This window comes from Trichosurus vulpecula, chromosome 1 (assembly GCF_011100635.1).
Source record: "Trichosurus vulpecula isolate mTriVul1 chromosome 1, mTriVul1.pri, whole genome shotgun sequence".
NCBI classification, from domain to species: Eukaryota; Metazoa; Chordata; class Mammalia; order Diprotodontia; family Phalangeridae; genus Trichosurus; species Trichosurus vulpecula.
In genome coordinates, this window is record NC_050573.1 from 306443365 (window position 1) to 306515453 (window position 72089).

Consider the following 72089-nt stretch of genomic DNA (forward strand, 5'->3'; position numbering starts at 1 on the left):
ATGCTGGGGCTTGCTCTTCCGGGGCAGGACCAGAGCTTCCTCTGTGATGAGTTGTGGCACTGGCTGAGGGGAGGTGTGTTAACGTGGTCTACGCTGGGGGAGGGGCCAAGTCAAGAACCAATCGGCCCTGGTCGTTCAGGCGGCACTTGATGATGTCAAAAACTCTATAAGAGGGGAGAGGACAGCTTGAAGATCCTCCTTTCCTTTTCCGGTTGGAGCCAGAGACGCCTACAGCCAAAGCTGAGCTGCCGGTAGCAGAGCTGACTAGAGGCTGGTGGGTAATCTTCTTACCGTAGAGGGGAAGCATGTATACGATTTTGCCTTATACCATCTTACTTCTCTGTGGCTTTCTGATTACCCTTGTAAGGCGGACTTATTGGGCCTGGAAGCTTTTGATGAAAATATCAAAATGGGGACGCTGGTTTGTGGGCTTGTTATTGTGGAGTGTAAATACATGCTTTAGTTCTCCTGCCTTCTGCCTAGAGAATTCCTTGTATCTTGTGGTTCCGGACCTTTTAGGCACATATGAGATTCTCTTTGAAATCATAAATTCTGCCTTCCTAATATATTTGGCGACGACATGGATGGGATCGCTAGATATAAGATCTCTGTTCAGAAGCAGAAGAACTTCAGAGGAAGAGATGAATATCCCAGGGTGGGAGGATCCATTTTATTCCTCCTTAGCAAAGGAATTGGCTAAAAAAGCCGGACCCTGTGAAAACTGGGAACCAAGACTACAGAGAGGAGATCCTAAGGATTTGGAAAGGTGTTTACAAGAGGTTGGGATTCAGTCAGGGGCATCACTATCTAGGCAAAGCTGGATAGTGTTATCAGCCTACCGGCTAGTATATGAAAGATTGAGATTAAGTGAAAGAGATGGGGGCACTCCTACCCCACAGCAAGAACGGGAATCTCAGATAGCAGGAGAACAAATTGCTGCTCAAGAACCCACTGACTCAGATGAGAACTTTTCTATTAATGTGGCTAGGAGCAACAGGAGGCCAAATAAGCCAAGAGTGCATCCCAACTCAGCCCAGACCAAGCCTGACTGCCTGCTTTGTCCTTGCCATGGTGGCAGGGGAAGCAAGTGGGGGGAAAATGAGACAGTGTTAGGGGCTGAGACAGAAAACGCTACTAGGGTTCAGGACATCCCTCGCACAGAGAATGGGAGATGGTTAAATACTCAGACAAGCGTTCATCCCGTAGAGAGGAGGAGGACAGAAACCAGAGGTGGCAATTTAGTTACGAGGGAATTTCAGGAAGATTTCTCATCACAAGAGGTCACAGATATTTTGAGTAGATTCAGCCAAAGAGTAGGAGAACCATTAATATCTTGGATGGTAAGGCTCAGTGATCAAGGGGCCGGTGGAATATTAGTAGATAAGAGGGACTGTATGAGATTCATAGGTATCAGCCACGATCCTCTAGTTCAGCAAGCTTTTAGGGAACATCATCAGCAAGGAGATGATGCTAGCAGGACTACCCTGTTGGCATTAGCTGCTGCGAGATGCAATAAGAGATATACTAATGATTCTATGTGGCCCGCTGAGCACAGACCCTGGTATTCACTTAAAGATTGTATCATGAGACTAAAGGAGGAGGTAATGAAGACTGCTATTATGACAGGAACTGCAGACAAATATTACAATGATCCCATAGGAATCCCTCATAGGAATTTAATAATTAGGACAGCTCCCCCTGCTTATAAACAACTAATTTTGAATCTGTTACTTGGGGAAGTAGGGACCCATCTTACAGAGGTGATAAATAAGATTTTACAGTTACATGACTTAGGAGACTGGGGAAGGGACAGATCTCCTCGAGAGAGAAGGGTGAACAGCCAGCAAACTTGGCGCCAAAATGGAGTGACAAGAAAAGAAATGTTCACTGCTCTATTGAGAGCAGGGGTAGGTTTTGAAATGATAGATGGCATTCCAACCAATGAATTGCACAGGATGTACCGAGATAAAGGACTCGATAACAGGAGAGATAGGGAAATCAGAACTGCTCCTGCAAATGCTACAGATGTTGAACCTTCATACCCAAGTGAATCACATGCTAGGAAATACTAGGAAACAGGCCAGGCCCCAGCCCAAATTTAGGAAATACGTAAGCTGGATTGCAGACCTCACATTAACTTGACCATATATTGGAAAAATGGGTCAAGTACAGTAACTAGGGCATTAATAGACACTGGGGCCGAGGCCACCCTTATCTATGGGAATCCAGACAAATTCAGCCATGAAACTCCTATTACCATCACAGGGCTAGGAGGGACTGAAATATCAGCCAGACAAGTTAAATTGATGACGAAAATTGGACAGTTGCCCAAGAAAGAACATAGTGTGGTTATTGTGCCTATTCCTGAATACATCATTGGAATAGACATTTTGAAGGGTATGACTTTAAATTTACCTGAAGGGAAATACCAATTTGCTGTGAGGAAAATAGGCATTAATGCAGTCTTAGTGGGGAAAATCAAGATGGATCCAATCACTTTGCCCAAACCTTCTGAAGTAATTACTTTGAGGCAATATCGTGTGCCAGGTGGGCAAGATGAAATTGCCAACACTATAAGAGAATGTGTTGAGGCAGGAGTGTTAGTCCCTACAACTACTCAATGGAACAACCCTATCTGGCCAGTCCGAAAGTCAGATGGGACATGGAGGATGACAGTAGATTATAGACAGCTGAACAAAGTGACTCCTCCCTTGTATGCTGCTGTTCCAGACACGGTTACTTTAATAGAGAGAATACAAAAACATGAAGGGACTTGGTATGCAGTTATTGATTTGGCCAATGCCTTCTTTACCATCCCAATAGACCCCAAGCAATGGAACCAGTTTGCTTTTACTTGGCAAGGCCGACAGTATACATTTACACGCCTGCCACAAGGATATATTCATAGCCCAACTATTTGCCACAGGATTGTAGCTGAGCATTTGGATGAATTAAAGCTACCTGGTGTACAGCTTACACATTACATAGATGACATCATGATACAGGGAAAGAATATAAAAGAAGTGGAGGAGAGTTTAGCGTTATTAATTGACCATATGAAAAGCAAAGGATGGGAAATCAACCCCACAAAGGTTCAGGGGCCAGCTCAAACTGTAAAATTCTTGGGGATACAGTGGAATAGAGGACTGCGAGAAATTCTCCCACAAGCTCGACAAAAAATTCAGGATTTTCCCACCCCTACTAATAAGAAAGAGGCCCAAAAGTTCATAGGGCTATTTGGTTATTGGAGACACCACATCCCACATTTGGGACAGATTTTAAAACCCTTGTATAAAGTCACCAGAAAGAAATATGAATTCGATTGGGGCCTTGAACAAAGTAGAGCTTTTGAGGAAGCAAAGGCTGCTATACAATTAGCTCTGGACTTATGGCCTATGCAAAATGGGCCAGTGGAGTTACAAGTGACTGTACAAGAAGACTATGCAAATTGGAGTCTGTGGCAAAAACAACAGAGCCAAAGTGTACCTTTAGGCTTTTGGTCAAGGAAACTGCCCTCATCTGGAGTGCAGTATACACCTTTTGAGAAGCAGCTGTTAGCTGCATATTGGGCTTTAGTAGAAACTGAGCAACTAACTCTGGGTCATGAAGTGATATTAAGGCCTGGAATTCCAATTATGACTTGGGTAATGAGTACCCCAGCTTCTCACAGAATTGGACATGCACAAGAGGTGAGCATAATCAAATGGAAGTGGTATATTCAGAATAGGTCCAGAGCAGGCAAAAGTGGAGTTTCTGCTTTACATGAATCGGTGGCGAACATTGGCACTGAGAGAAATGAAAAACGCATTGAATCTAAGCAACAGATGGTGCCATCCTTAGTGAAATGGAATAATGGGTATGATGGACTAAGTGTAGAACAGAAGAAACACGCTTGGTTTACTGACGGGACAGCAAAATATTTAGGACAGAAGAGACATTGGAAAGCAGTAGCCTATAACCCCTGTACTAGGCGAACTCTGGAAAGTTCTGGGATAGGGGGAAGTAGCCAATATGCTGAACTGATGGCAGTACATCAGGCCATCAGAATGGAGAAGGGAGGACAGTGTCATATATTTACTGATTCATGGGCGGTAGCTAATGGATTAGCTATTTGGATGCCTATATGGAGGAATCAGAATTGGGAGATTCATGGCAAACAAGTTTGGGGTAAAGAGTTATGGGAAAATATATGGGACATGTCTTTGGTTACGGATTTGTCAGTTTTTCATGTTGATGCTCACGCAACCCTGACCACACCAGAGCGTGAGTACAATGCACACGCGGATCGACTAGCAAAGATTGCCACTGAATGTATTGCCCCTACTCCAACTCCAACTGATGACTCAGCCTTAGCAAGATGGGTCCACCAGACCGCCGGCCATTTAGGGGTCCAGGCCACCCACCGATGGGCACAGGATCGGGGTATCAGTATCTCTCATGCGTTGTTAAAACAAATAACAGAGGGGTGTTGTATATGTCAATTAGAAAAAGAACGAACTCTTCCTAGGATAGTAACTGGAGAAATAGCAAGGGGAAAAGTTCCAGCCCAAATTTGGCAGATAGGTTATATTGGCCCACTACCCCAGGATATAGGATGTAAATATGTATGTACGTGTGTTAACACCTATTCAGATGTACTAGTGGCTTGTCCTTATAAGGACGCAACTCAGAAAAACACCTGTAAAACCCTAGATATTATAAGTTTATACTATGGAACCCCAATGCAGATTCAAAGTGACAATGGGTCACATTTCAAGGGCAAAGAAGTGAAAAGATATTGTGTGTTGAACAATATAGAATGGATATATCATATTCCATATTACCCACAAGCATCTGGGCTGATTGAAAGAATGAATGGATTGTTGAAAGAACAGCTGAGAAAATTAAGCTCTAATAATTCATATCGACATTGGAAGGATAATTTGTCTATTGCCTTACGTAATTTGAATAATAGGCCCTTAGGGGGGAGTACACCTCTAGCCAGAATGATGACCCCAAATTTGCAGATTAGAGAACAGCAAACATGTGAGATCCAAAATATTGAATTTTGGACTGTGAGGGAAGATGTCCCCCTACCATGTCCAGGAACACCTGGTTCGGCAGGATATGATTTACATTGTATAGAGAATTTTAGGTTGAATAGGAAAGAGATAAGAAAAACCCCTACTGGAGTATGTATGAGAATCCCCAAGAATCATTTTGGACAGATATTACCTAAACCAGGATTAGCAGCTCAAGGAGTACATGTATTGGCTGGAGTGATAGATTCGAATTATCAAAAAGAAATTGTTGTGACACTCCAGAATTTGGGTGAAAAACCTGTACAATTTGGTAGGAATGATAGGATAGTTCAAGTGATTATTATCCCCTGTGAAAAAATACCCTTTGTGAAAACTGACCCTCCTCCCAGAATAACTACTAGAGGGGCAAAAGGGGCTTGCTGAATTGATAGAATAAAGTTGGGAGCTAAGGTATGGGTAAAACGTAAGCCAGATGATATTCTAAAGGCTGCAGAAGTCATAGCCCATAGGAAGAACAACACTGTAACAGTTGTCTATTCAGGGGAAGATAATTATCAAATCGTGCCCCTGAACCATATATTTTACCGTGAATAGGGCTATAATATTAGATTCACGGACCCCACAGGTATGGCTGATGCTGGTAATTGACACAAGCCACTCAGAGGGAAGATGACTTTGTGTGATTAATGGATGAAAGCTTGTACATCTGGGAAAAGTCTGGGAGGACAATCCTAGTCTATCTAGGATGGGATCCTCCTGGTTTCCCTTGTACATCTGGGGAAAGGCTGGGAGGACAATCCTAGTCTATCTAGGATGGGATCCTCCTGGTTTCCCTTGTACATCTGGGGAAAGGCTGGGAGGACAATCCTGGTCTCCATCTAGGGTGGGATCTTCTTGGCTTAGTTTCCTCATTGTGTTCCGTTTAAAAAGAAACATTTCCCATATGAGTTTGGCTCTGATATTGGATCTCTGCATAACTGAAATTTCAACTAAACTGGAGATGATTTTATTTGAAGGATAATAGCCCATACTTGCCTATTCTTTTTGTTCTCTGTTTTAGTTAACCTTGTCGCTAGTTCTGTCTGCTGCAGGTTTAAGCACCCTGCAGTTTCCGGTGACTGCCTAAGCACGTAGCATTCTTGGAATTCCTGCCAGCTTGCTAAAGAACTGAACTCTGGAATTGGACTCTTTGGGGCAGGGACACCTCTACATCCAATTTCAGCAACAAGAAGCTATGGAAAATGAGACCTTCACCCCTTACCCCAAGATTTTGAGCCCCAATTGTTTGAGGGGGGGATGATGATAGTGTTCTGTGTACTTATTTTGTGTTATCCTTGGTATATTGTTTTATTGTTATGATATTATTGATCCTATGTAATGGATACGAAGATCTAGGGGTGGACATTTGAATTATTAATAATTATTTTGGGATGATTGATTGAAGAGATTATCTGGCTGGGATCTAGGGGTGGATCACATTTGAATCGTAAACCAATATTTGGGAATGTCACTGAATGATATGTTTTGCTTTATTGTGAATGATATGTTTTAGTTTCCTGCATAATTGGATCACAATGTTCTAGGATATATAATTTAATTTGAATTGTGATTGGATTGTGCATCCTAGAACATTGTGAGGGGTGGAGTGTAGCCAGAATGGACTTTGTTTTCTTTGAATGACTCAGCTCGCCTCGTTGAGCTTCCCTGGATGCTGGGGCTTGCTCTTCCGGGGCAGGACCAGAGCTTCCTCTGTGATGAGTTGTGGCGCTGGCTGAGGGGAGGTGTGTTAACGTGGTCTATGCTGGGGGAGGGGCCAAGTCAAGAACCAATCGGCCCTGGTCGTTCAGGCGGCGCTTGATGATGTCAAAAACTCTATAAGAGGGGAGAGGACAGCTTGAAGATCCTCCTTTCCTTTTCCGGTTGGAGCCAGAGACGCCTACAGCCAAAGCTGAGCTGCCGGTAGCAGAGCTGACTAGAGGCTAGTGGGTAATCTTCTTACCGTAGAGGGGAAGCATGTATACGATTTTGCCTTATACCATCTCACTTCTCTGTGGCCTTTTGGTTACCCTTATAAGGCGGACTTATTGGGCCTGGAAGCTTTTGATGAAAATATCAAAATGGGGATGCTGGTTTGTGGGCTTGTTATTGTGGAGTGTAAATACATGCTTTAGTTCTCCTGCCTTCTGCCTAGAGAATTCCTTGTATCTTGTGGTTCCGGACCTTTTAGGCACATATGAGATTCTCTTTGAAATCATAAATTCTGCCTTCCTAATATAGACGGTCAGAAGATCTGGAGTTCTGATTGGTCCCTGAGTATCAGTGATGGACCCGAGAAATGTACCTAGGACACTCTTGACACAGCACAGAAAGGAAGCTTCAGAATTCTACAAGGCACTGATTATTGGAGACCAGAGACCTATATCTAAAGGAAAATTCCTGAGGACTTCATTAAAGGAGGAAAAAATACCCTTAATAAATTATAATAATAGATTAATAAATACCCTTTATAAAAGCTAATTAAGCCTAGCATATAATGTATGGAAAGCACTCTAAATGGAGATTCATGAATGACAGTACCAGAAGCCCTAGACTCTCATGATTACTTCTATTATCCGTCTGGTCAATGTGAGTGTGAATCAGGGAAATGTTCGTAGGTGGGGTGCTACAGCAGGAAGTGACCAAAGAAATGGATTATGAGCTAGAAAATTTAACTGATTGCCATGTGGTGCATGATTGAGGAAAACAAAAATGCTGAAGGAAATAGGCTGTTTTTTCTTGGTCTATTCAACAAAGAAAATTTTAAATGAAGGAGAAAATAGGATTTAGGGATGGGAATTGAGAGTTTCAGGCAATAGAATGACTGGGACTCATTTGCTATGCATATGATTATTCTTTCAGATGCCAAAAATCACCACCCTGCTAGATATTGCTTTGTACTCATAGGACACTGCATCGGCTTGGGGAAGTGTTGGCATGGTTGTTAATAAAATTAGGTCATGGATTTTCCCAGGGGAAAATCTCATTTCTTCCTTCTCACACTAAAAAGATACTGCTTTTTGTTACTGTTGTTCAGTTGTTTCAGTCATGTCTGACTCTTTGTGACACGATTTAGGATTTTCTTGGCAAAGATGCTGGCATAGTTTGTCACTTCTTTCTTCGGCTCATTTTATAGATAAGGAAATTGAGGCATACAAGGTTAAGTGACTTGCCCAAGGTCATACAGTGTCTGAGGCCAGATTTGAACTCATGAAGATGAGTCTTCCTGACTCTAGGCCACTGTACCACCTAGCTGCTCATTGCTTTTAGTACGATTGCAAATACGAAAGCACATGCATGTATGCATATGTAATGGGGATTTGACTACAGGACCTGGGCAGAACTCTTACTCTGCTGCTTTTGATATGTCTAACCTTGGACAACTCATGTCTCTTCTCTGGGCCTCAGTTTCTTCAACTATAAATGGTTTTTAAGGTCCCTTCTAGCTATAAATCCTATGATCCTTTAAATGTGTTATTTATCTTCAGAGGATAATTGAATCGCATTTAAAAGTTAGGTCCTTATTAACATGGAGTCCTTCATATTAATCAAATGCCTGTTTTCAGATTAAAATGTAAAAGCATTACTCAAATTTAACATTGATTCTATATCCCATTTGATCCCAGGTCTGATTTCCTAGGCACCGAAACTATTTAAATTGGCATACCTACCCTGGTCTTAGCCTTCTCAGTTGAGGTCTGGGTTGCAAATAGGTAGGAATATCAGTTTATGTTCATAAATATCCCAGCTCCTAGCTACATGAAGTCTAGTCATAAGGATACATTATTTAAGGTCACAATAGGCCTGGTGACTTGAAGTCTGGTAGACTCCTCTAACTTGCTAGTATTTGTTGAAATACTTGCCTGTGGAAGGCTTGTTTTGCTAGGGGAAGGTCTACTCATTGCCCTTCCATCTTTTAAAAGCTTAGTTCCACAAACATTTAAGTGCCTACTTTGTGAAGAGCGTTTATCTATTCCTGAAGACCCACCTTTCTTGCAGATGGTCCAAGTCTTAAAAATCCAATGGCCAGTGAAGCCTCCAGTCTGGCGCCAGGGAGATTAGCATAACCATCGCCATTTTTTTTCCTCTTATTACCTTCAAAAATCCCCACCAGTCTTTTGTGCTGCCCTCCATCTCCCATCTGAAAGGCAAACATGAATGATGCTTTGTCAGAGGTCAAGGTACTGACAATGTCTCACTACCTATAGCCCCTTGCTAAGGTCCATAAACCAGCTAACCTTCAACAGCAATTAGAAAACTAATACATTTTGCCATTGGTGAAAATCCAGTTCTTCACTGGATAGTTTACTTGTCTAACGGATGGTGGCTGCTATCCTTAGGCACACATAAGAAATATTTGCTGAGTCTTACAAATTTTTTAAGTGCTTGTGTTTACTCTTTTCCCAAGACTGAAAGGTGCCTTTTTATATCACCTTTTTGAGAGACTAAGAGGCCCAAACAAAAATAGCAGCCATTAACTACTAGTTAAATAAACAAATCACTTGTCTATTATATACAATATACTAATTAATCATTTGACTAATTTTATAAGCCAAAAAAGGGAAGGAAAAAATAATTTTTATGACAAATGTTGTTTTCATAAAGGTTATTTCTTTTGTGTATTAGAGTAATTTTATTCATGTCATTGGCTTTGCAGTTTTCAATTATATAAGCCAGGCTGTTTGTTTGGGGAGGAAAACAAACCCCAAACCCACAGTGATGTAATTTCTAATCCTAAAGACCTCCCAAAGTAACCTGAAGCATGATTCTATATTTCCAGTGCCCTTCCCTTGAACCTCATCTTACTCCAAGCTTGACAACTCATCTTTTCAAATAATTATTTTCAGCTCAAAGCTTACATTTCAGCTTTTTCTATATTAAATCACCCAGGAGTTTAACATTCTTTGGAGAAAAATGTTTGCATTTTTTTTCGTTTTGTTTTTACCATTTTGTTCCAGAGCTCCAAAATAAGTTGTGTTTTCTAGTATGGCTGGCAGAGCAAACCAGCAGCCCAGATGACCTGATCTGGCCTGTAGGAGCATCCTGGAATTTACTATTATCATGACTGCAAAACATAACCTTAATTGACTCCTAACAATGCGTCACATTTTATACATTTGGTATAATTAGGTACTGTCCTTGTTCATTTGGTAAAGTAAAGTACTTACACTTTAACACTTTCCCCCAGAAAGGGAAGACATAAACTTAGAAAAGGTTGGATAGCCTCAGGAGATTTAGCTGTCTGGGGGAATATCCCTATATTATCGGGTAGTACCAGGCAGGCCAGCCTGGGGCAAAACTGCAAAGGTGGGAAGGTTGCTTTTTCTATTCTCCCACTCCTAAATTAGGGCTGTTGACAAATGATCCAAGACAACCTGAAGTACCAGGAGGCTTAATATTGAATCCGACAATCCAAATCTAAAGGACAAAAGGATATTTTTTAGATGAGTGAGGTTGCTTTAAGTAGGGCGTGATGTGGGACAATTATCGATGGAAATAACTTAGAAGAATTTATGTCTTAGCATACAAAAGACAAAAATGTCTTTATCCTTGTAGCCATATCCACCTCATCAGGTATTAAAATACAGATATAATGACACATTCTTGGGATCCGTGGTTATACGATGCTTGGGGCTGGGAAGGCCTTGCTTATTGTTGAAAATTCTTTGAACCGCCAAATCTAATCCTTCTGTGTGCTGGGTAGCCGTGTCATCATTTTCCACCCTGCTAACACACCTCTGAACGTCATCCTGTCCCCACCCCTTTCTTTTTATCCCTAGCATATAGTACAGTGCTTGGCACAATAGGTACTTAATAAAAGTTTATCGACCGACTAGTAGATATTTAGAGCCAAGAATTTGAATAAATGTTCCCCCAAAAGCACAGCGAATGTTGATGTAGCTAAGAGGTTTGTCACATTGTGAAGTGTCCAGGACATAATTAAATAATAAATTAGCTTCGTAATAGGATACAACTTATTTGTGACTAATAAAATAAATGGCCAACATTAAAATACTTTAAAATATCTACGTTTCATCGGTGTGAAGATGAAGATTCAACCACTCCACGTTCATGAACTTTCAAGTCCAAACTTCTTGTTTTACAGATGTGGGAACTGAAGCCCAGTTTTTTGAAGACGTCACTTTTTGAAGAAATCACTCAGGGTCACATCTGACCCTAAAACCAGGCCCTCCAACTATAGACCCAGTGTCCTCCCCTCTTTATCTTGAGCTCACAAAAGTGTCTGTGGCCAAAGAAATCCATCACCTGGAATCCAGTCTTGTGGTCATGATACTGTTCACACTTACCTTGACTAGTCCTCAAATGACTGGGCACAGAGTCCATTCGCAGCCCCATATTTACAGCCTTTCCAACTTTGTAGAACCTGCCAGAGCTTGGGTTCTGTTAGTATCCAGCGGGGAGAACTTTCGGCCTTGAGGCCACATGTGGCCTTCTAGATCCTTGAGTGCAGCCTTTTGATGGAGTCCAAGTTTTACAGAACAAATACAAATCCTTTTATTAAGGGGATTTGTTCTGTGAAGTTTGGATTCAGTAAAAGAGCTGCAGTTGAGGGCCTAGAGGGCCATATATGGACTTGAGGCCACAGGTTCCCCAGGCCTGGATAGCCTTCAAGAAACCAAAGTCACTTCTATGCCATGAAGAAGCCTAGAATAAATCTATTTTTAGATAACGTAAGACTCTTTTAAATGGGAAATCTTGCCTGACAATGCAATGATTTCTGACCTTTATATAGCTCTTCACATTTATAAAAACACTTATATGCATTGGATAAAGAAAATAACTTTTCCTCTTCTTTTCTCCCCTGTCCTATCCTCTTCTCTTTTCTCCTTCCCTTCCCTTTCTTTCATTGCATTTTTTGTAGTCATTGTTTATATTGCTTTCTTGGCTTTGCTTATTTCACTTTGCGTCAATTCATCTAAATCTTTCTATGCTTCTCTATGTGCATCATTTCTTATAGCACAGTAACTTTCTATTACTTCATGCTAGGTAATATATCACAATTTGTTTAGCCATTCCCCAATCAATAAGCATCTACTTTATTTCCGGTACTTTGCTACCGCAAAAAATGTTGCCATTAATGTTTTGGTGTATATGGAATCTTTGCATTAGTGACAGCCTTGGCACAGGTTAGGGGGTAGGGAGACACACACATACACACAGATACACATATGTATATATGTGTATTGATAATTAATTTATGAAATTATGAAATGGGAGCAGGCATGTCTGGTTCTTCAGATACTCACTGGGAAAAACCATGATGGGTAGCAGGAAACAGCAGGACAATCACACTTTGATTACTTCGCAGAGAATGTAAGGGCAAAAGTTCAGAAAGGCAAAGACACCTGGTAAAAAGTAGTATAGAGGCAGACAGAGGAGCTCAAAGATGGAGGGATAGGAAGAGGCAATGCAATGGGGGAATGGGATTGTGGGACACCAAGGAAGGAATTCTGTTTCCACAGCTCCTCGCAGCTTTGAGTGATAGCAGGACGTAAATCAGAAGTGACTGGTTCTGATCAGAAAGCAGAACCAAGCTTCTGATCAGGTAAAAGGTCAGAAGCTTGTACATATGCTTAACAAGCTGTTTAAGGGGGAACGTATCAGGGAGGAGAACATGAAGTGGGAGGTTCAGGAGGTTCCATCTAGCTAATGGAGAGCAAGGTGGAGAATTTGAATCAGGAGGATTATAAAAGGGCTTTTGTAACTACTTTGTGGCGTGCTTGCCCCTGGCCCTTTTTTCACTAGGGGTAAATGGCCAAGTCACCCATCAGATAATGAGGTGAAATAAACATCTTTTTTCTCTAAATTCACTTACGGCCAGGTGGAATTCTTGGTAAGATGATTATTTCTAACAGGATGGTGAAGCAAGGCAGCGTGAGGAAGAGGATGGCATGGAGTGGGGAGGCAGAGAATATCACTCATGTAACCCTGGATTATAGTCGGAAGCATTGGCAGTATGGATCCAGTGGAGATGGAGGAGTGCTCTGGGAGCAGGAGTTCGAGGTCTCATTTTCATGGGGATTTTGGGGGAACAGACCAACTCCTCTCTGTGTAACATTGGAGTTGGTCCATTACCATACTCAAATCATCTTAATGTTGTTGGCAAAACTTCAAAGTTATCATCCCAAAGTTATCAGTACCTTTTTGATGTTCTGCTGGTCTGGAGTGGTGGAGGTCTGGATTGCACATCATAGGACCAGGAACCTTGAAAAATGGTGCCTAAAGGGTTGCCTCTGATTGGGCACGTATTACCAGGATGTGAATTTTGGTTAATATATGACACAAATCGCCAATGATGCACCTTTGATTTTTGGGACAATTTGTATGTGGCTTCCAGGTTCCCTCTTGCAATCTTACTTCATGTTATTTCTTCTTTATACTGGCTACTTATCAACTTACACTCCCATTTTTTTCATATGTTTAGTGATAGTTTGGATTTCTTCCTGTGAAAATGGATTACTCATATGTTTTGACCATTCATCAATTGGGGAATGCTCTTATTTTTATAAATTTGACTCAGTTCCCTATATATTTGAGAAATGAGGCCTTTAACAGAGAAACTTGCTACAAATTTTTTTTTCCCCAGTTTCCTGCTTTTCTTCTGATTTAGCAGCTAGATGGTGCAGTGGATGGAGTGCTGGGCCAGGAGATGGGACGATCTCAGTTCAAGTCTGGCTCGGACACTTACTGGCTTTGTGACCCTGGGCAGAGGCGACTCTGAAGGAGAGAGTGAAGCTGCTTCACTTAAATCCAGTTCACTTGTAAGTCAAAACATCACCCTCCTGATATCATTGGTCCTCTTGGTGAAGGAAGGATGAACAACTTATAAAATTACTATACTGATTAGAAGGGGGGTGGTGATCAGGGGGACCAGAACAAGATACAATTTTAACACAGAGTGTGTGTGTGTGTGTGTGTGTGTGTGTGTGTGTGTGTGTGTGTATCTTGTATTTAACAAATATAGCAAATTCAGCATGTTAATTCCATTGCTGTTACGCTTGTTTCTGTTTCCCTTTCTATCTTCTGTTCTCTTCTGTGCATTTTTAAAATGTTTCATTGATGCTCTTTGCTTTCTATCACTAGTTCGTCTTCTACCCTCCCCCTCAATTATGCCTCTTCAAAAGAAAAAAAACCCCTCAAAGAAAGCATATCTACAGATTGGCCATGTCCAAAAATGATCTCTTTCTTCACCTCTAGTCCATCACCTCTCTATTAAGAGTTGGGAAACCAGGGGATTATGGGCAGATGGAAGTGTGTTAGGATGTAGAGAAATCCAGATCTCCTGCAAATACTGCAGTGAGTCTTAGAAATCCACAGCACACACAAAAAATAAATAAAGAAGAAGAAGAAGAATCACCTGTATGTTGCACATGGCGCTTGTTTTCATATTTTTTCAATGTGTTGATTGGTTATGCTGATTTTTTGCGCTTTTTCTTTCTCTCTTTTTTGGCTGTGTGGGGAGACCTTAAAAAGGCTTTTTATTATATCAAATGGCTCTCTGGTCTGGGAAAAGGGAGGAATACTGAGGAAAACTATGATGATGTAAAAAGCAAGACTTCAATAGAAACTTTTTTTTAAAGAAAAATCACTGATAGCTTTCTTCATGTAGCCCAGGAATCCACAGATGGACCCCTGGAGTCCTGTGGAGACCCTAGAATAGACAAACTTGGGTAGTATATAAAACAGACAGGAAACCTTGGGAGACTCATAGTTGATCCTCTCTGTACTAGGTGGGAAAGGAACCTGAGAAGTATCTGAAGTCCATGCTATGGGAGGCCAGTCTGAGATAATAGCCTGGAGGATTCCAGATGAATTTAGCATGGCACCAGCTCCCTGAGTCCAAGCAGAGCTTGAGCCATTGTAACCCAAAGCCCAAAGTCCATGGCTGCAGCTCAAAAGCAGCCTCTGGGTATCTATTTTGGTCCTAGTGGTATGAACCCAGGTGTAGGACTGGGGGAAGACCTGAGGCAAAACCTAGGCCCAGAAATTCAGGAACCTTCCAGGAAATAGCTCAGCATGGAGTAATCCCTGAGCCCAGAAGCAGTGGTGAAGAACCACAGGTAGAGACTACTACTACTCTAAAAGAGGTCCCAGAGTGCTGTGGTAAGAGGAGGCCCCCTCCAGAGCCCAGAACTCTAGCAGCCCCAGATTCCTTTGGAAGTGAGGACTAGTCTTAATCACTATCCTCACAACCAGGCAGGTCCTGCCCGAGCCAATCAATTGTAGAAATTTACCAAAGAGCAGTTTGCCCCACCTCCTGCAACCAAGATAATGAGGTGGATGAGATGAGAGATACCAAGGAAAACGGAATACTAGGAGGAAACATTTTGGTTTGAAAGAAGCCTAGGAAAGATGTTGGAGAAAAGGCAGGAACTCACCTGAGTTCTTCCTCAAACCCCTCCAAATAACTTTAAATAATGCCTCAAAACAAATTCTGGAGTGTTAGAACCCACAAAGGGACAGTGTGAAACAATTTTCTAACCTAAGACAACTTAGAAGGTCAGCAGGAAAGGTCTTCTGCACTTGGGTGAGAATGGAGCACAGTTCAGCACAGGCTGCACCCCAGAAAACTAGCAGTAGGCCTTGGGGGCAACTGTGGTCGTAGTGGTGATTTCCAAATCTCTCAGCCCACAAATGGAAAGAGGGGTCAGACAACTGATCAGAAGGAAACTACAGATAAAAAGCAAAAAGGAAAAGGACTTATATGTGCAACTCTTATATAGTAACTCTTTTAGTGGTGGCAAAGAACTGGAAAATTAAGGGATGCTATCAATTGGGGAATGTATGAACAAGTTGTGGTATATGATTGTAATGGAATACTATTGTGCTATAAGAAATGACTAACAAGATGCTGTCAGAAAAACCTGGGAAGATTTAAATGAACTGATGCAAAGTGAAATAAGCAGAACTAGGAGAACACTGTATACAATGACAGCAATATTATGATGATCAACTGTGAATGACTTAGCTATTAACACCAATACAATGATCCAAGACAATTCTTAAGGACATATGATGAAAAATGCTATTCACCTCCAGAGAACGATCCAATGGAGTCTGAATACAGATTGAAGCATACTTTTTCTTTACTTTCTTTATTTTTCTCATTTTTGTCTGTGTTTTCTTTTACAACATGACTAACATGAAAATATGTTTTACACGACTGCACACGTCTAACCTATATCAAATTGCTTACCACCTTAGGGAAGAGGGAGGGGAAGCAGAGAAGGAATTTGGAACTCAAAAATTTAAAAACACAAATATTAAAAAATATTTTACATGAAATTGGGGGAAAATAAAATATTAAATTAAAAATAATAATAAAAAAGATGTCTAGAGGGTTATCCAAAGGATACTGATCCCACAAATCCAGATAAAGTCTTAGAGAAAATATGTTCTGACCACAGGGACTGCAGGAATATCTGGAAGAAATCAGATGTAGAATGGAAAAACAATAAAGTGAAAAGAAGGACAAGAAAAATTGACATCTTAGAATAAATGATAAAAACCTTAACCAAGAACTAAATATTTTAAAAATTAGAATGAGTCAAACAGAAAACAAAGAATTGGGAAGTATGTTTTATCATTAGTCCACTGGAGTCAGTTTTGGTCATTTCATTGATCAGAGTTCTTAAGTTTTTCAAAGTTTTTTTCTCTCTTTCTTTCATAGTCATTGGACAAATTGTTCACCTGGTTCTTTGCACTTCATGCTGCATCAGTTCACATAGGTTTTCACAGGTTTCTCAGAATCTTACCTTTCATCTTTTCTTTCACATGATAATATCACATTGATTTGTTCAGCCTGTTTCCAATTCATGGTCACCCTACCAATTTCCAGTTACTCATTACAAAGAAGTGCTTCTATGACTATATTTGTCCTATATTGTAGTATATATATTTGATCTGTATTGGCAGTATGCTACAAGTGACTTTTTTTTTTATAAATTCCATTTGCTTTCCAGAATAACTAGATCAATTCACAGCTCCCCTGAAAGTGCATTAGTGCACTTATACTTTTACATCCTTCTCTTTTTTTGGTCATCTTTGCCAATGTATTCTTGAACTCTGCTTTCTAGCCTATTCTGTCAGACTGCTCCATTTTATAGGTTGGATTGTCTCATTCCTGATTATGACTCTTAATTGTGTATTTTTCTTCCTCATATTATTTTATACTTTATCTTCTCTTTGCCTCTTCCATCTCTCTCTTTACAAAGAGGAATGGGAGTGGACAGGTGAAAGAGAAAAAATGTGGCAATCTGAAAGAGCTCCTTTCTAAAATATATAGAAAACTGAGTCAAATTTATAAGAATACAAGTCATTCCCCAATTGATAAATGGTCAAAGTATATGAACAGTTTTCAGATGAAGAAATTAAAGCTATCTATAGTCATACAAAAAATGCTCTAAATCACTATTGATTAGATAAATGCAAAATAAAATAACTTTGAGGGACCACCTCACACCTAGCAGATTGGCTAACATGACAAAACAGGAAAATAATAAATGTTGGAGAAGATGTGGGGAAATTGGAACACTAATGCATTGTTGGTGGAGTTGTGAACTGATCCAACTATTCTGGAGAACAATTTGGGACTATGCCCAAAGAGCTATAAAACTGTACATACCCTTTGATCCAGCAATACAACTACCAGGTCTGTATCTCAATGAGATCACAAAAAAGGGAATAGGACCCACAAGTGGTGGCAAAGAATTGGAAACTGAGGGGATGCCCATCAACTGGAGAATGGCTGAACAAATTGTGGTATATGAATGTAATGAAATAATATTGTTCCATAAGAGATGATGAGGGGGTGGATTTCAGAAAAACCTGGAAAGACTTACATGTGCTGGCACTGAGTGAAATGAGCAGAAGCAGGAGAACATTGTATATAGGTAACAGCAACATTGTGTGGTGACCAGCTTTAGTAGACTTAGCTCTTCTCAGCAATGCAATGATCTAAGACAATTCCAAAAGGCTCATGATGGAAAATGTTATCCATATCCAGAGAAAGAACTATGGAGTCTTTTTTTGAGGGGGGAAGGCAGGGCAATTGGGGTTAAGTGACTTGCCCAAGGTCACACAGCTAGTAAGTGTGTCAAGTGTCTGAGACCATATTTGAACTCAGGACCTCCAGATTCCAGGCCCGGTGCTCTACTCACTGTGCCACCTAGCTGCCCCCAAACTACGGAGTCTTAATGCAGATCGAAGTATACTATTTTTTGTTTGTTTTTTCTTTCTCGTGGTTTTTCCCTTTTGTTCCAATTCTTCTTTCACAGCATAACTAATGTGGAAACATGTTTAATATGATTGTACATATATAACCTATATCAGATTGCATGCCATTGTGGGGAGCGAGGAAGGTGGGGAATTTGGAACTTAAAATCTTATAAAAGTCAATGTTGAAAACTAAAAATAAATATTTTTTTTTTTAAAAAAGAGTAGCAACTGATAAAATCTACTCCCACTCCACTTTTTTCTTTCCTTTTAATCCTCACTTTATGATCCACCTTCTGAAATTCAAATTTATATTGCTTGTTACTATGTCCCCCTTGAACTTTCCACTCTCTAACTCTCTTTCCTTGTTCAGTTTAATGTATTACTACATAAAATATCTGTGTGTTCAGCTTTCAGTTCATGTTTAGGTAAGTGTGAGGTTATGCACCCCCCATTATGAGACATGGTATATTCCACCTTCTTCTTTCCCTAATTTCCCCCCTAATGCATCACTCTTTTTTTTAACCTGAAGAAAACTTCTGTTATCTCTCCGATTGTCTTATTCGATTACCTCTGAAACTTTGAAGACATTAGGATTCTGAAAGGACACTTGTCTCTTTTCCAATTAAAATATAAACACTCGCTCATTGTTTGACTTCTTCTAATTGCTCAAAACCATTCTTGTTTGTATTCCTTGATCTTTCCTGCCAAGCCTTACCTTACTCTGACTGTATAATTCCCTCCTATTTTTTTCTTTCTTCAGCCTGTTTGTATTATTTTTTTCTTTGATCTGGAAGCTCTGGATTTTGACTATGATATTTTGAGGATTATTTTAGGATTTCTTTCAAGAGGTTTATTTCTATTGCTATTATTATATTATTATTATATATTCTATCATATATTATTATAGGATTATTTCTACTTTCTCTTTGCCCTCTGGAAACTTTAAGGAATGATGTCTCCTAGGGTTTTTTTTGAGGGGATGGTGGTGGAGATCTTGAATTTAATAAAATCTGATGTTTCTGAAATTATATTTCATTGGTTTCTTTTCCAAGTCAGTAGCTTTTAAAAGTAGGTAAGTTACATTTTTATAGTACTTTAAAATTTTTTTCTTTTAATATTTTTCAACGCCTCATAGAGTCATTGCTTTCTATTTTAGTCTATTTAAATTTTTCAGACAGTCTACTACTTGGTAAGATTTTTCATTTAGTCTCTAAGCTATTTATTCTCCTTCCATTTTTCCCCTAGAGCTTTTTTATTTCATTTCTTTATCTCCTACTTCATTTCTCCTAGGTGCTTATCATCCTTATAACAAGGCCATTTTACCTCCTGAGGCACTTCTTGTACTCCTTGTGACATTTTTGTTTTCTCCTGCGTATACCTCTTAAGAGTCTAAACCCATAGGATTGTTTCATTCTATTTGGTGTTTCTTTTGTTTACTTATATTTTTAAATTCAGTTATTGATTTGTGACTGTTCCTCAGTACTCCCTCCTTCACTCTTAGATGCAGGGTGGTCAGGCCATATTTGTTCCTGATTTTCTAGATTCCTATTAATGCTTTTCACATCTTCTGATATTTCTGTGCTCATAATGCTTCCGGACTTTCACGTCTCCTCCTAGAGCTTTGCATTCTCAGATCAGATTGCTGCTGTAGTCTCCCACAGATCCTTGGGCATCCCTGGTCAGAGCTCTATTGTGGGCTTCAAGCCTCTTCATTTGAGTGCATGCTGGCTTTCCTGGTGGTTTTTCCTCCTTCCAATACTTGTAGCTCACTCCTAAACCTCCTGTTCTTTTCCCAGAACCTTAAATCCCTTCTCTTCCCCAAACACCAACCTCCCAGCTGCCTTCGTTCAGTCATTTTTCAATTGTTTAACTCTTCATGATCCTATTTAGGGTGTTCCTGGAAAAAGATAATGGAGTGGTTTGCCATTTCCTTCTGCAGCTCATCTTACAGTTGAGGAAACTGAGGAATACAACTAGAAAGTGTCTGAAGACAAATTTGAATTCAAGTCGTCTTGACTCAGAGCCCAGAGCTCTGTTCACTGCTCTTACTAGCAGCCCCAACCCAGTTGCCTATTCCATTGCATTGTTCTCACGGAGTGTGTGTGTGTGTGTGTGTGTGTGTGTGTGTGTGTGTGTGTGTGTGTGTGTGTCTGGGGGTGGGGGTGGTATCATTAACTATGCTATTCGAACTGGGGCTACTGAATCTTGTGTCTCTACTGGATCTGGATGGGGTCAACTCTGCAGCCTCCTCTTCAAATGAGTTTTCACCAGGGCCAGAATTCATGTTGCTTATTAACATAGTAATACAATTTAACGACCTACTTCTCAGTGTTCTGTTTAGCAGGGAGGGAACAAACTATCCTGGTTTAGTGGCTGAGTCAGATTTATATGGAGAAGATTCTCAGCTCTCACATTCTTGTGTTAGCTGCTTGTTTTAGACACGGACATCACAATCCATCAATATTATAGAAGGATTGTAATGTGATTTTTAAAAATACCTAACAGTCTGCTGGGAGATTTGATAATATAGCCAAAGCATTTCCTTTCTTCCAGGTTCTTATGCTTCAGAAGGAACAAGAAAAGAGACAACGTTTGGCTGCACCTCCCTAGGTGTAAGGGGTTGAGAATACTCCCCTCTCTCTGCCTGGGAAATAGAGATTTCTGAGAGGCAGCACAGCACCTGAGTAGCTGTGTGATCTTAAGTAAAACCTTAACTTCTTTGTGACTCAACTTCGTGACCTTTAAAATAGGTGACATTAGCACTAATACTAATTTTCTCAAAGGATTTTACTTGATTTTGAAAAATTGTAAATTGCTATAAGAATGTGAGCTATTATCATGTAGAATGTGTCAGTCAAAAAACATTTTAAAAGCACCTACTATGTGCCAGGCACTTGCTAAGCACTGGGGATACAAAGAAAGACAAAAGACAATCCCCATTCTCAAGGAGCTCACACCCTAATTCAGAATAAGATGTGGAATAAGCTACTTTTATGGGAATGATAGAGGAAGGATTGAGGATAAAGGAAGGGGGGATTTGGAATGGGGTAAGAAAAATATGGATGAAGAAGAGGAGGAAGCAAACTGAGAGATGAGGGGGATAGACTCAGAGAAGGGCCAGCAAATCTGTCCTAAATAAACATGGCAGCAAATGAGGTAAACTATGGGAGCTGGGTGGTTCAGTGGCTAGAGTGCTTGACCTGGGACTAGGAAGACTTGAGTTCAAATCCAGCCTCAGACCCTTACTAACTGTGTGACCCTGGGAAACTCATTTAACCTGAATTTGCATTAGTTTCTATAAAATAGGGTTAATAATGCCACCTACTTCACAGGGTTGTTGTGAAAATCAAATGAGATAGTATTTTTAAAGTGGTTTGTTAGTTATTATTAACAATAGGTAACATTTCCACAGTCCTAAGGCTTACAATGGAAAGCAGAATTGTGTAGTGAATGGAGAGCCAGCCTTAGAACCTGAAACGCTGGGATTGACCTCCCACTTTTGATAGATACTGACTTTGTGACCGTAAGAGACAGATTTGCATTGGTAGAAGAAATTTCCTGATCCTGAGTGCCCTAGAGGAGTGAAATCATGGGTTTCCCCAAAGGTTTCCTTGAAACAACCCTATGAGGCAAATGGTATAAACATTATTATTTACATTTTGAAGATGAGAAAGCTGAGGTGCAAAAGGCTTCAATAACATGTTTAGTTACATAGGTAGGAAGTATAGGAGCTGGAAGAAAAAGCTCAGGTCTTACAACTCAGAAGTCAGCTCTCCTTCCCTTCTTTCATGTTAATTTTTCAGGAGGCTTAAAGTCAAAGTTTTTGTAGGGGTTGTTATTGTGTTTGAAACCAAGTCTGGCAGAGGAAACTTTTTCTCCCAACCGGGCCTATATTTTGCTCTTTAATCCCTTGTCTAAATGGTTTTTAGTGTTCCCAACACCAGCACCAAAGTGCCCACTTGATCTATGCCCTTCCTTTTGAACCAAAGTGGACATGAATGTGAGCTATGCAGCTGCCTGGTGTTGATGGACCAAGGCAGAAGGAAATCTTTGCAGCATTTTCTATAGTAGCTCCTTGACAGTCTTTGAAGGGTTTAACAGACTTCGGCCAACATGGCCTTTTTGGTTTGGTTTGAAACACCCTGTAATGAAACAAGATGGCAGGGAACCTAGTATTTTCCCCAGGAATTGCAAACCACAAAATGAACATGCATAAGGAATTCTGCTTGACCATACTTATAGTTTGCATTTGAAATGTACCTTTGGTTTGGTTCTGAGTTTTAAAACAGAGAAAGAAGGAAAAGATCCCTTTGCAAAGCCTCAGAGGAAATATAAAAGCCCAAGTAGAAAATATTGATAGCCATATTCACTTATTTAAATGTTTTCTATTAAATTACCCACAGAATTGACACTTCCTGTAGATTTTAATGCTGGGCTGACCTCAGCTGCTTAACAGTCGAATAAAGAGTATGTGTGACAGTGCAGTGGGGTTGCAAGAATGAATGCAATCAGAAACTAACTGATGGGTAGAGGAGGAAAGGGATGCTCCTTAGACAATACGATGGAACAACCGCTGAGAAAAGATGTTTTGCCAGATGGTACATTAAATAAGATGCAACATTATTAGCTTTATTTTGGTTCCTGTATAGTTGGAGTAAGACATAACTCTCTACAATATAATTCATATGGCTAGAAAGCATTACAATATCAAATGTTTATGGAATCTGGGTCTAAGTTCTGTCCCAGACAAGCACTTATAGTCTTCTAAAACCAATTAGAACACACCAGATTTGGTATCAGAGGACTTAGGATTAAACACACTTACCACCTGTACAATCTTGGGAAAATCATCTTCTTAGGCTGGATCTCTCTCTGTTTCCTCACCTATAAGAGGGGATTGAACTAGACATCTTTTTAAGATCCTTTTCCAGATCTAAGTCTGTGATCTAAGATTGTCTTTGATTTATTTTGTAATATCTTGAATAAATGTAAATAAATATGTTAGTTTGTTTACTTGCCAATTTAAAGATAACTGAAAAACTAGAAGTGGGTTTTACAGTATATGGGGAAGTTTTTTTTTTAAGCTGAATATGTTCATAAAATTATAATTCATTCTTCTGCCTAAACCAGGCACTGATCTGTGGTCATTTAGTAAGTATCTCTGAGGATGTTTTAGAATGTCATCAAAAGAAATAGGTTTGATGTCTCTTTAAAGCATTTAAGAAGGTAAGTATGTATAATTTGGGATTTAGTTTTTGTAAGGATTTGTTTTAGCTACAAGCAAGATCAATTTAATTGCCTTAAAAGAGTGGAGTTCTTTTTAATTGTCAATTGTTCCATGATATTATTACTATGATTGTTTATTCATGATTGTGATTTTACACACAGTGAGGGACTTTCCTCTCCTAATGAAGGCTGGCCTCTGCTCTATAATGCTAGAATCATATAATTTCCAGGCGGGTATTGAAAGTTTAGGTGACATGCCCAAGGTCACACAGACAGTAAATGTCAGATGCAGGACTTAAACCCAGGTTTTCTTGACTCTGAGTCAGCCCTCTTCCTATTGTGCCTTATTGCCTCTCTCATGGTAACTTTTAAAGGAATGTCTTAGTAGTAAAATGTAGCAGTAATATAACCTTCAGTCCAATATAAATGTGAGAGTTGCATATGTTTATGTATGTGAAGAGGTAAAAGGTTGAGGGGTGATCGACACCCCGAAATATTGACGCACCGGGTCCTGCCGAAAGAATTCGACTCAAGCCTTCTCAGCCAAGGGAAAAGAGAAAGTTTATTAGGGATTCACCACAATGGGCTGTCTTAAGAAATCCCCCCCCTTTGTGATGCCTGTTTCCACAAGCGGGCCAGATTCAACCTACTGCATTAGATTGAATCTGAGCACCTTCATGGGGGCAAGATGGAGATTATATACACAAAGATTGTAGGAGGGATTGAGGGGTGGTCTGGGGTGACTAGAGGAGGGGTTTAGGGAGGGTCTTGAGGGGAAGTCTAAGGAAGATAAGGTGGAGCCAGAGTCCAGGATCCAAGATAGTGAGATATCAAGGTTGGGAAGTAACTGAAGGCATGCATATCTAAAGTACAATAGAGGGAGAGATCTGGGCCCAAAGACAATGTGAGGCTTGTGGCCCTAGGGGAAGGCCAGATCCAGCCTGAAGACTCAGGGACAGCTCAAGGGGGCTCCCAGAGACTGTGCCCTCATCATATGTACAGTCAACCCTCAACTTACATAGGGGTAACATTCCTAGAAAGTGGTTCGAAAGTCAAAAATTCAAATGTTGTTAACATTTAGCCTATGGGGAATAGGGCTTAGGTTCAGGTGACCACCAAAAACTGTAATCTTTCACCAGAGATTGCTGAAAAAACACTTTCCTGCATGCAAGTCTTTATGACAAAACATTAATTCTGAGAATATACACTTTTCCTAACAGAGTGAACAGGAAATAACCTATAAAAAGCAGTACAAAAATAAAATTGGTAACATGCAAAACATTTTTTTCTTTTTCTAGTAATTCTCTAGAATTCTGTGACCTTTTGTGCTAACGTCTAAATTTAAAAACAAACATTGATTTCAGACAATATTTACTTTTCATAATACATGAACTTTACAGTACTATAAATACTATACAGCAAATAAAGTTATTAGAACTAAAATATTTTTTAAACTGACTTTTACCTTGTAGTGTGTCAGATGACAACGTGAGTGCATTGTACTGTGTACTATACTGCTTGTATAGTACCCTACCTTGGCTGCCCTCTGAAAACCAAGGGAGAGATTGTTGGGACTTTAGTCACTGCTTCTGGAAAATGCCTAGACTGGTGAAGTCTTGACATCACCTCTGACATTCTGTCCTTCATGGCTGGTGGATGGCACTGGAGATCACGGAGGATACACCAGCTTGAAGTAATCCATCAGTGCCATCTGCTTTGTGCGCCATGTTGAGATTCTTGAGGATCTGCCGGACAACAGTGGCTGCAGACGTTGCAATATGAAGTTGCTGTAGCACCTTTATTTTCTCCCTAGGCTGGATCAGTATCACTGGTTAGAGCCCAAAGGATCTGCACTTTGCTTTGAGGCCGTAATTGCCACAGAAAACTTGAGTTTTAAAAGCAAACAATGAAAATATGCAATGAATGCGCAAGGAGTTCTTTGTGATGGTGGAGTGAACAAGTCCAGTGAAGTGCCTAGCAGGATAGCAGCCGCTCTGCAGACTTGCACATATCCCAAGTCTCATTTTTTTTCTTTACTGTGCAATAGCCAGGAATGTGTGCGAATACCAACATGAAAGTGAAAATGAGGTTACTAATAAAATCATGGGAATGCTTGAAGTCAGGAAAATGAAACCCAGATTGTTGAGGATTGACCATATACTGGGAGGAGAGGATCAAGGATATTTCATCATTTCCTGGCATGTTCTCCATGAAGCCTTCCCTATATTTCAGAAGTAGAAACTAGAAATGATGGCCCCTTCTTTTGTATTCCTATAAGCCCTGGACAGCAGCCACCCCATATTGGTTTATATGGTAGCTATTTGCAATGGCTGTGTAGTTACCCAGAATGATCTAAGTGCTGATTAGCACCTGTGCTTTTACATCCCTTCCCCCCGCCTTTTCTCACTAATGTTAGGTCTAAGAATGGCAGCCCCTTTGCAGTAATCTTCTCAAAGATCAACATCCAGGAAGCACACTTTACTTAAAAAGAAACAAACCCCCCAAAATCACCAACAAAACATTTTGTAAAATGTGCCACATTTTATTAAGATAGAAATGCTTGCTGCCAGCCCAGCATATGTACCACCTCAGTTCGTGGCCCCACATGTCTCTGGAGTCCTGGAAGTTTTCAGGGAAGTTCTAGCACATGCTCCCCAGGGTGCAATCTCTATTCCAATCCCTGCTACATTAACATGACAACTGTAAATAAATATTGCTAGGAACGAATTGTAGCTTTGTTAAATAGACTAACCGATTAGCAGATGGGAATTTGTGAACCTGGGAGGAATAATGGATTGCCTGGAATTGTTGATGAAACTGGGCAACCAGCTTTAGAGTGAGGACACCCTCTATCTATTTAGTGCTCTGGACTGTACCTCCTCTAATTGATCAAGTAATACCACTCTCCCTAAGTCCTTTAACAATTAAGGATTATTTGGACTACAGTAGATGGGATCTAAATTTTTCTCTGAAGTCTAAAAGTCAAAGATTGTATGTTGAGCTCTATAACTTTGGCTTTGCAAAAAGGGTCTTTCCAAATTGGAGTACCCATGCTGTACGTAGTTAAAGTAATAAATAAATAAAATAATAAATGGCATTCAGCTTAATTAAGATAAAGAAAATAAAATTAAGGTTGTTTATTTATATGATAATCCTCATCACTTTTTATCTATTTTTTAAAGCTTTGTGTACAATATTTTCTCCTTTTGCTGTAATCATTTGTTTTATGCAATTTGGCATTGAGTTCACAAGATTTTATGATGTGATGTTTAATTTTTCATCATGAAACCATTTATTACTTTTGATATTAAGCTGTACTTTTGACAAAGCCCATTTTTCCATGTCTAGGTTATAGCCCACAGGTTTGCAATGGCATTTAAATCAAATAGGTTGCTAGGACACTAAAGCATGATTATTTCCATTTTAGATACATTTTTAACCTTTCAGGACATAAATTATTGTAGAAGGTCATATTGAGCTAGGAATTTCTGTGATTTTGGAACAATTCTGTTTCTTAGTATAGCAATATGTTAACCAGAGTTTATAGACAGGTTCATCATTACTCAGTGGGGACAAGGCACTCTGGAAGTAAAAAAAAATTCCTTAAATATTTTGAAGGATTCATGGTTTTTGGTCTGATGAAAATGCCCAGATATTTTTAAACAAATAAATTAATATTTAAATTCTGAATTTCACAAACACCAAAAAGGAAAACATTTCCATTGCAAAGTAGAACAGAAAAAGAAGCTTGATTGTATGTGAAGCCACGACTCTATATTATGAATCACTTACTTTTTAAAAAGTGCATAATAAATCTACCATATTACTTTCAAATTTGTTCTGCTTGTCTATTTCCTTCTGAAGTTTTTTCTGTTCTCTTATGCATTTCCCTCTCTCCACTTCAGGTGTCATACCCTTACAAATGGGTACTTTGTCTAAAGGAACGTAATTTTTGATCGCTTATAATTTGTAAGATATCTTGGGATTTGGAGGCTAGATTTTTTTTTAATTTCAAATTTGTCCCACTTGTCTATTTCCTTTTTAGTTTTCTTCTGTTCTCTTATTCATTTTATTAAAACTTCATTGACCCTCTTTCTTTTTTTCAATTTTTTCCAAAAGCATTGCTAATTCCTCTCTTCTTCCCCAAATTCGTTTGTAAGAAAAAGAAAATCCAATCTTTATAACCAATAATCATAGTAAGGGAAAACATTTACACATTTGCCATGTCTTAAAAGTTATGCACCATTCTGAACTTTTAGTAGACCCCCAGATCTTACAGGTTCACCTAGATTTCTTCCGGCAAATTTCTGTAAAGGCTTGAATGAAAAACTGAGTTTCATCAGTAAATAACAGCAACTGCAATGATGATGATAATGATGATGATGATCTCTTTCTTATTCTTCAGTACTCCAGTATTTATATTGTCATACTCAGGAAGAGTAGTTTTTATTTCCTTCCATAACAATGATCAGTCACTCTTTGGTTTTACTATTCTTGCCGTTCTTAAAACTCTAAGTCAGTGGTACATTTTACAGGGAACAATGATAACCCTTTGTAGCTGACACATCCCTATGAGAGTCTTTGTTTTCTGAGGATTAATTAGGCTATTTTGCAGCAATAGTTTGCCTATTCTTGGTATCATTTTTTCATTTTCCATCGCATTTCTTTTGTGCTTTGGTGCAACTGATTCTGTTTAATTGTGGGTTTAATGGATCATTGAAATGCTTGACTTTCTCACATGAACAACTGTTTCATTATCTCTAACATTACCACTGCACTGTGATCTATAAGAGTTACAACTTTTGCACATTTCCTTGCAGCAATATTCATTCTTAAAAATCATTGAATTAAAAACACACCCAAAAGATCAGGGAGTGTACCCGAAAAAGCACAGTGCTCAACTGACAAAATAAACCATCTCAATCTTGTATCATGTCAAGGTCAAGGTCAGATATTCTGGGTCAGCCAAGCATCACTAAAAGAACACAAGCATAATCAGTGCTGCCCCTACTTCCCACTGGATGCCAACCAGAGAAAACAGAAGAGATTAGAAATAGATGTTCAATAGATGAAATAGAATAATGAACATTTTTAACAAATTAAGTTGGGACGTCATTGCCTCTGAGATTTAACTGTAACATGGGATTTTAAAGTCACCAGAAACAATTATTTTAATTACAACTGACCCAGTCTAGTGTCATTGTTATAGGCTAGGAAGGGGGCAAAGCTGTCAAACATGTGTCATGCTTTGGCCAGTGAGCTGGTCTGAAATGGCAGGAGGAATACAGATGAGAAATACTGAGAGAGGAAAAGAGTGGAGTACTTGTCAAGTCTTAGCTAGAGTTGGTTTATGCAGAGTAGGAGAATGAATGCAAAGTGCTAAGAAAGGATCAGACTGGGAGTATCAACCAATGACCCAAATAAGGTCTGGAAATGGAAAATTTGAAGGTAGTCAGGAGGTATATAGGGGCAGCTAGGTAGCCCAATGAACAGAATACTGGGCTTCTTCCTAAGTTCAAATCCAGACTCAGACACTTACTGTCCATGTGACCCTGAGCAAGTCACTTAGCCCTATTTGCCTCAGTTTCCTCATCTGTAAAATGAGCTGGAGTAGGAGATAGTAAACCAATCCGGTATCTCTGCCAAGAAAACTCCAAATGGGGTCAGAGAGTCAGACAGGACTGAAATGACTGAACAACAACAGAATATATTATGTGGACTTTGCAATTGGCCAAGTGTTGATTTACTTTTATTAATTTTTTTTAATTTATGAAATAACACAAGCATTTCCATAACATAGTATAACAACAAAAAAGATGATTGCATATGAAACTGAAAATCTATTATGGACAACTTGTTATTCCTTTAACTATATAATAAAGTTATGATGTAATTTTCTTTCCCTCCCCCCTTTTTTTTCTTCCCTCCCCCTGCCCTAGGGATGGCTAACACTAGACACAAACCCGTATATATGTATATGTATATGTACAATCATTACATACGTATATTTATCAATTCTTTCTCTGAATGCTTTGTTTATTCAAGAATTTATAGGAGATGGCTGTTTTTTAAACCCAAGTCAATCATGGCTTGAAGTACATCACTTGGCACTGACCAATATCAGATTGTGCTGACATACCACTTTCTCTGTCATTTTGGCTAAAGGCAAACATCATTCTGAATATTGCCAAGTCTGTTGTCATTTCCAGAAAGTTCAGTTCAACAGCACTACTGATAGAGATATGATTTGAGAAATTAACAAGTTAAAATCATTTCAAGTGGATATTTGGAGGCCTGGCTGAAGAGGAAATTTTGCAGTTATAGAATATCTAATACCACTTATTAAAGTGAAAATCAATGCAAATATAATTTTTATGTAAGTAATGGAATATTTTTATATTGGAATCATTCTACACCAATAGAGTCTTTCCCTGTCAATGTTCCAGACTTTTGCAACTCATTATTATAACCATAAATATTTGAATGTTGGCGCATGTTCATTTGCATATCTGAGGTTAGCTAAAAATTTTAAAATCTAGTACTTCATTTTGGTCATAAATACTGCATAAGCGAAGCTCACATTTCAAGAGAAACTAGTGCAAAAATAACAATTTTGAAGAGTCAGAATAATCATAGATGATAGATTGGTGACTTCGACTGGATGTTCCTTGTTGGTGTTCCAAGGTTCACTTTGCAGTCAGTTTCGCTTCCTGGATTTCAAGAAGGCAATTGAGGCCCTTCCTTCTCTCCTCATCCCATGGCTAGCTGGAGTTGTCTCCAATCAGAGTTCCTCAGGAAAAAACAGAGCTTTGGAGAAAGAGAGTGATTGATAAACTATATCAATAAGAGGAATAATTCATTTTCAAGGGAATATCTCATGCACACCTGTTGAGGGAAATGAAGGATCATGTCTTGTTAGAAGGTGAAAGGAAATTTAAGGGACACATCTGAATTGGACAATGACAAGGGGCTGGGGTGGGATCTGGCTGGCAATCCCCTAATGGGGGGTAAAATAAAATGCTCCATGAGAAAGAGGAAGAGTAATGTGGGAAATGAGACTTCCCCTGGCGGGGTGGGTCTTAGGAAAAGTTGCAAAGTGATAGTACCAAGTTTGTTTTTGTTGCCTTCCCACCTCACTATGAGAGCCTCTTTCCTGCCTCTTCATATCACCTGCTCTTTCTCTCCCTCCATCTCTCTCTGTCTCTCTCTGTCTCTCTTCCCCTCTCTTTCTCCTTTTTCCTCTCTCTCCCTCTCTCTCCCTTAGCTATTCCGGGTTTAGGTCTTCCACCCTCTTAGCTATCAATTAAAATATTGACTAATAAGTTTAATAGGGAACATTTAAAGGCAAAAAACAAAAACCAAGAAACAAACAAACTTAAACCCAGAAATGAATTAATGATAATGGGATTATAGGCAATTAATATTTGTCCCTTTGAAGGAATGGATCTCTCCTTGAATCCCAGATTTAGAGATGAAAGAGCCATTTGATTTAAACTCCATTTTATGATTGAGAAATTAGAGCCCGGAAGGGTGAAATGATTGTCTGAAATCACATAGACAGTAAGTGCCAGAGTCAGGATTTGAACCCAGTTCCTCTGACTCCAAAACCAGCACTCCCTCCACAATTCCACACTGTCTCACTCTGAACCCCTAGGTTGGAGCAGGACATCCCCCTCATAAGGCCAGCCTTGTTCCTAGGGTGTGAACTTTCAGCAAGTGAGCGTCCTCGTTGTCTTCTCAGGATGAGAATAAAAAGAGGCATTTGATGGAAGATATTAACTAGGGAATAGCAGAAGAAATTCCCCAAAGATAGCAATTTTACCAACACATTTCTTGGCTATTGATAGAAGACTGGAGCGGGGAGGGAGGGAAGTAAGGAGGGAAATGATGTACGTGAGATGGGGGATCTAGCACATGATGAGAATAAAAATAGAGAAAACAGTTGGGAACAAGTGGAGAACACAGACTGTAACTAATTAAAGGAACACACAGGTGCAGACAGCTTAGAAAATAGCTTCTGGGCCAGTCAGAGGACTTGACCTTGCTAGAAAAGAGAACAGTTCTCCCTAAGGCCCATGAGATGATTATGGCAATTCTAACTCTCCCATGGCAACATAAGGGCAGAATAACAGAGAAAAGTCCAGACCAAGTCCCTGTGCTGGCAAAAGCATTCTGGCCCCTGTCCGGAGGCCTCTGGCCAGATGTCCATTTCCTTGGACTTCGTAAGAGCTGTGGGGTAGTGCCTGACTTCCTAAGACCAGCTTTTCCTAGAGTCTCAGAATCATGATTTCTACTGGGCCCTCACTGAGGCAAGGTGATTCTTTTACACCTCCCTCATTGATTCACCATCCTTTTTTTTTAAACCTTAGTGGTTTTTCCAGACTTTTGCATTTCTCTTCAAATTTTCCCCAGCTACATCTCCTCTCATCCTCTCAGCTGAGAACCTTGTCCTTGACTCATATTTCACTAAAAAAATTTGGGGCCATTCACTGAGGGCTCTTTCTTATCCAGTTCTGCACATTTCAAACCGTTTAGATATTTCTCTCTCCTCCCCCCGCCCCCGCAACTACCTCCTTCTTTACTTCTATCTCACCCAAAGAGGTGGCCTTCTTCCTTGCCAAAGACAAGCCCTAAACATGCTTTGGATACCAGGCCACTTCCTCTTCTCCAGCAGATTGCCCCTTCTATCATCCCCACTCTAATCTTTAGTCTGTCTCTCTCTGTCTGTTGCTTCCCTGCTTCTTTCAAACATGCCCATGTCTCCTCCATCCTCAAAAAACATCTTACTTATCTATCAGCTCTAGATGTCCTCCTGTCTCTCTCCTCCCTTTCATGGCCAACCTCCTGGAGAAGGCCATCTTATTCCTCAGTCTCTCATTCTTTTCTTCTTATCCTCTGCCAAATACTGTTATCAATACATAAACATATGATTTTAATTGCATTGAAAGGATAATAGTCTTGACCAAGTTTTTTAGTCTCTAGTATAAAAATATAAACACCTCTTTCATTCGTATAAACTCTCTTTCATTCTGTTACCCAGTCAAACTGGCCTTCTCTCTGTACCTCACACATGATACTCCCTCTCCCCTCCAGTGACTTTGCACTGATCTTGTCCTATACTTGGAATGCACTCTGTCTTTATCTTCACCTTTTAGAGTCCCTCTCTTTCTTTAAGAGGAAGATGGGACACAAGAATTGTCTTCTCCATGATCTTTTCTAGTTTTCCTAAATGTTAATAACCTCTTTACCTATCCTGTATTTAAGTACTTTGTATATCTTTGTATTTGTTCACTATATTTATATGTGTATTTCTTGCCTCCCCATCAAGGATATAAGCTCCTTTTAAATAGGGGCTGTTTTTCATTATGCTTGTATCTGTAGTACCTAGCACAGTGCCTGACACCTAGTAGGTGCTTAAGTACTTTTTTTGACTAATTAACAAATGCATGGAAGAGATCTTGCCTTGTTGGAGGAAAGTTTTTAAGATTTGTTTTGTTCTTTGTAATCAAAGGGTGTTTTTTCCCCTTTAGTAATCAACAAATAATGATAATAGAGGAATCTTGGATCTTTTTGGTATTTCAGTCAATTACATGACTGAAGGTGTCATCTTCTGTACCAAATTGTCAGTGAAAGTTTGTCAGTTCCTTTCTCACATTTTCATCAAGGATTTATGCATGTAGAACATAGGACCATAGAATCATAGATTAGAACTAGAAGGTATGTAAGGAGTCTTCTACTTCATCCCCTTCCTTTTGCAGACCAGGAAGCTGAGGTCTGACAAAATGAGATGACTTACCTAAGGCCACAAGGTAGAAAGTGTCAGAAGGTGGATTTTAACACAAGGCCTCTGACTCCAAAGTCAGTAAGTACTCTTCCCACTGTATCATATCATTCTTCTAAAGATTTTATAGTGTGGAAGAAAGCAGGTATATGGGTCCAAAGTTCTGCTCAATTACCTATGTTGGTCACAATGCATGAGGCAATGCTCTGCTTTGTTTTCTGAATGTACTTGGTCTTGTCCTGAAGTTTCTCTTGATTTAATCTTCTTGAATTCCACATTGATATCCTTAAATAGCATATTCTTACCTGTTATTTGTGTATCTGACTTTCCTCCCACATGATTATAGATAAGAGTCTTTGAATGGAGCATTTAAATATGTTCCATCTGTCCTTGTGTCCTTAGGGACTTGGATATATCAATTACTTTAGCATCCTCTGTACTCAGTAGGGCCTTAATGTCTGCTGAATTAAATGGAATAGTGCCCATTTGCAAATTGGTACTGGTAATTTTCAAGGTTTAAGAGAATGTTGTTATACAGATCTATTGTTAGGATTACTGAAAATAGCTTCTGTTGTTAAAGCTTTTCTTCTTTTGCCTTAAAAGAATACATCATCCTGTTGCCCTGTTTTATGAAAGTGAGAGACCATGAGTCATATTAAATAAAGAAAGTTAAAATTTAAATGGATGCTCTGGTTTCAATAATCCATTATTTTGGGTAATTTGGAATGATTCTTCCTAAACATGGTCAGAATAGTTATTAGGGGCAGATTTCATTAAACTGAGGATGTATTCATTAGATTTTCTCTTAGGGTCCTTCACAGCTCCATGAGTCTGTAAAATGTGAAGAATTATCATTTGATCAGTATTCAGTTCAAAGGGATGGGTTTTGAAGCCTTATGTTGTAGATCTGAAAAAAGCCCAGGAGTCCCTGATAGGTTATAAATTCTTGGTTTGTTGGCATTATTATCTATCTTTCCTATTTGTAGGAAAATAGTGATAAGGACTTATCTTTCTTAAAAGAAATTATATATAGTATCATGAACATGAGAGGCATTTTGGCATAGTTATTAGATAGATGGCCTTGGAGTCATGAAGTCTTGACTTTAACTTTCACCTCTGACACATACTGGCTGAGTCACCCCTGGGCAAGTCACCCCTGGACAAGTTTACTCATTGGTGCTTTAAGCAACTCTGTAAGACCCTGAGTTGCAGAGAAGGTACCTACCAATTTGCTTTGGTAAGGACAGTTTCCTCATGTGGGATTTACTGAAACTAAGAAAATCACAGGTCTAGTCTATATCCCTATCAGAGAAATACCAGAATTGAATTATAAAAATCAAAATTCTACTTTATAACACTGGAAATTCTTTTAAACTGCATGAGATACCTGGATGGGGATAGTACCTTTGGGAGGACCCTTCCTTTGGGATCAGATAACTGTGTCGATATATACATATATCTACATATGAACATATGTAGATATGTGTATGTATGTGTCCAGTTCCCTATATACACATATACACATACATATATACCATATATACAATATATGTGTATACACACATATATCATGCATATATGTTATATCTTCACATATAACAGGGACTCAATTGAGGCCCTTTACCAACCTGGTTCTCCTCCTCCAGAAACTTTAATTCCTAAATGTCCCTCTTAAATGATGGTCCCCATCACTGAACACAGTACTGAAGATGAGGTCTGATGAGAGCTGGACACAGTCAGGTTAGCTATCCCCTCCCTATTTCTGTAAGACACATCCCTCTTAATGTGCCTTATGTTCAAGTGAGCTTTTTTGGCCTCTGTATCACACTGCTGACTCATATCGAATTTATAGCCCACTAAAATTCCTACACCTTTTTCAGAGCGGCTACTTCTAACTGCGCCTCCACTCATCCCATAGACTTCAATGGCTCAGGAAAGAGGGAATGAGGCCGACAACTTTGAACAACTCTCACTTAAATCTAATTCATGCACAAGTCAAGACATCACCTGATGATGTCATGGGTCCTCTTTGAAAATGAAGGATGAACCAGAACAACTTGCAAAATGTTTCTTTTGTACCTGAGTGCAAGATTTTATATTCATCTCTATTAAATTTCTTCTTTTTTTATTATTAGATTTAGCCTCCTTTTGGAGTCTGACTCAGTTATCCAATGTGTTCGCTATTCTTCTCAGTTTTGTGTCAAATGAAGATTTGCCAAGCATACCATTTATTTCTCTATGTCATTGATAAAAATGTTAAACAGCACAGGGCCAAGCAGAGATTCCTGGAGAATGTGTTGATATTGAAAGATTAATAAGTAATCTTTGAATCTATCTGATTATATTATTGTCTGATATATATTAATAGATATTAATAAATGCTTATTGATGGGCTAACTGACTTGCCATATTTCTCCATCTTTCATGAGAATAGTATGAGAAACCTTGTAAGAAACTTAGCTAAAAATCTAACTAACCACAGCCGTAGCATTCCTCTCAATTTAAAGTTTAGTAATTCTATAAAAAAAAAAAAGAAGGAAATGAGATTAGTTTGGCATGCATGACCTGTTCTTGATGAAACCATGCTGGTTCTTTGTAAGCACCACTTCCCCTTTTTAGATGTTTGCCAAGCATCTTTTTAATGATCTGTTCTAGAATTTTCCCAGGAATTAAAATCAAGGTCACTGACCTATAGTTTGCAGACTCTGTTCTTCTCCCTGTGCCCTTTTAAATTTTTTTTCAAATTATTAATTTATTTTAGTTTTCGACATTCACTTCCACAAGATTTTGAGTTCCAAATTTTCTCCCTGTCACCTACCCCCACCCCAAGACAGTGTGTAATTTGATATAGTCTCTACAAATACATTTCTATTGAACCCATTTTCATATTAGTCATATTGTAAAGAAGAATTAGAACCAATGGGAGAAACCGTAAGAAAGAAGAAACAAACAAAAAAAGAAAAAAGAGAGAGCAAATACTATGCTTTAATCTGCATTCAGACTCCATGGTTTTTTCTGGATGTGGAAAGCATTTTCCGTCATTAGTCCTTTGCAGTTGTCTTGGATGCTTGAATTGTTGAGAAGAGATAACTCTATCAAAGTTAGTCATCTCGCATTGTGGCTGTTACTGTGTACAATGTTCTGGTTCTTCTCCCTTCACTCAGTATCAGTTCATTTAAGTCTTTTCAGGTTTCTTTGAAATCTGCCTGCTCATCATTTCTCAGTGCACAGTAGTATTCCATTACATTCATATACCACAACTTGTTCAGCCCCATGCTCTTTAAGAAAAAAAAAATTTTTTTACATCGTGGTAGGTGATTTACTTGTGGCTATTCAGCCAAAGTGAAATCCTTTATTTTTGTTTCCATTTTAAGGAAAGTGCCTACACTCCCTTGTCTTCATTTCTCTCCAGGATCCATTCTTGCCTCTCTGGACTTTGTATACCATGCCTCTGTGTGGCATGCCTGTACATCATGCCTCCCTCTCCCTTTCCTGGTTTTCACTTTTTTAAAAATGTGTCTTCTCCCATTAGAATGTAAGCTCTTCGAGGGCAGGGGACTGTCTTTCTTTCTGTTTATATTTGAATCCACAGTACTTAGCATAGCACCTGGCATATAGCAAGTGCCTAATAAATGCTTGTTGAATTGACTTCTTAGCAACAAAATATTTTTGTTGCCCCTGTAAAATGTGGCTTTGTAATCACTTTGATTTTTTAAAATAAAAACAATTAAATTTTTTTAAAATAAAAAATATGAAAATGCAATTTTCTCCTTTGTTCAGTGGCAAGAAAAAAATTCTTTGTGCCAAACTTAGGAAGACCCAAAGCAAAAAATGTCTTCCTTCCACACTACTAATGCATTTCCTCAAAAAGTAATGTTATAATGATAGCTGAGTTTTACATTAGTTTCAGAATTTTCAGTTGCTCTGTAAAGTGCTTTACATAAACTATTCCATTTAGTTCTCTCAAAACCTTCCCACAAAGTAAGTTATTTCTTCCTTTAAAAATAATTCAGACAACATTTGCCCTTCTCCCATCTTGTAGTGCCTTTCTGGCTTTCTGTAATCTTCAAATGCCAATGTTAGAGGCTCAGCAATCATATCTGCCAGTTTTTTCAGGGCCCAAGGATGTAGCTTAGCTGCACCAGGTGACTTGGATTTATCAGAGAGAGTGAGGTTCTCTCTTACTTAGCATGGGCACCAGCTTTCCAACTGATCATTTTTATTCTGTCATTTATCGTACAGAGGTCATTCTTCTTTTCAGAGAAAACAGAAACAAAATAATAACTAAGCTCCCATCTCTTTTTCAGTTATCATAGCCCATACATCTCAAAGGTCTAATCCCTCCTGTAATTCCCTTTTTTTCCCCAGTATAGTTTTAAAAAATAACAGTAATAACTTTTAAGCTTTTTATTGTCCTTAGATTCCCTTCCCAGATTCTGTTCATTCTGAGCGTTAGCATTTCTGACATTATTTTTAGACCATGCCATACTTATATTAATTTTTTTTAAACCTGGTCTTCCATCTTCTGAGCATTTTAAAAAAATCCTAGTTGGTTGGTAAGTTCTCTATGCATCCACATCTGTTTCTTCAAACAAATCCCTTTTTTCCTTCTTATTTGAATTATTTTCCCTTGTGTCTTCAAAATTTCATTATTGAGAATTGTCTTTCCTGGGATGGTTTTCCCTGTAGCATCTTATTCTGAGATTCTATCTTTCCTTGGAACCCTTTTTAGTCTGCTTTCCCAGTATCCAGGTTGCATGTTAGAATAGGCCTGAATTTCCTCTCTCTCCTCTATCATAAGTAGTATGGTATAATGAATAGAGAATGAACCTTGGAGCCAGGAACACTTGGGTTCAAATACCTCTTATGGATATCTCTGTCTCTCTGTCTCTATCTCTGTCTCTCTCTTTCTCCTTAGCTCCCCCCTCCAAACCCCTTAATCTATCAATATTCTAGTCAGAGGTTCAGAGGTTGGCCTACAGGCCAAATCTCCTCCCCCTCCTCCCCATATAAAAATAGGTAGAAGGCAAAATTTGACCCTAGGGACACAGTTTGCTGACCTGTTCAAGGTAATTCTCTAAAACTCTAAATTGCAGAAAACGTGCTAACCTGCATTGGTAGAAGGAGCTTCCTCACTTGGGAGTTCTCTCATATCACAAAAATATGAGTAGTCTATATTCTTAGCTTTCCATCTAAGATGGAGTGTATGGGGTGATCACTTCCCTCATTTTCCCCTTTATTTCCATCGAGGAACCAGTTCCTTCACCTCTGATAGTAAGAATGAGATCCAGAATACAATTTCTTCTTGTTTCCTCTGTTGTGAAGAATGAAATTTTCACTAGGGTTAGGTCAACAAGCTCTGCTTTTAACAGAGGAATAGCTTCAACATGTGTCTATGAATATAGTAAAATCCCTCATCTGTATCATATCATTCCTTTGTGCCAGGCTTAAAATCTATTTCCCAAATTCCTCATCTTTCTTTTTTTCTGTCTAGGTGGTCTACAGAATACTACAATGACAAAAACACTTTGGTTTTTCCTTCTTTTGATCTTTACCCAAATATACTTCACCATGTTCCCTCTCCCTGATTTTCCTTACATGGCTATACTTTCTTAGTATACAGAGCTAACACCCTTCTACGCTTTACCTACACCATTTCTTTTTAAATAACATATGCCATTAGAGCCTGTTCCATACACCAAGTCCCAGTAATATCTATTTCTAGTTTGTCTTGTTTATTTCCTAAACTTGGGGCATTTGCGTAGAGACATTTGAGGCCATGAATTTTGCTACTGGCTTCTTTATTGGATTTTGTTTCCTATGAATTTCTGGGTATCAGCTGATATTTTGCTTTCTTCTTATCGACTATTCTCTACATTATTTAACTTAGGGCATTCACAGATTCTACTCCCTTCCCTATTTATTTTATTTTAAAGTCTTTTTGGTTTGATTGACAAGACACATGGCAAATACATGATTAGCAGTCCTGATTAGATGTATTCCATCTTTAGCCAAGATTCTGTTATCCCTTTTTTGTAAACCGTGGTCCAGAAATCCAAATAATTATAATAGCAATAGCTATTATGTGTATATATATATATATATGTATATATATATATACACACACATATATATATAAATATACAAAGTATATATTATAACATATTTAATATATATTAAATTATATAGCACTTCAAGGTTTACATGTGTTATCTCATTTAATCAGCTCAACAATTTTGTGATATACATGCTATTATTAATATCTCCATTTTACAAATGAGGGAACCGAGGTATGAAATCCCATTCTCAGACACTATTGCCTTAGTTAGCTGTTTACTTTTGGAATTATTTTCTTTTTCTTCTGCATCTTTTTCTTTCAGTTGGCAATGGTGAGGAAAATACCACCTGTACCCCTCTGGTATGAAGTTTTTTGCCCATGACTTCATAATTGTTGAAAATATTTTGTAGGTTTCTTCTAGAAGTGTCTTCTTTGGCTGTGTGAGTCACCATAAATAGGTAATTGCCGTTCATCTTCATAAGTTTTGGAATGTTCTGCTAGGACTCAGGGGTGGGGAACCTGCAGCCTCAAGGTCACATGAGACTCTCTAGGTCCTCAAGTACAGCCCTTTGACTGAATCCAATTTTCACAAAACAAATCCTCTTAATAAAGGGATTTATTCTGTGAAACTTGGACTCAGTCAAAGGGCCACACCCAAGAACCTAGTAGGCCACATATGGCCTTCGAGGCTGCAGGTTCCCCATCTGAGTTCTTGGTTACATTCCCTGGGGAATAGACTTCTCTGTTGTTGGTATCAGAGCAACAAATAAAGATGTGCCTGTGTATTCTGCAGCAAGGAATTAGTACTGTTTTTCCTCTGATCATTACTGGATGGTTTCTTCCTTGATGGCTTCCACCAGCCTACCATATTATTTTGGGGAACACGAGAAACTTCTTTCTCCTCTTCAGTATATCCATCTCTCTACTCTTTAGGAAGAATCTTAAATCAGTTTTTAAGTTCTAATTTGTACAGATGTCCTTTCCTTTTTCTTTGTCTTCCATTCTCTGTTGTTCAAACAAAAGTTGTCTCTAATACTATTCCATGTTTCTCTAGGAACATTGATTGCATTTTTCCTCCCAGCCTGGAGGGTAGAGAAGCATTATCTGAATCATTTCACTTTCTTTTCCAGGACTGAGATCAGCCTACACTGGGAACACAGAAATTAGTCCTTTAACTGTGGCAGAAATACAGACATTATACACTCAATGCACTGAGGTGGTACAGTATCTAGAGGGCTGGGCCAGGAAGAAGGAAGACATGATTTCAAATTCAGCCTCAGACACTTAAGATCTGTGTGGCCTGGGGCAAGTCATTTGACTTCTGTTTGCCCCAGCTTCTTCTTCTGCAAAATGGGGATAATAAAGGCATCTGTCTTGCAGGGTTGTTGTGAGGATTAAATGAGGCAATAATTGTAAAGCACTTAATGTAGTTACCAGTACAGAGTAAGTGCTATATAAATGGTAGCTATCATTTTATTATTATTGCTCTCTATGTTGGTTGAGTTTTTCAGATTTTTTCTTAAACTTTTTTGTGGGTATTTATACCTCGACCCTCGGCACTTGGTTAAAACTTTTACATTCCTTTACCTCCTCTTAATAACTTAACAACTCCATTCAAATTCCTCTTCATTTAAGGGAACTGGAGCTTATGAACGTTGAGCTACTCGCTCAAAATGACACAGCTAAGAAAGGCTGAAATGGAATTCTAAGTCAGGTTTTCTTTAAATCCAAATCAATGCCGGGTTTTTGTCCCACTAGGCCCTAGAAATAGGCCATAATTAGGACTTGAATTTGCAGCTTTTTTTAAGGTGTCCAAAGTATCATTTTAGTCTTAGGTTGGTCTTTTCATTGGTGTAAACTTAGGCTAACCTATTCTTATTTATTTATCCTAACTAGAGTCACACTGTATCTTTAACATTCATGCTGGCCTCATGAGTTTTCTATATTTATCAATCCTAATTTTAAAGTGACAATAAACTTCTACATTCCGAGCACACAGAGCCCATTATTCCAGTTTCCAGTAGCAATGATAATGTTAGCAGTCTTTGGGGCCAGTTCCACGTGACATTTGTTTACTGTTTGGCTGCCAAGTTGTGGAAAAGTGAACACTACCAGTGATTCATTTGAGCTGAACACCACCTGCAGAAAAGCAAAGGAAAATTCCATTATGGAAGAAGAGTTTTAATTGCAATTCTTTTGGTCTCAAATGAGCATGACCCTCTCATGGTCAGCTACTAACACAATACAGGATTTTTTTCTATGTCTTGCTCACTGAAGATAAAGGAATGAAATTCATCCTGATTCAGTAGACTGAGCCAAAATTATGGTACTAACATCCATAGAGAATGAAACTGATTTTTGTGAAAATACAATCTAAATTCCAACAGGGGCAGTACAAAAGCCTTCTAAATGCTACTTAATCTATCAAAATCTTGTTTAAACGACTAAAAGTCACCAATAGTTCCGCAAAAGTGACCTGAGGTCAAACATAGGTAAAAAAACAAATCTAAACATAGGTAGCATTCTTGGAAATGATATTCATTGTTTTCTTCTGGTTAGCTGTACAGTTCTAAGGGCAAAGGTAGGGACTAGTAGATATGTTCACTCTGAAGTTCATTTATTTTGGCTCCAAGAATGTCCTAATAGTATTATAACTGTAGAGGTAGGTTTACTATTTCCTTAACCAGGCTAACTTAGCCTGGTTAACCTTGCCTAACCTAGCATACTGGCTTGAACCAAAAGTAAAAAATAGACTTTCTTCCACATGGATTCTATATTAAAAAACCTGTATTCTCATTCTATTTTAAGGAAAAAAAACACTTGTGATTTTTATTGAATGCTTGAGGTAGTCTAGAATACCCATGTCACAGCCCAGGCTCTCTAGGAATTTATATGCCAAGGATCATGAAATCCATGCCTTTTTTTCTGGGGAGAAAGATCTAGAAGGACTCTCCTTCTCTAGAAACCCCTATATACTATGTTCATCTTTTCACGCCATAGTGTAAGACTCCTGAAGTCTTTAAGGCTTGAAGAAATCTTGAAGGCTTATAGACTTGAAGATGGAATTTGTTTAAGTTTGTTAAGGTTCCTTCCTTAGCCAGTTTGCTCTCTTTGAATCTTAGAAAAGTATTTTCCCCCAATTTTGACCATGGTTAAAACTAAGAAACTTGAGGCCGGAGAAGTCAGAACCCAGTCGCCAGCTTTATCCCAGAAGGATGTCATGAAACCATTTCAAAACAATGGTGGAAATTTGTAGAACATGTGAGGAACCAGTCCGATTAACATGACAACCATTTTAGAAGAATTTAGTGGGAACCCAGAAAGATCATAGTTACGAATTTAAGTTCCTATTACAACAGAATGAACCATTTAAATATTATTTTGAAGTGTTACTACTGGTGGTAAAGGGGAACACGTGTTGGATTTGAAGTTAGAAAATACAGATTCATAACCCAGTTCTGTTGTTTACTACCTGTGTGACATTGGGCAAATCATTTAACCTCTCTGGATCTCATGGACTAGATGACAACTACAGTCCCAACTCTAATTTATACTCCTTCAAGTACAATTTGAGATGTGTTGACTTTAGGTTCTAATGGCCTATAATATTTAAGGCCTGGCTACCTTAGGATTTAACTTCCTGTTACCCTTTGTGTCTAATGAGACTAGATTCTAAAATGTAGATTTTAGGGAGGAGGCTATGGAGCCCAAGGGCTGATTGACTGAGTGGGAGATATGCCTGAACAATTCTTATCACTGAAAAAAGACAGTTTCTTTGAGCACACAAAAGAAAGGAAAACTTTTTTCTCTCCCCTACCATCATTAAAAGGTTTTTGAGTATAGAGTGTAGGCAGTAATAGGCTTCTAACATTGTTATTATTCAGTGAACTCTATGCTACAGAGTATTTCTATCTTCTCTCCATGATTGAACTGGTAATATATTTTGTGAAGAAAGATTCCTTTTAATTCAGGAAAATTTTCTCAAGAATATTTTAAGAAATGTTTTACATTAAGAATTTCTTCATCAGAAATTATTCTACTTTTTGCTTTTGACAAAAAATTTCATTTAAAGCAGAACTTGAGACCTTTGACATAAACTCTGACATAGCAAAATTCTTTTTTTAAGAAAATTATTTTCCAATTATACATAAAGATAATTTTTGACATTCATTTAAAAAAAATTTTGAGTTCCAAATTTTCTCCTTCCCTCTCTCACCACCGCCTCCCTAAGATGGTAAGCAATTTGACACAGGTTATGTATGTGCAATCATTTAAAACACATTTCCATACTAGTCATGTTGTGAAAGAAGAAAACAGGCCAAAAGAAAAAGAACCATGAAAAAATAAGGCAAAAATAATATGCTTCGATCTGCATCTGGGCTCTACCAGCTCATTCTCGAGATGTGGATAGCATTTTCCATCATGAGTACTTTGGAATTATGTTGGATCATTGTGTTGCTGAGAAGAGCTAAATCTTTCATAGTTGGTCATTGCACAGTTGATCCTTGCTGATATACAACAGGTACACAGGTACCATGTTCTGGTTCTGTTCACTTCACTTGTAAAAAATTTCTTTCACTGGGTTTCTAAAAATAGTTTCTTTTCCTTCACTCTTTTAATGGTAAATAGTTTGAAATAACAAGTACCATTTATATAGCACTTTAAAGTTTGTGAAGAACTGTACATATACTGTCTTATTGGAGTCCAGCAACAACCCTGTAAATGGGTCCAATAGGTATTATTAGTCTCATTTACCAGAAAAGGAAACTCAAGCTCAGAGAGGTTATAAAATGAAGTTACAGATAGTATATGAATACATGTAGACAGAGACAGGATCTGAATCTAGTTCTTCCTGACTTCAAGTCTTATACCCTATCCACTCTTCTTTGCTGCTTCAAAGGATTATGAATCTTATACAAGAGTATATATCTTATACATGCCTCAAGAATACCTCACAATGACCAAACCTTGCAATATGTCTAGTCCAGGGTTGGGGAACTTGCAGCCTCAGGGCCACATATAGCCCTCTAGTTCTCAAGTGCAGCCCTTTGACTGAATCCCAACTTCACAAAACAAATCCCTTAATAAAAGGATTTGTTCTGTAAAACTTGGACTCAGTGAAAAGGCTGCACTCAAGCACCTAGAAGGCCACATGTGGCCTTGAGGCTGCAGGTTCCCTATCGTGATCTTGTCAGTGTAGGTGATTCCTAGATAACATGTAGGCCATTATAAACAACCTCAAAAGAAGAGATAACAAAGGGAAAGGTAGCAAATGAGCAACCATAGTTTTCATCAGTTTTGTTTTAGTGTGTTTAGAGCTGGCCTTGAAGTTAGGAAGGGCTGGGTTTGGGTCCAGAGTCTTACACATATTGGGTCACCCCAGGGAGGTAATTTTTATCGTTCTGTGCTTCATTTTTCACATCTGAAAAATGAAAAGAGTGAATTTGATGACCTCTGAAGTACCCAGCAGCTCTAGATCTATGTTTCAGATGTAGAAAATTATAGGCAAGTTTCTATGAGTTTGCAAGCTCATGAATCTTGAAAATATATGAAAAATTCCTCCTTTCAGTAACCAACTCCAGTAAATTTTATACACTTGTCTTAACAAGTATGGTGTGAGACCAATTTTAGAATGTTAGGGTTTCATTGGGTTGAAAGACCATGCCAAGTACATGTTTTATAGCTCAAGTTAATGATTTCATAAAAGAAGCAAGCCCATGACTCAGCATTTGCTTTTCTCAGTATTTGTTGCGCTCTATTTACATAGATAAATTTAAGAATTGGGTTCATTAGGTTATGGCTGGAATAAATCATCTTTTAAAAGGGGAACAAATTTCTAAGGATGACATTGGCTCTTGTCTGGAGGACATTTGGAGATTAAGGGCTCAGTGAGTTCCATGGACTAGACAGAAAATGTGAAGTCATATTACCTCATAAAAAAGGATGCTAAAGGAGTCTCAGCTTCAAAACGTGTTCAACCTTGTAAAAAGAAACCAGATCTATAGCACTAGCCATATGAATCAGGAATTAATGCTTATAATTTTGAATGTGCCAAATTCTTAGAGAAAAAAAAGGCTGCATTTTTTAAAAAAATCACACTACACAGCAATAACAACCAACTGGTGAACCAAAGACAAATTAGAGCGGGAAAAGAGAACGTATAGAAGCAGAGAAAGAGAGAGGACAAAGGTCAAGAAGGACAGGCAAGTCCAATGGATATAGTGAAGGGGTTGGATGAGCAACTAGGGAAGAATTGACCATGGAATTTATACAAAGAGAACAGAAAAGAGAAAATGGTTGTTTCCAACAGTTATTCTCCTGAAAACGATGAGTGGGGGGTTGGAGGGGGGTGGGGGGAAGGGAAATTACTAATAATTTTCCTTTTTAAGGAAGGAAAAGGCAATCAGGTACAGAGGGTAGAAATCAAGATGATGAAGATCATGTCATAAGAATATTAATTGAAGGAACTATAAATGTTTAGCCCAGAGGATGGAAGACAAAGGAATGCATGATGTCTGTCTTCACATATCAGAAGGACTGTCATGTAGATGAGGGATCTCACTTGTTCTACTTGACCCTAGAGGGCAGAACTAGAAGCAATGGATACAAAGTTGTACAACGGCAAACGCAGGGTTTAAATAAGGAGGAAAAAACTTTCTACTGATTAAAACTATCCATAAGTGGGCTGGCCCAGGAGGGATTGGGTTGTCCTTCCTGTAAGTCTTCAAATAAAATCTGGCTCTCCTCTGGTCAGGCATGAGTGTGTGTGTAGTGTGTGTGTGTGACAATATAGGGGAAAGAGCACTGAGTGTGTGTGTGTGTGTGTGTGACTGTATAGGGGAAAGAGCACTGAGTCTAGAGGCAAAGAACCTGGGTTCAAATCTCACTTCTGACCTTCTGACACTACCTGTTCATAATCTTAAGGGAAGTCAATTAACTCCTCTGGGTCTCAGTTTCCTTATTTGTGAAATTACAGGGTTGGAGTATTAGGCCGATGAGATCCCTTCTTGCTCTAGCTCTCTGATCCTATGAATCTTTTTCAATACAGTTTGGACTAGACATTCTGAGATCCCTTCCAACTCTGAGTTTCTGTGATGAAAAATGTTCTGGAAATCATGGAAGAAATGAGATTTTTGTTGATTAAAAAAATAGGAAAAAAAATTGCTTATGTTTTGAAAAAGACTTTAAAAAACTGACATAATTTGGTTCAAATTTCTTTTCTAAAGGGATGAGAAGCTGAACATAAAATTTAATTTTAAGATAGAGAAAATCCCTCCCTGTCTACTTCAGCCTGAACATAATATAGTTGATAGAAAGCACTAGAAAGTAGCTCCCTTTTAATTTATTAGAAATGTAACATAAAAGCAAATAGTGTGGTATGGCAATTCAGAAACAGGAAACCAAATTTCTCTTCTAGAACCATTACTGAGATTACTTAAAGCCTGGTCAAGATGCAAAATTTGAATTTCTTTCTCTAAATTAATTAGTCAAAAATAATCGGATATTACTATTCACCTAGACACTCTGGGTACAGAAGAAAAAATAAGTATAAATAATATAAGGAGGCAACCCTGGGCCTATCATGTAGCAAGCACTCAATAAATTCTTATTGTCTGACTGATTTATTGCAAAGGCTTTATAATAATGGAATGCTTCTTAAAGAAACTTAAACCAAATTACTTTAGCAGAAAAAAAATCATTCTAAAACATAAGCAACTTTCTTCCTCAAGTTGCTTAGATGTTACTTAATTTAATATTTTGTACAAAGCACTTTGAAGGAAGAAGTTGGGAAGGCAAGGCATCATTATCAAAAAGACACACTAGAAAAGGCCTCAAGGAAGTCCGCTCAAAGAATATTTATTTTGTACTTACTATGTGCAAAGTGCTGTGTGAGGCGCATTAGGGGTATACAAAAAATTTATTTTGGAAAATTTGTGACTTCATCTGAAAGGAGAGCAGGGTGAGAAATTTGTACTACCAGTGCAAATCCATCCTTTTTCTGTAATTTATAGCATTAGAGAGCTGTCTGGTGCACAGAGAGGTTAAATGATTTGCTCTGATTCATACATTCAGTATGAAACCCAGGACTTTCCGGCTATGAAGCCATGTCACTCACTTTGCCACATTGCCTTTACATAGATGATTCAGACATATGGTCCCTCAAGGATCTTATAATCTAATGGGATTAGGAGAGATTAAAACTAATATGATGGGATGGAACCATGATCTTAATGGCATGGATATTTCCTCCAACCATGTACACACACTGTATCGTTAACGGGAATGAGAAGACCTTTCCCATTCTTTAATAGGCCTACGTGACCTGTTTGAGTCACATGGAAGCCTGAGCCTCATGAGCCTGTGGTGGGAAGAGCTTGCTGAATGGGTGGGGCAGGAAGTTGGCATGAGTTGGAGCTTGGGGAGAGAGAGGAGGCAGAGAGAACAGAGCAGCCACAGTGAGGGAGAGAGGGAGTGATTTTGCTTAAGGGAGTTCTTTTGTGGAGAGGCCTGAGGGAGGCAAGGCTTGGGGATGGTGGTGCCCCCTGCATTGATAATGTGTATAGACTTCTTTATTACCATGGTGGATTTGGCTTCCTGGCATTGGAATAAATATCTCGGTTTTATCTTCAATGAAGAGAGTCTGTTGTATCTTGCGATTCAAGCCTAGAACTATGCAGGCATACTCATAGCAGCTGCTGTGGATATCACATGGGTGACACACACACACACACACATCACACACACACACACACACACACACACACACACACACACACACACCACACACACATGATCTTGTCATTGTAAGGAGACCAGCAGAATAGTTTGTCTATTGCTCATCCCTTTCTCAAGTTACCTGCCCAGTCTATCTACCCATCCTTTTTTCCAGGCATATATCTCTCTCAGTTGATACCCTTTATGCTGTTCCTGTTGAACAGTTGTTCATTTGTAATGTGCTGCAGCCTGATCACACACTCACACACCCCCTCCATCGCCCTTTGAGTGACGCTCAGCTTCAGTTCTTTGGTGACCCTGGTATTCCAAATCTCTGTGACTTCACCAGAAGATTAATTTCATTTAAGGAGGAAAAACAAAAAGATAGGCCTTTGTTTCAGGGAGAAGCTTGGAGTCATTAAAAACATGTACACTTTGATGCACTGCGTTAAAAGACAGATGGTGATAAAAGCCATCATCAAAGGAGCACAGTGTACTATGAGGGTTCAGAAGAAAGAGAAATCAAATCTGATTGAGGAAGATCACTATTTCCTGAAGTCCGCTGTATTTGAGTTGTTCTGGAATGGAAAGGACAGGTGGCAATGTAGGAAGTCGGTGTTCTAGGTTGGGCTAGCATGAATGTTGAAGTAGAAAATCACAGGGTGCTCTATGGAGCTTAGGAGTCCAGTTTGGTTGGGAGCAGGAGACGTACGGGAGAAGAGTGGGAGCTGAGGCTGGAATGATCATTTGGGACCAGATTATGGAAGGGCTTTGAAAGTTGGCCTGAGGAGTTCCCTGTTCTATATACAACACTGTGAGTGTGAGTGTGTGTGTGTGTGTGTATGTGTGTGTGTGTGTGTGTGTGTGTGTGTGTGTGTGTGTGTGTGTGAAGGAACTGATGACTTTTGAACAGGGAAGTGCCATGAACAAAGCTGTGTTTTAGGAAGGTAGAAAGAGCGCATGGTGAGTGATGAGAACTTGCTTCAGGTTCTGATTTCACTACTTATAAATAATGTGATTTTGGGCAAATCACTTAGTCTCTCTGTGCCCCATTTTCCTCATGTATAAAATGCAGGGGTCAGGAGGGGAGGAGGGGGACTATGGGACCTCTAAGATCTAAAGCCTAGGATCCTAAGATACATCTGGCAGCTATATGTAAGATTCTTTGGAAGGTGGAGAAATTGAAGTGGGGAATATTAGTCAAAAAGCTATTGTAATAGTTTAGCTAAAAGTTAGTGAGGACCTTCAGACCAATGTGTCTAAACAGAAGGAAACAGCACCAATTCAAGCCCTATCCAGTGGCTTGTGGAGTCAGCTTGTACTGGCAAGAGCAGATTATTAAATTTTCAGCATGAAAATTTAGTTCTCAGAAATTATTTTATTACATATTAATATATTAAATCACATCATATATAATATCATGTATTATAATAAATGATATATAATATTATATAATATATTAATAATATTATATAATAAATGCAAATGATTGATATTTTAGATGATTTCCAGACTCAAGAACGTGACAGATAAGATTTTGACAATGGAGATTAAAATGTCGTGTATACTTTTTTTCCCCTAGAGAGTTAGTTTTTAAACATTTACCAGCACTTCCTTGACTCGATCCCGTTATTAAATAACACAATTACTAAACAACTCACCCCATAGACAAGCAGTAAATATGATCCAGATCTCTTTAAGGATGAAAGCGAAAGGCTTCAGACATCAACCATAAGAAATCTTGAGAAGGAGGAAAGTGAAAGCAAAAGTCTTCAGTGACTTGAAAAATCAGCTTTTAGCATGAGAGGCTTCCTTTTTTTTTCCCTGTTAAGGCGTTTCCTTTTTCTTTAGCAAATAGGGTCTGAATTAAGATTGTTGCAATAGGAGTAGAAAGTAAGCAAAAGATAGAAGAGACATTTCAAGCATAAAATCCATAATATTTGGCAGAGATTGAGGGAGGAGGGGTGCAGAAAAGAGAAGGGTCAAAGATGACTCCAAGATTCCATGACTGGGAAATGATGAGAAAATCAGGGGGAACAGCTGGTTTGAGATGGGGGTGGAAGTGGGAGAGAAGAAATAATAAGTTTAATTTTGGATATGCTGAGCTTTGAGGTGTGAGCAGGATACACTTATTGGAATGTATGTAGAACAGACAGGTAGAAAAACAGGACTGGTGTATGGATTTGAGATTGGACTTGAAAATAGAGATTTCAAAATCATCTCAGTGGAGGTGATAGCAGAAGCCATTAGAATTACTGAAATCGTGAAGGAAGTAATTATGGAAAAGAGACTGTAGGAGTAGAGTTTTAGTGAATGACTATATCTAGGGTGTGGGATGAGAAAAAGTCTACCTGCGCCATGTTTGCTACAATTACCTTCCTAAGTTAACCAGATCCCACAGTCAGTCATTACATTGCACTACTATTCTAAAATCTTATACTCTAATCTTATTATATCTTTGCTACTTTATCCCAAAGTTGGATAACATTCACTATTTGGTGTGTGTGGTTTTTTTAGTTATTGTTTGTTTTTTCTCATTCTCCCCTGCTACTGAAAGTTGTTGGAGAAAGTCACAAAGCCATGTTGATCATCTCACCTACACTATGGGTGTGCACTATTATTCAGAATCCCTTTTTATTCATCACTTGCTGACAATCCATACAATTTCTCAAACTTTATTCTCAAGTCCCTAATTCCACTATACCTGTCTGATTCTCATCAATCGTCTATTCCCTTTACTGAGCAGATCCAGAGTCTCCTACAAAAGTTCCTTTAACGTCCCTCCTTTCAACCTCAAAATCTCTCTATGTTTTTATTCTTAAACTTCTTTTTCCTGTCTTTCTGACCAGAATAGTCTTCCATTCCGCTTTGAAAGGCTAGCCATATTTCCTTATTTTAAAACCCCATTCAAATTTCACCTCATCCATAAACCCTCGAGGAGGCACGTTGGAAAGCATGGTGGATTTGGAGGATGGATTTGGGTCCACATCCTACTTCTGGACCTTAAGTCAGTTATTTAACCACTCTGGGCCTCAGTTCCTCAGGGGGCAAATGTAAAGATTGAATTAGACAGTTTCTGAAGTCTACCAGTTCTTAATTTACAATCTTCCGATCTTATGATTCTTCCCTGATTCCCCCGCAGCTTGTAAGGATTTCCCCTCAGGCTTAAAATGGCACTTTTTCTATGTTTAGGTAATGTGGGAGTCCTTTTGTGTCATGAGCACCTTTGGCAATCTGGTGAAGTCCAGGAACCCCTTCTCTGAATAAAACAAATTCATAAAAATAAAATGCATAGAATGACAAAGGAAACCAATTATAATGAAATATAGTTGTCCATATTCAAGTTCATGGACCCCGGGTTAAAAACCCATGTCCTAATATATGTTCTGCTTTCTGTCTGTCATTATTTGTATGTTATAACACACACAGACACAATCAAGCAAGCAAGGTTATAAACTTTATGAGGACAGGTACCGTTCCTTTCAAAATTGCATATCTTCTCCAGCTGTACCTTTAAAGTTGTATTTCACACAAGGTAGACCCTTAGTCAATGTTTGATAAATGTAAAATGAAGATGATTAACTTTATGGCTAAAACTAACTCCTCTACCTTTGCCCTATCCCAATCCCCTCCTGCTTCCTCTATTACTAGCCTCCTTCATTAATTATCCTCCTCTCTCATTCCCCTCCAGTCTTTCCCTTCTTTTCAGTCCTTCCTCTCAACTTATTCTTTTTATATTCAATTTATCCTCTGTTAAAAAAAAAAATCTTTCCTCAGATCTGCTACTCCCCTCCCCAGTATACCTCTTCATTTTGCTCTTCATTAACAAATTACCAAAAGAAAATTATGCTACTGTTGCCTATACTTACTCATCATCAATTCATTTCTCAAGCTCTAGGAGAGTGGCTGCTGCCCCTACTCTTTGACTAAAAGGACTCTCTACACACTCATCAATAACTTTTAATCACTACACACATGGTCTTTTCTCATCTCTCTTCCCCATCCTCTATGCAATAGGCACTAGGGAATACAGACTGTACCTACGATTTCACTGGTATAAAGAACTCCCAGCTGAGGGGATGCCTGCTGCTAAGGCAGATCAGCATCTTCTCTGCAATTTGTATACTTTTAGGGGCTTAGGGTACTTCAAGATTTAGTGACTTGCCAAGGGTCACACAGCCAGTATGTGTCAGAGGATGGACTTGAACCCAAGTCTTCCTAGTTAAAAGGCTAGCTAGCTATCCACTGCACCAAGCTCTCTCATACAAATACTCCATGTTTTTTGAAATCCTCTCCTCTTTTGACTTTACATTATCCTATACTATTATGTTTCTTTCCTAACCCCTCTAACTGCTCCTTCTTTTTCTCTTTTGCTAGCTTCTGTTCCTTTTTCTCACCCCACACCCTAGATATAGTCATTCACTAAAACTCCACTCCTACAGTCTCTTTTCTATAATTACTTCCCCGCACTGGAGATCATGATAAGGATAAAAATCGTTTTTTTGAGGAGGAAGATGTGGGGGATGTGGAAGGACACCTAGGCACCAAGTATTTGAAGGCAAAGGCAACCATATGGAAGGGGGATTTGACTTTTCTTTGGTCCCAAGAAATGGCAGTTGCAAACAGGCAGATTTTGCCTCGATATAGGGGGAAAGTTCCTCCTGGTTAGCAAAGCGAGATGTGTTGCCTTAGTATATAGAGGATTCCCTTTCACTAGAGATACTAAAGCAAGAGCTGGATGATCTTTGGAGGTATTATAAACTTAACTCCCCCATTCATTAGGGCTTAGACTAGCTGTTCCCCAGTTTCCCTTCCAACTTGGATATTCTGTGCTTATGAAATTTTGAACAGAGGGGATTCAATATTTGAGATCTTCAAAATGAAGCAGTATGGAACAATGGTAAGGTTTAAGGTATGGCTATCCAGGTGGGTGAGAAGCAGCTTAGTGTGTTGTCTAGAGAGCCAGCCATGGGATCAGAAGGACCTGGGTTCCTATCATGGCTCTGACACATAGGTGACCTCCTTCCCAACTCCCAGGCAAGTTACTTTGCTTCTTAGTGCCCAAATCATCTGGCTAAGACTAGGAGTCTCAGAGCAGAGGCTGATCGTCACTGGGAAATGGAATTTACTCATCAGGAATTGTCTTTGCCAATTAAATCACAGGTTCAGACTCTATTCCCCATCCTCCCATTCCTGGAAGGTAGGTAGGTGAAGTGCAGTGGAGATGGAAGGTGTTGTAGTTGAGAAGGCCAATGAACAGCAGCACCATGGGGGTGTTAAAAATGTCATCAGCATAAGGGCTGAAATCACTGAAGATCATGGCAGGGGATGGAGTATAGAGAAAATCATGTCAGATGCTGAATCCGTTGAAGAACATTGGAGAGCATTTTGCAGTTTTATAATTGGCTATGGTAAGTAAGGTTGACACGATTTTCAAAGGAAGAAAAGTTGTTTAATGAAAGTCAAGTCATCAATGAGCACTTATTAAACACCTATTATGTGTCAGTCACTGGGTATACAAAGAAAGGGCAGGGAACATTCCCTGCTCCCAGGGAGCTCCGTGTTGTTTTAGTGTTCTCCTCTTTGGTAAGTAAAAAATCCTTAACTTGTATTTCTTTGTTTTACTTTTCAGTAGAACTTTATAATTTGTTTCCTGATTACTATAAAATGTGAGGTGGAAGTTGCTTATCAGAAAGGATATTCTGAGTAGTAGAGTACACTCTGCACCTTTCTCCAAACAAAAATATCTGTACACTAATCAATTTTATCTGACAGATTTTGGCTAAAACAGTGTAGAGTTTATTTTTCTTACATAGCATAAACTATGTACACAAATGTCAGACTCATGTTGTTCACTCATATTAACTCAGGCTTCCCAAGATTAAGTAGCCTCTCCTAGGGACCATTTGGCACACATTTGCTTTAAAAAAAAATCCCCTAGCTTCTTTTTTGCCTGTGGCAAAAGCCTCCTAGTAGGCTATACTCAGCCTTAGTTCCTTAATCAACTACCTTGGGACCTCCCTGACGTGTCTTCTCTTTCTCCTCTGTTCTACTTTAGGAGACCTTTCATCACCCTGGCCATATCCTTCCTGCTTCTGCCCTCTCTCTGTCCCCTGGATCCCAGCTCTGCTCGCACTCAGATGTCGTCCTATTTCCTGACTACGTCTCCCTCCTGATGATACAGTATACCTTCGCATTTCCAAAACAATGCTTAGCAGCTTTGTGAAAGCTTTAAAGATGCTTAAGATCCTACATTTAAATTTGGATCCAGAAAAATCCATAGCTTTCTGCTCCTTTTCTGGAGGGCCTGTGCAATACTCTACCAACTATCACATGTTTGGGAAGGAGAAAAGGCATTTTTCTCACAACTGGTGAGATTATATGGCTTACCCCTGAAATAGCAAAGAAAACACAAAAATGGACACAATCAGTTCATGAAAGCTGGCTTCTTTTGCTAAATTAGTAGTTAGCTGTATGTATGATTCCAGGTTCAGTAGATGGTTGCCCCAAGGTTCCCTTTGATTGGTTTGAAAGTTTTAGACAATTTGATTTTAATTCTTAAAAGTTGCCTACCAATAGAGACATTTAGGGTGAAAATGTCATTGAAACAACTATTTTAGAAAACAAATAAGTAAAAGAATATAAAATTGTAGACATTTTAATCTTATATATTTATATGTGTTTGACTGTTTCACAGTTACAATTGCTGTTCAAATAGCTTATAATTATAGATTAGTAAAGTATACATGAGAGGCAGTGTGGAATAATGGAGAGGGAACTGGCCCGGAATTCAGGAAGACATGAATTGAAGTGTGACCTCTGAAACACATTGGCTGTGTATCTCTGGACTTTAAAGCTATCAGAGGTCCAAGTAACTAAGACAGTAAATTGCAGGATAATTGTCAATTCAAATTAGTAGAGTTTTTTTTTCTTCTTCTGGGCATGCCTTGTATCAATGAAATCACAGGTATAGACCCCTTCTACCCCACCGAAAACAAAAATCCAAAACCCAAAACCCAAACCCCTAAAACATCTCCAGAAAAATCTATTATGAGGCATGGTTGAGAAAAAAGGTGTTCTGTTTAATCAGAAAAACTAACAAATAGAGACTTAGAAAATATAGATGATCAATATTAAAGGATTGAGAGTAAATATACTTAACACTTAATGTTGAATATAATTTGCTCTTCACTTAATGATTCAGAAAACACATTTAGATCTCCCGTGTTCAGGGGTCATCATTATGAGCCTGGATTGTTATTCTGGTAAAATGAAGAAGTTTTGGTTAATAGGAATTTCTGATTGGTAGAATGCTGGATTTACTAAATTATAAGCTCTTTGAGAAAAAGGACCTTGTTTTACTTTTTTAAGGGCAGGGAATTTTTGATTTTTCGTGTTTTCATTGTATAGGATGGTGCCAAGAACATAGTAGGTTTTTAATATGTGCTGAGCTAAATTAAAATTGAACTATATATCTTTCAATTCTAGAATTGAATATCATGCCTTGAACGGAGGGTATTGGTCACAGGATCATAGATTTAGAATTGGAAAGTAGCTGAGGGATAAGTTAGGAGAACCTCTTCATTTTGTGGATGAGTAAGCTGAAGAATGGAGAGACTGTAACTTGATTCTTTGATGCCAGATTTAGGGTTTTTTTCCATCATATCAAACAGCTCTTTGCTGAGGTTGATGATGTAAGGTACATTTAAAAAAGACATTAAGTCTCAACTTAATCTGGAATCATTAGAGGCATCAGAATTTGGGTCCACTTTTAATGGTGCCTCTTTTACGTAGTCATGCATTTATTCTTACTTTGAATTTCTCATGACTTCTAAATTCAGAAGGATAACAAAAATAAGGCACACGTAACAACAGACTTTCAAAACCACAGTAGTGAACACAAGAAACATTCACATACATACATAAACCATAATGCAGAATGAAGTTTTTTTTTTTTTTATGTGATTCTGAAGGATCTTATTTTAATTTGAGGACTTTTTCTTTCTTTTTTTTTTTTTTTTTTGATGTTCTTTCTGACACATGCATTTGCATTCTGGGTGAGTTTCCATTCTTCTTGTATAATGAAAGTCAGTATATTCCTTTCTCTCACTGAAGTTTTGAAGATTTACTGTTTGCTATCTCTTACCCCTCAGCTACCCGCCTCTTCTAAGCATTTACTTTTTCAATGCTAATGTATAGAGGCTCAAAGCCTTGGGGTCCCTTGTAGTCACCTATATATACATAATAAAAGGAAGAATTTGGAACTAAGGGTTGAGGAAGGAAATGGCGTGCCTAGTTGTAACCCCGATTCAAATTTTTGTTCCTTGACTTCTCCCTGAACTTTCATTTGCATAGTAGATCCAAAGAATTTTAAAGGAGGGGGAGGTAACCGAAAGTGTGAGGCCTGAGACCTGGGATGGCCTTTCAGCATGGTGCAGAAAGGGAACCTCTAATAATGTTGTCAAAAGGCAGCAGATTAGAAATCAGAACTTGATGGATGGTAGAGGAGACTTTCATCCTTTGTCTAGAGGTTAGAGACAAAACTATTGTAGTTAGTGAGCAGGAGGAAATGTGTTTTAAAAAGAAATTAAATGCCTCTAGCCTCTATTAAACTGGGTTGCTACTCTGTGTTCAAAAAAAAAAAAAGCTGGGCCCCTAAAGGCAAAGATGATTCTTCTGGAAGGAAAAGATGGCTCATACCAAAAACTCTCGGAACTGATAGATCTCCTTCTCCTTAGGGGGGAAAAATCAGCTGAGGATTTTTCCTTCTTAGGCTATTGGGTTTGCATTTGGAAAGGTTTGCCTCCCTTAGAGAGGCAAAAAACAAAACAAACAAAAACCCAAACTTCTTATAAAGGTCTAAAATTCAATTAAGTCTCTGATCTCTATGATAGAGCTACTTTCTTAAAGGGAAGAGGTAGCATCTCAGTTGAGGATTCCAGCTGATGCAAGTGATGAGGGCACAGTCTCTGGGAACCCCCTTGAATCTGGAATACAGTCTCTGGGAGCCCCCTTGAATTGTCCTTGAATCTTCCAACTAGATCTGGCCTTCCCCTAAGGCCACAAGCCTCACATTATCATTAGGCCCAAATCTCTCCCTCTATTGTTACTTTAGACATGCATACCTTCAGTTACTTCCCAACCTTGGTATTCCTTCAGGAACTTCCTGCCCTTGATCCCATTCTCTTGGATCCTGGACTCTGACTCCACCTTATCTTCCTTAGACTTCCCCTCAGGACCATCCCAAAAGCCCCTCACCAGTCACCCCAGACAACCCCTCGATCTTTCCCACAATCTTTTATGTATTTAAATCCCATCCGGCTTCCACAAGGCGCTCAGATTCTTTAGGAGTCTAGCCTATGGCGGGGCTGCTGGAGGATCTGGCTAGTGTAGCTGGTCCCTAATAAACTTTGTCTTTTTTTTTTGGCTAAGAAAGCTTGAGTCGAATTCTTTTGGCAGGACCCGGTGCGTCAATATTTGGGGTGTCGAGCACCTCTCAACCTTTCACCTCTTCACAAGAAAATGGAAACATGAAGAAGCTCAGAAAAGCTTTTGTGCTAAGTAGAGTCCTGCCTAGTAGGGGTGTACATTCCTGAAGAACCTACATGCTCATCAGATCCATCTGGGGACATCATCAGAAGATATCAGTGGTCCTGTTACATCAAAAACATGAATTGTTCATCCACGTGTATGCCCATCCACATGGGCAGCCTGACCACATGTGTTTTCTGGTCATGTCCACTCTTACAACTGGGTATATTCGTGGGAAAGTGTGTCCCAGGTTTCTGGGCGATATGTTCTATTGCTATATTTCTTATACTATTGTTGTGTCTTCTCTTTGATTAATGAAAAGTAAAAACATTGGTGAAATATGTTTTTTGAGTGTCTATGTGCTCACAGCATATCTTGAACTAGGGGTAATCTTTTTTGGGAACCCCGAGGCCAATCCTTTGAAGATGTAGAAAACACTCAGAGAAAAATGTGTTTAACTGAATTTTATAGATAAATGGGGAGTCAAGTAGAAAACTTTTTCTTTTCACTAACATTGGTGAAAATTAAAAAATGAATTGGCATCTAACTTGTCCTAGTGATGAGGTATAGGTTACTAATACTGATGGGATATAGACTCTGGGATATAGACCCTTGAGCTTTCCTTGAATTCTTCCCCCTAGATCTGGCTTTCCATGCCCAAATTGGCTCCAGCTATTTCCCACCCAGTTTCTATACCCAACCCTAGCTCTCCAGTGTCTGTCATCTCAAGGTGGCCTTCAGTTATTTCCCACCCTTATTCCCATTCCTGTAGTCTGACCTCACCCCAGTCCTGCAGTCCCTCCAGTCCTACCTAAACCCCTCCTGTCACCCTAGACTACTTGACCACCCTAGATCCCTTCCACAACTTTTCGGTAGGTAAGATCCATCTTGCCTCCGTATAGGGGCTCAAATTGAATCTGGCCTGTTGGCATTAGCATCACAAATGTTCAGGCTTCCTAAGAGTCTGCCCATTATGGGTAATCTTTAAAAAACTTTGTTTTACTTTGGCTGTAAGAAGGCTTGGGTTGAATTCATTTGGCAGGACCCAGTGTGTTGATATTTTGGGGTCCCGAGTACTCCTAAACCCCTGAAGCTTCAACACTAGAAAGTGATGAGGGCGCAGTCTCTGGGAACCTCCTTGAACTCTCCTTGAGTCTTCCAACTGGATCTGGCCTTCCCCTAAGGACATGGGCCTTGCATTATCATTGGGCCCAAGTCTCTGCCTAGCCTAGCCCTCTATTGTCCAGCTGTTTCCCACCCTTAATCCTGATCAAAAATATCTATACCCTAGCTCTGTTACCCCAGCCCTCTATTGTCTGTCATCTCTATGTAGCCTTCAGCTATTTCCCACCCTGAAGTCTGACCTCATCTCAGTCCCATCAAGCTCCTCCTTAGACTCCTCCTCAAGTCCCTCCCTAAACCCCTTCTCTAGTACCCCAGACCACCCCTCAATCCCTCCCACAATCTTTGTGTATATAATCTCTATTTTGCGTCCATGAGGATGCTCAGATCCAATCTAGCTCAGCTCAGTTTGATCTGGCCTGCTTGTTACAAGCGTCACAAAGGGTGGGATTTCTTAAGGCAACCCAATATGGCTAACCCTTAATAAACTTTGCCTTTTCCCTTGGCTGAGAAGGCTTGAGTCGAATTCTTTCGGCAGGACCCGGCGTGTGGGTACTTTGGGTGTCAAGCACCTTTCAACCCCAAACCTCTTCAGAAAGGACAGTGAACATAACTGGGTCTTCCTTTTATGGGTCAGAATTTTACAGTAGCTTTAGATAATCATAATGAAGATCAATCATCATTGGATAATACCTTGAGATGTTAAACACACATACAATAGTAATTCCATGGTTTTTAGACTTCTAGGAACCCCAGCAACCCTCTTTTTAAGAAGCAATATAGTTTATCAATATGCATTTTCAAATGTGTATAGGATTAACTGAACACTATAGTTACCTATAGTATAGTATTCCTATGAGTTAACACATCACATGGTATGAACACTATGCTTCATAGATTAATGGGAGGTATGTTGGAAAGAGTGCTGGACTAGGAGGGATTTCTTTGTAATATCAGCATGAAAAATACAACATAAGTACAAAATATTTTTTTCCCAGGGAATGATTGCCCATAGGAAATAGCAGTTTCATTGGAGGATCAGAAAATCCTTTTCTAAAAATTTAGAACTTTTTTCTTTTATCTCTCCTTTCAATTCACTACTGTGATCAAATTAATAAACAATGAAATGTGTTTTCTTACCTTTCATTACAATACCTAGTTGGCTTAAATCTTCTGAACTCCTTCCCATATTGTCTATACATGTTAAGGTTTAGGGGTGTTGGGACCTCAGAAGTAGCAACATATGGGTCCTGCCAGAATGAATTCAACCCAAACCTTTCAGCTAAAGACAAGGTTTATTAGAACCCCAATAGAGGGTGGGCAAGATTCTAAAAATCTGCCATATTGGCCAGACTCTTAAGGAATCTGAGCACCTTAATGGAGGCAAGATGGATCTTATATACAGAAGACTCTGGGAACAGACAGAAGGGCTCTAGATGGAATTAATGGAGTGGCAGTCTAGTGTGGGCCAGGTACAGACAATGAAAGGACAGTTAATTAACTGGGAAGGGCTGATTTGCCCCAGGCGAATGACAGGGACCTGGGCCACAGTGAGAAAGTCCAGGGGCTTTTCCTTTTGGGGGGGTCAGATCCCACCCCCATCACATATTTGTTGCTTTCTGTTCCAGTAGGTAGCTTATCTAGGGAGGTATCTAGAACCTTGTCCAGAAAAGCTATACCAGTATATTTTTGCATCATTAGAAGGTAACCTGGTAGCGGATCAGGAAAAGTACCCTGTGCCAGAAGGTCATTTCCTCTGCTGCCTTCTCATTTCCCTCTACACAATTAATTTCCTAGGCAGCTGCCTTACTTGTTCTGTCCACAGAATCTTACCGCACTCCCCTAGTCATTCACCCCTACCCCAAACTGAGACAAAAACCTATAAATAAAGGTGAATTTTGTGTTGTGAGGTAGTATTTCCTAACTATGTCTGCTGAGTAGTTAGAATTAATGGTGAGATGTCAGGTCTCAATTTATAAACAAGTAACCTTTGCTTTGGGTTACATTTCTCATGATAACTTAATATTTTTGCCAGGTAAGAGTATTTTAGTGAAATTCCATAAGGTAGAAGATACCCAACGGAGATTCTTTGTGGAGCTAAAACTGATCAACTGATACTTTATTCACAAAAGAGAGGTAATTCAATTCCTTTTCTTGCTAGTCATGGGACAACTTAATTGGTAGGAAGTAAATGAACAAATAACAAGACCACATACACTTTTGTCCAGGAAACTTGAGCCATGCTTGTATGTGCTCCATGCACTTCATAGGCACTATTCACCTAAACACAATCATCTGTAATAATTTTCCCAACCTTAATACAAAGTCATTCATTCATTCAATCAATCGAGAGCTTTAAAGTGTCTACACTGTTCCAGGCACTATGCTAGGTCCAGGGAATACAAGTATAAAGAATGAACAACCCTTATTTCCAAAGACCTCACATTCTAATGAGGAAGGCAACAAGTAAATATGAGAGAAATCTATCTATCTATCTATCTATCTATCTATCTATCTATCTATCTACACAAAGTTATACACACACACACACACACAAAGTTGTTAAATACAAGGTAGTTTAGGAGGGGGGGCACTACCAATTGGGATGGCCAGGAAAGACTTTATGCAGAAGATGATGTTTGAGCTTCATCATAAAGGTAGAGAGAAATATCTTGGATATAGTGGATGGCCAGCCTTGCCCAAAGGCATAATTATGAGAGATAGAGAGTTATGTATAAAGAAGAGAGAGGTCAATCTCATATTCCTAATGGTAGGGGAAGTAATTGACTTCATATAATGTCACCCAAATTCTGTGAATTATCAAATTATCTATCCAGTACCCTCAGACATTCAAATGCTCCTCAGAGTGCTGCATTTTCTATGCATTTATAATGAGGCTTTCCAATAATCTCCCAAGTTGCTCTGCATTAGTCTTGTGCTGCTCCTGTATCACATCTCTGGCATGTTCCATCCAGGAACCAAACAGTTCCTCACTGGGTAAGTAGAATCTATTCCTCTACCTCCACCCTAATCCCCTAAAAGACCATATTTTGTAGAGTTTGTTCCAGTAGGGCTGGTACACTAGCAACCTATACTCCGTCTTTAACTATCACTGCTTTATTGGTGGTTCTAAGCTTGGCTGATGCTACCAATTTACCACAAACTACTGAAAATCCTCTAGTGCTATGCTTATCAGCACGTTCCTCATTTTGTTCTCAGTCTCTTTTTCTTAAAGAAAGTCTCCTGTTTTCTAATTCTTGAGCAGTGTTGCTGTTGGGAGAGGTATGTTACTAATAATGCCCAAATGGTCCCATCAGCTGTTGACTCTTCAGGAATTTCAGGCAATGAACATAACACCATTACTGGTTCTCTGTTTCTGTGCTTCTTGGCTCACATTTTACGTGTCTCCATGAGTTCTCAGCACATTGTAATGACCATACAATTTCCTGGTCAATAAAATCAAGACATATTCCCACAAGCAGTAATCCTTGGTTCTGATCAGTTTCCATGAAGGACTGCCAAGCTCCCCACATCAGAATACCAACGGTAGCTACTAAAACTGATACTTAATCAAAATTTACACCGACGATTCAACAATGCTGATAAACAAAACACTTCAGTGTATTATACACACAATGGCGTAATAATTATTTTATATTAGTTGATCTAATTTGTGAAACAACAGCAATAACACAATGACAATAACACACCCTCACACACATAGGCAAGAAATGTTGAAAAACCCTATTGTCCAATTGGAACTTAAAAGACAAGAATTTTTTTAAAATCAACATATCCTTGCAGTAAATCCTAGGGTGTCTACAGATGAAGCCTCAAAATGCAAATTTAGTAACTGGAACAACCCCTCATATATGGGGCACCTAGAAAAGCTGCCACAGGTTCAAAGTACTCTGTAGAAGTATAGATACATATCTACTGAAAACTGCAGCTTAAGACATCCCACCAATTTGTTCAATTTTGTTAGAAGCCAGACAATACATTAGGTCAAGGCAAAAGCATTTAACAATAGAACATAGAAAAAAAATAACAATGGACCATCCCTCTGGTCCCGTTTCCCCAAACATGGAATATATGCTCCCACAGATACGGTTGCCATCAGTAGGAAGAGTGGCTATACATATACACATGTAGGAAATACATGTGGCCAAGGCACAGAAATGGGGAGACAACTCATACTTCTGATGCTATGGGGAAACCAATGCCTTAGTGATATTATCATGCTACTCTCTCTAGGTGAGCCAAGCTTCTGAGCTTCCTTGCTTCAGGTGGGGGGAGGGGGCCCTGATAGCCATCTCAACTCCAGGCTATTAGGGTGGGTTACTTGGAAAAACTCTAGCTGGTAGGCAGAAGTTGACATTTCCTTACAGCTGACTATCCCAGATAACTGGTCAGGAAGAACAGTAGTCAGAGTGGGGAAGGGAGAACATCCTAGGCAGGGGGGATGGCCAGAGAAAATGATAGGAGCTCAGAACAGCAACTGTTCTGCAATTTACAGTCTTAGTGGGTTGCTTGGGACAACTGACAAGTTAAGTAACTTGTCTTGTTAGAGGAAGGTCCTGAATCCAGGTATTGTGGTTTCCAAGGCTGGTTTTCTGATCTCTCTGCACTGCCTCTCATGAGTTACTATAGCTAAACAAAATCATTATTTTGTAACCAAATTCTTCAAACTTAATTAGGCATGTTCTTGATCAGAGCAGCACAGTCCACTTCAGGGTTTATACTTGAACTGTTCCCAGTTTGGTTACAGTTTCCGGAAAATAGACTCCACTGGCATAGTTTTTGTAAAACCAAGATCACTTCTATATTGGGGTGAAGAATCGAAGTGGAATTTTAATAAGGTAGATGAATCACACTCTGGATTAATTATCACCAGGACCATCTTGGAAGGTTTGACACCAGGTGATGATTGCTTTTGGCTGTAGCAACTCAGGAAGCACTGGCAACCTGTGTTGGTGAAGGCACTATGTGTGGTAATGAAATCACAATTTCTGGGTGATACCATAAGGAATAGTTTACTTGTTAGATCTATGGAGAAGGGTAGACTATATGAAAAACAAAACAAAACAAGAGATAGAGAACATTATGAAATGCAAAATAAGTTTTTGCACAAAGCCAATGTAACCAAGATTAGAAGGAAATCAGAAATATGGGAAACAATTTTTAAGGCCAGTATCTCTGATAAAGGCATTATTTCTAAAATATATGGAGAACTGAGTCAAATTTATAAGAATGCAAGTCATTCCCCAGTCGATAAATGGTCAAAGGATATGAACAGGCAGTTTTCAGATGAAAAGATTAAAGCTATCTATAGTCATATGAAAAAATACTCTAAATCACTATTGATTAGAGGAATACAAATTAAAACAACTCTGAGGTACCACCTCACACCTATCAGATTGGCTAACATGACAAAACAGGAAAATGATAAATGTGGGAGAAGATCTGGGAAAATCGGAACACTGATGCTTTGTTAGAGTTGTGAACTGATCTAACCATTCTAGAGGGCAATTTGGAAATACACCCAAAAAGCTATAAAATTGTGCCTACCCTTTGATCCAGCAATATCACTACTAGGTATGTATCCCAAAGAGATCATAAAAAATGGAAAAGGACCCACATGAGGCAGTCAAGAATTGGAAATTGAGGGGATGCCCATCAATTCGAGAATAGCCGAACAAGTTGTGGTATATAAATGTAATGGGATACTATTGCTCCATAAGAGGTGATGAGCAGGCAGATTTCAGAAAAACCTGGAAAGACATGTGAATTGATGATGAGTGAAATGAGTAGAACCAGGAGAACATTGTACACAGCAACATTGCGTGGTGACCAACTTTAGTAGACTTAGCTCTTCTCAGCAATGCAATGATCTAAGACGATTCCAAAAGAATCCTGATGGAAAATGCTATCCACATCCAGAGAAAGAACTATGGAGTCTCAATGTAGGTCGAAGCATACTATTTTCTTTCTTTTTTTGTTTCATATATCATAATAGTATCCCATTATAATCATATGCAACAACTTGTTCAGCCATTTCCCACTTGATGGGTATTCCCCCCAATTTCCAATTCTTTGACACCACAAAATGAGCTGCTATAAATATTTTTGTACATGTAGGTCTTTTTCCCTTTTTAAAAAATCTCTTTGGGATACAGACCTAGTAATGGTATTGCTGGCTCAAAGGGTATGGTAGTCTGCTTAATATAGAGCTTCTGTTCATTCCACAGGATTCTTGAACCCTGTTCCAACAAAACTTTAGAGAAGGCAAACTCTAGGCTTATAAAGAACATATTTATATAGGTCCAAGCATCCACCAAAACTTAAAATATATTTGAAAAGTTGGGCCATCATTCAAAGTGAGAGTTAATTGCATACATTATTAAATTTCTGCCTTTACTTTTTGAAAAACTAAATACATGGCCCTCTTAAATTTTAACAGACAAAATGGAGTCCACAGTACCAAGAAGTTAGAAAGCAATTTGAAAGAAATACTTATGTAATAACATAGATGTGTAGGCTTATTTTAAATTATGGTAGAAAATGTCCAATACTTTTAAGCCAATGTGGTTGAATTCCTCTTTTCCCTATGCTACAGAAGAGTTTCTTAGCATAATTATTCTGAAAGGATTTATGTAAGATTATGGTTCCCCCCACTTTTTTTGGTAAGGGGAAACTCATTTTTCACTGTAGTTGAGGTCACTCAGGGCAGCATGTTGGGTGAAGGGGTAATCATGCTCAGAAACAGTGAAGCCTTTGAGACAAGACCAATTTAGACTACTGACAGTAAAGGCTCTGCATAGAGCAGAGGAGGGGTCACTGTTCAAGGCATTTTCCCTTTCCATCCAGCTAGAAATCCCAGTAAACTTCATGGGGCTCTAGAGCATACATGAGTCAGGTGGTGGGAGCACCAACCAGCTTGGAGATCTACTATTTAAAATGTAAAATCTACCAGTACTTACAAAAGTAAGTTCCTTGAAGGTCAAGACTATTTAATTTTTGTCTTTGTATTTCTAAAGAATGCTGAGCCTAGCACATAGTAGGCACTTAATAAATGCTTGTTTATCGATTAATAGATTTACTAATTGAGGATTCGTGGGCATATTAGAATAGCATATAGAAAATAAATCACACAATACTCTAGGAATATACAAAGTCATTCTTTAGTCATCTCAATAAATAAAGACATTTACTTTGGATCATGTTCAAAATCATATTCACTTAGAAACATGTTTAGCAGTATTGCCTTTTATAATATTCTGCATGTTCATGACTTCAAGCAGAAGTTGACATTGGAATATGCTGTCTTGTAACCAATATTATAAAACCAGGCTCTCCATTCATCCTATCCATTTAAATTTAAATAGAGGTATACTCTATTTAAATACAGCAATATTTATGAAAATCATCATTTCTCTAAACTTAATATTATGTTAGAGTGTGACGTTTTTCATTAGGAGAATTGTGAAAACAGTCAATTGATTGCTTTCAGCAGTTCTTTACTAGGAATCAAAACAGTTTAAAGAAATAGTTCCAGTATGTGCATCACCTAAAATTGAGCAGTTATGGGGAATATAAATGGCTGGCGTGTGAACTGGATGGAAATTTTCCTTTTGGTGAAAAATCCTAAAGTTGGTAGAAGTCGTGGAATTATTCCACCTAAACCTATGATGCCCCCTCTCTAAACTCTCAGTAAAATACTCTAAATCTAGATTGTAGAATCACAGAATTTCGGACACGGAAGGGACCTCAGCAACCATCTGGTTCAATCCATACCTGAAATATAACTCTCTCTCTATAACACATCTGTCAGGTGGTCATCCAGCCCTTACTTAAAGACTTCTAATAAGGGATACCCCACCCCCCTCCAATTGTTAGAAAGATTTCCCTGATATCAAGTTGAAATTTGTCTCTGTAACTGCTACCCATTACTCTCAGTTCTGTCCACTCAGGCCAGAGAACATATCTAATCCCTCTTAGGAATTAGCTAAAGGCAGCTAGGGGGCACAGTGGATAGAGTGAGGCACCTGGAATCGAGGAGACCTGAGTTCAAATTCAGCCTCAGACACTTACTAGCTGTTTGACCTGGGGCAAGTCACCTAACCTTGTTTGACTCAGTTTCCTCATCTGTAAAATAATCCAGAGAAAGAAATCACAAACCACTCTTTTTTTGTTGTTGTTGTTTTGTTTTTTGGAGGGGGGAAGGTAGGGCAATTGGGATTAAGTGACTTGTCCAAGGTCACACATGCTAGTAAGTGTGTCAAGTGTCTGAGGCCGAATTTGAACCCAGGTCGTCCTGACTTCAGGGCTGGTACTCTGCTCACTGTGCCATCTAGCTGCCCCACAAACCACTCTTGTATCAAAATCACAAACCATTCTCGTATCAAGAAAACCCCAAATGGGATCAGGAAGGGTCCTTCACAACTGAAACCACTCAACAACAAAGGAATTAGCTAGGTGGCACAGTAGATGGGGCTCTGGTCCTTGAGTTAGGAAGATCTGATTCCAAACCTAGCTTCAGATACTCTGTGACCCTTGACTAGTTAATTTACCTCTGTTTGCCTATTTCTTCAACTGTAAAATAGGGATAATAACAGCACCTACCTCACAGGATTGTTTTGAGGATTAAATGAGATAATATTTGTAAAATGCTTAGCGCAGTGCAGAGCACATAGGAGGTGCTTAATAAATGCTTGCTTCTTTTCTTCCTTCCACTTCCACATGAAAATCCTTCATGTATTTGGACCAATTATTATGTTGCCACCTATCTCACTGGGCTGAAAGTATAGTGACCCTTCATAGCTCTGATTCCGCTGCTAATCTGGTTTGGGATATTTGACCTGCTCTGGAATCTCTGACCTACTCCATTTCTGAGCTGCTCTGGTTCACCCCTCCTGAGGCAGCCTGGTGGCTCTCCCCTCCTGGAAGCTCATGTGGTTTCTATACTTAGTGTAGGCTTTAGCCTTTAACTCAGAACTCCTGAACTTGCGATCCAGCAGTCTCAGGCTCCCCAGCACTAGGCACCATGGGCACAAATCACCATGTTCTTAAGATTTTTTGCCACTCCCTTATGTTTTGTCCAGACGTGGAACAGCACCCTCTGATTGGACCTCCAGAGACTATGCTAGCACCCTACAGCTGGACCTCCAGCCTTTCCCTGGGAGAGTAAATCTTCTTAGATTCAGAACTCTAGCCCTTCTGTGGAGTGGTTCTGATGGGTAAGAGAGTGAATGCAAACCTGTGACCTATCCCATCTCTCTAACTGGCTCTGGACAATTCTTTAAGTCCTAGGCATCCAGCCATTCACCCTGAGGCAACTCCCTACCTGCCCTTTTGCCACCCTGCCCCCACCCTCTGTTTTCTATTTCTTGATCTGGGAAGATGAATCAAAACAATACTAACAATACTACCATTGCTTCTGTAAAGGGCATGACAACAGTTCCTTAGGGCTCCACTCGCCAGCCCTGGGACTCTCCAGATCAAAACTCCCTCCACTGGTCACCATTCCTTACATAATCTGTTTCCCCCAATTAGAATGTATGCTCCCTAAGGGCAAAGACTGTATCACTCTGGCATTTGTGTCCCCAGCATTTAACAGAGTGCTGGAATATAGAAGGTATTTAACAAATGCTTTAAAAAAATTAACTTATTAATTCTCTAGCCTAAGCATTCTTAGTTCCTTCAACGAATCCACATCACGTCTACGTGAAGTACATGTGCTGTGGCCCTTTGCCATAACTGGTGACTCTCTCTTGTTCTGTTATGAATGCCTTTATTAAATGTGGCCAGAACTGGTTATAACATTGCAGACGTGGTCTGACCAGTGCAAAACCTAGGTGATTGAAAGGTTGCTACATCTTTATTTGTGGATATTATACCTCTCTTATGTAGCCTATGATCCCATCTTCAGGCAATCTATGTTTGTATTCCAAATGCTATTAAATATGGAAGCAGAGATGCATCACATTCCAGGCCCTAAAATATCCTGGCACAACTCCTCTGCTGGAAATGCTACTTTCTCTATGTCATTTTTGATTTTATAATATTTTACCAGCTTGCTGGATGGCACAGTTCATGATTTCTGGAAAATAGGTATGTAGATATAATTTGACTCTTCACTGTCACTTAAAAAAATGATTACAGTGTCAGAGTGGAATCCTGGTTAATGCAGTAATAAAACTTATCTATATGGCTGATAACGTTTAGCTTACTCTAGGAGACATTTTGATTCCCTTGCCTGTTATGTTCCAGAAAAACAAGTTTTCCTCGAGCCCTTTCTGAACTCACACAAGCCCTTCCTTGTTCTCTAAGGCACCCTGGTGACAATGAGAAGTGGCTTATCAGATTTTACAGGGGGACAGCTTCCATTGTAATTTTACCCCAAACTGTAAGTAGTCAGCCTGCAGACCTGCCAGCCCTGTACATTATTTAACTTGGCAACAGGAAATGAGGTTAATGTCACTGAACACTGAAGAACTTAAGTTAAAAAAATTCTATCACAAGCTGAAACTGGGATGACAATAGGAAACATTTTCTAAGAATTCTGAAAATGGTAAATTAACCTTCTGTTGGATTATTCTGCTTTATCCAATGATGAACCAAGAAATTTGATTTGTGCCAAAGTCTGACAATAATAATTTGGTTAGACTCTTCTGAAAGGATCTGAGTTGCAAAATTAGTCATTTTTAAAAATACATCAGTCTCTGCTTTCAGTAGTTTTTATGGACAAGATACATGAAATCCTAGGTATTTAACATGTGTAGATTCTACCTTCTGATAAACATTCTTACCCCCAAGCCTTTCAACAGTGCAAAGCAAAGTAGAACAAAAGGGAGCAATATTTCACTGTTTCACTCAAGGGGCTTGACAGCTGGGCAGTGTGGAACCAACTTCATTTTCCCCCTTAGCCCCCAGTACAGGCTTGTTTGGCTTTTAGATGAAGTCTCTGTCTGGAGATCTGGGGAAATGGTGCTTTTTCCTGAGAGTTGACTGGGCTAGATTGATCAGGTGCACCTCTAATTACAATGATTGAAAGATAACTCACTGGGTTTTTGAAAAGGAGCAGGACTGGCCTACATCCACAAAGCAGGTCAGGCAAATTCTAGTGATGCCAGGATGTCAGACTGAATTTCCAGGAGTAAAAGGTTCTTGCCGCTTCCCTCTGAATAAGCATGTAAAGAATGTAGGCAATTTTGAAGGCAAATGTCTGATTGCCCAGCATTGGAAGAGATTAAAAATGAAATGTTCAGATGTCAGGAATCATACCTGTGCTTGCCTAAGCACCATAATCTTGCCAGGATATCACTTACTTAGGCTCTCAGACAGTTTTTCAAGGCAGTCCTTTTGGGTATCTGATTTCCTCTTCTTGTTTGTTGATATTTCTGATTAAATTTACAAAACCAAGCCTCCTTTCCCCCCCACCCCGCGCCCGCATCTAAATTATTTTGGAATATATCTTGTAACTTTTAGTCTTTATTTCTTGTTTACTGTTATCTTTATTCTCCCCTCCCCCTATGCCCCAGAATTTCTAGCATCAAGTCTAAATATGTCTCTGCAACATTTACCCATTGCTCCAAGTTCTGCCTGCTGTCTGGGGACAAACAGAACAGAGGTAATCCTTCTCCTCCTCCTCCTCCCCAGTCCCCCTTTATATGACATATTCTGTGCTCAAGAAGCTACAGCAATTCCTTATTGTCTCTAGGATAAGATATAAGCTCCTCCTTTGATGTTTAAAGCCCCCATATCTAATCTGTTGCCAAGGCCAAGGATTTCATCTTAGCAACATTTCTTTAATACACCACCTTCTCTCCTCTGACACCACCATCATAGTAGTGTAGGCCTTCATTACCTCATTCCTTGATTACCGCAATAGCCCATTGGTAAGTCTGCCTGCCTTAAGTCTCTTCCCACTCCATTCTGACTTCCATTCAGTTACTAAAGTACAAATCTGATCACGTCATCCTCCTAGTCAATAAACTTCAGTGGTTCCCTATTGCTACCGAGATCAAATACAAAATGCTCTGTTTGGCATTTAAGACCCTTCATAACCTAGCCCCCTCTTACCTTTCCAGTCTTGTTATACCTTACTCCCTGCTATATACTCACCCATACAGTAAAACTGGCCTCCAGGCTGTTCCAAGAACAAGATGCTTCATCTTTTGGCTCCAGCCATTTTCTTTGGCCTGGAACACTATTTGTGTTCAGCTTTGCATATTGACTTCTCTGGCTTCTTTTACATACCAATTAAAAATCCCATTTTTTCCTGGAAGACTTCCTTAACCTCTCTTGCCTCCTTGGCTGTAGCTTCTTTGTACATATTTGCTTGTTGTCTCTCCCATTAGATTGTAAGCTCCTTGTAAGCTTGTCTTTTGTCTCTGTACCCCTAGCACTTAACACAGTGCCTGACACACTGTAAACACTTAATAAATGTTTACTGATTGATTGACTACTTAGAGCCCTTCAAAATCTGTCTCCTACTTATTTTGCTGGGCTGCTTACAAATTACTTTCCCATTTTCCCACACAATCTCCCACATTTTACATTCCAGCCAAATTGGCCTACAAGCTAATCCCTAACACATTTCCTGTTGCATCTCTGGGCCTTCACATAGGCTGTGCCCTTGTCTAGAATGTTCTCTCTCCTCATCTCTGCCCTTTGGAATTCCTCCCTCAGGAGTCCCAGTTCAGGTGCTACCTCTAGCAAGAGGACTGTCCTAATATTCAGCCCCCTCCCCTTTTACTGTGCTCCCACTTGCCTGAAACTCCGTGCATCAATTTTTGTATTTGCTTATCAATATACATGTTGTTCACCCCAGAAGAATGCAAGCTTCTTGAGGGTAACGACTATTTTCTTTTTTGTCTTTGTATCTTCAGTCCCTGGCACTGAGCCTGACACATAGAACGCTTCATAAATATTCGTGGGGCTGAATTAAATTGCCCACTACTCTTTCTACACACCAGGAGCTTTTGGCTCTGCATCGGTCACTTCCTACTCTAGGCTACCTGGTCCCTGCTTTGGAAAAATTCCTCTGTAAATTGTTGCAACAATCATTCTCTAGAAGAAAACCACAAAAAGCATGGCTATGAAAGTTAATTTAGCATACTCCGGCAGCTGAAAGCCTATAAAGCCTTCCACAAACAGCCTAGGAGAAAACAAAATGAGACATTATTAAATTGTTAGTTGTTCTAGAACTACCTGCCCTGGGAGTATGGTTTAGCTGGCCTAGAATTTCCAAAGCACTCTCTCCTGGGTAACACATTTAAGCCCTTTAAAAAGCTCTAATTTCATTCAGGAGATAAGCATCTCCAGAAAGCCAGGCCTGAGGTTTTCCCCTGACAACTTA